The 59,680-nt window shown below is 34.0% G+C and overlaps 4 protein-coding genes across 4 annotated transcripts; 3 read left to right on the top strand and 1 right to left on the bottom strand.

The window, feature by feature from the left end:
* Positions 1 to 20,941: 20,941 nt before the first annotated feature.
* Positions 20,942 to 27,253, top strand: LOC131620018 (uncharacterized). The gene is made up of 10 exons (XM_058891045.1): positions 20,942 to 21,082; positions 21,165 to 21,415; positions 21,532 to 21,585; positions 21,695 to 21,822; positions 21,933 to 22,026; positions 26,283 to 26,421; positions 26,510 to 26,667; positions 26,745 to 26,865; positions 26,941 to 27,076; positions 27,186 to 27,253. Exons 1-10 carry the CDS (start codon positions 20,942 to 20,944, stop codon positions 27,251 to 27,253), a joined length of 1,290 nt encoding a protein of 429 aa, XP_058747028.1.
* Positions 27,254 to 29,073: 1,820 nt separating this feature from the next.
* LOC131620017 (uncharacterized) lies at positions 29,074 to 29,800 on the top strand. Its single transcript, XM_058891044.1, has 2 exons — positions 29,074 to 29,194; positions 29,286 to 29,800. Exons 1-2 carry the CDS (start codon positions 29,074 to 29,076, stop codon positions 29,798 to 29,800), a joined length of 636 nt encoding a protein of 211 aa, XP_058747027.1.
* A 39-nt stretch (positions 29,801 to 29,839) lies between these two features.
* LOC131620016 (uncharacterized) lies at positions 29,840 to 30,824 on the top strand. The gene is made up of 2 exons (XM_058891043.1): positions 29,840 to 30,143; positions 30,247 to 30,824. Exons 1-2 carry the CDS (start codon positions 29,840 to 29,842, stop codon positions 30,822 to 30,824), a joined length of 882 nt encoding a protein of 293 aa, XP_058747026.1.
* Positions 30,825 to 35,525: 4,701 nt separating this feature from the next.
* Positions 35,526 to 40,260, bottom strand: LOC131616632 (uncharacterized). The gene is made up of 7 exons (XM_058888007.1): positions 39,482 to 40,260; positions 39,079 to 39,256; positions 38,923 to 38,990; positions 37,117 to 38,560; positions 36,870 to 37,009; positions 36,621 to 36,777; positions 35,526 to 36,419 (listed from the first exon to the last, which is right to left on the bottom strand). Exons 2-7 carry the CDS (start codon positions 39,227 to 39,229, stop codon positions 35,785 to 35,787), a joined length of 2,595 nt encoding a protein of 864 aa, XP_058743990.1. The 5' UTR covers positions 39,230 to 39,256; positions 39,482 to 40,260; the 3' UTR covers positions 35,526 to 35,784.
* Positions 40,261 to 59,680: the final 19,420 nt, after the last annotated feature.

The raw sequence follows: 59,680 nt of genomic DNA, 5'->3' as shown, positions 1-59,680 counted from the left end.
GACGCTTCCCGATCTCGGTGTCCTAACAATGGCGCACTGCGACTCCTGCGTTAGTTCTTACGTTTAAGGGACCAGAAACTCTTACAACCTCATGGTGATCATGAACAAACAGTCAAAATACATTTATAAATGTGTGCAACGTTAAAAGAGCAATTTAAAAAGAAAGTGAAACCCTTGCTCCTGTACGTCCTTTCTCTGCGCGCCCTGGGCTTCAATGAAGGTCGGAGGAAGGTCCTGGAGACTTCAAGAGGAAGATTGAACCCTTAGAATTGATCGGGAGGCCTTGGAAATTGAAATCCAATGGTGCAATTTGATTTGGAATTTTTGGTATGTAAACCCTAGTCTCCACCCCTGCAAACTCGTCCCCCTCTCCCTCTCCATGTTTAGAATATATATGGGGCCTCATTTAGGGTTGAAAGTGTGAGGAAAAATCCATCTAATGAGTGATGTGGAATTTGAAGAAGATTTTGTATAAAATCTTTCTATTTTGGACCCTATGTCTATTCCATGCATATTTTCTTCTTGATCATGGCCATTGAATGGATTTGATTGGATTAAATACTTGGAGAATTAATTCATAAAAAATTATCTCAATAAAAACTGATTTTATTTGATTTAATCCAAATTTAAAGGAATAAAAGCCAAATAAGAATCACGGCATAATTTTTATATGACCAATGGGCCTCACTTAAGCTTAGAATCACGTGGAGAATTGAGATTTATAGGCCCCATACTTAAAAATTGAATTTGTTCACTTAGGGTTTTATGTATCTCTTGACAATCGACCAACTTGTGCGCATTGTATCTCCCTCATTATTTGCCCTATAACCATGTTCCAAGACTTTTGAAAAGCTCAGAGAGTCCTTTAAAACCTCCTTTTGGTTTCACCTCAATTAGAGCTTACATCCTCAAGTTATGAGCTTTGACTCAAAAGGTGTCTTTTATTGACTTTTCGGAGGACCTATAATCTTTTTGTCCATATCTCTCAAATGGTGCATTTCTTGATCTCGGGCCCAACATCAAAGTTGTAGAGGATGAAAATTCCTTGAGAATAGGCTTTGGTTGGGAAATTTTTGATGCTCCATGTGGAAGTTATGACCAGTCAAAGTTGTGTTGACTTTCTCCTATAAAAAACCCTAGTTTGAACCTTTGAGTAGGAGAGAGTGGCTTGAGTTTAACCATTGAGCCTTGAACCCTTGAAGATGAAATAAGACGGGCAAATTTTGGGGTATGACAGCTGCCCCTGTTCAATCTTCTTAAACCTGAAGAGTTAGATAGGCACGTCTGTCTATCGTGATCTAAAGGTAGAAGATGATTGGACACTGAAATGCCCTGAAATTTGCATGGGAAGAAATTCCGTAGGAGATGGGCTTACAGATGCCATCCAAGATAAATACCCCCTCTCATTCGAATGCGAAGCAGATGCTTTCGAAAGGAATTACTGTGTTTCGATTGTAGCACGGCCTAAAAAGGCAACCTGAATTTTATGCAATGTTATGATGCATGCAATGTATGATGCAATGAGCCTCTCAAAATAAATGAGAGTGATGCATGTATATGCACCATGTATGAATGAGGTATGTTAGTTGAATGATGCATGATTGTTAGTTATGTTAGTTGAAGTATGTTAGTAATTCTGAAAAGAAAGATAACACCTTTGATTGTTATCGATGATGTTTTGGAGAAGATCACTGCCGAGGGACTAACGTGATAAACCCAATTGAGGAACCCTTTGAAAATCTGGTTGTAAAACCCTTTGTAAAACTCCTTTGTCTTTGTGAAGTAGATCACTGCCGAGGGACTAATGTGATAAACCCCATTGAAGAAACCCTTTGTAAACCCTTTTGTAAAATTACTTGTAATTTCGAAGTAGATCACTGCCGAGGGACTAACGTGATAAACCCCATTGAAGAACTCCTTATAAAACCCTTTGATCACTGCCGAGGGACTAACGTGATGGGTAAACGTAACTATCAATAGTGACGACTCGCAGTTTGTTGTAGAAGATAGTTAACTTGCTATGTCGCTAGCAAGCTTTCGTAGTTTGTGAACCCCAAAAGGATCACTTGCTATAGTTCTAGCAAGTTCACCTGCACCAATATGATTACTTGTCATGGTTCTGACAAGCTCACCTGCACCATCTGGATCATTTGCCCTTGTTCGGACAAATTTCACCTACACCATTTGGATCATTTGCCCTGGTTCGGACAAATTTCTCCTACACCATTTGGATCATTTGCCCTGGTTCGGACGAATTTCTCCTACACCATTAGGGATTACTTGTCATAGTCCTGACAAGCTCACCTACACCATTAGGAGTCACTTGCCCTTATTCGGGCAAGCTTACCTGCACCATTAGGGATTATTTGCTATAGTTTTAGCAAACTTACCTGTATCGAAGGAGTTACCTGCCATGGTTCTGACAAGCGTACCTGCATAAGATGAACCATTTGCTATAGTTATAGCAAACTTACCTGCATGAAAGAGATTCACTTGCTATAGCGCTAGCAAGTTTATCCATGTAAAATCCTTGACGGTATCCTGTAAATGTATGAAGATGATTCTCGCGACTCGAGGGTCGGCAAGGAAACGATATGTTTAGACACTCATGACTCGAGGGTCGGAATACACACCTATCACAACACGAGAGTTGGAAACTCACGACACGTGGGTCGGAAAATAAACCAGTCACAACACGAGGGTTGGAGACTTCACGACACGTGGGTCGGAAAACACACCTATCACAACGCGAGGGTTGGAAATTCGCGACTCGAGGGTCAGAAAGCACACCTATCACAACACGAGGGTTGGAAACTGGGTTTTTTTTTTCAGTATGCGAATGCACTAGATGATATGCATATGCTAATGCGATTAGCTTGTTTATGAGGGAAATGAACAGCAAGGTCGCTATCGTCGGTAAGGTTACCGGAATACATCAATCAGGTGATTGGGGTGGATATCTCCGTAAGGTTGCTATCATCAGTAAGGTTACTGTCATCGGTGAGGTTACCGGAAGCATCAATCAAGTGATTGGAAGTACACCAACAGTAAGGTTACTGTCATCGGTAAGGTTACCGGGAAGCATCAATCAGGTGATTGGAAATACACCAATAGTAGGGTTACTGTCATCGGTAAGGTTACCGGGAAGCAAGTGGATAATATAGCTTAGCACCAGAGTTTTGAATCGGATGTCTTGATGTATGGGATAATGCTTATGCTCATGTATATGTTGATTGATGTAATGAGTGGAATGAAGCAATGTCTTCTATAAGACTACCTGAAAAGGTTTCTGGAATGGATATGAAGATTTGTCTTAAAAAAGACTACCTAAAAAGGCATGGTGTAATGTATCAACCAATGTATGTAATGCATGGTTTACATGTAATTGCATGATGCTCCAATGCCAGGTTGTTGATAACCAGAAGCATATATAGTTCGCTTGAGTTATAAGGTTGTTGGATGCTAGCGCGATTTCCTAATCCCTGTTTTTTGGACTTTGAAGATCGTAGTTAGGAGAAAGATGTTCGATGTTGTAAAGTGTGAAAACGCCGTTTCCTTTTGTTGTGCGTCTTGCCCCAGTTTGAACCTTTGAATTACTCCACACCTTTGAATTTTCGAAGTTCTCCATGTCTTTCACCTTTTGCAATTCACACCTTTAACTATTTCGAGGATCACTACACCTTTAACCTTTGGAGGTTCTCCACACCTTTAACCTCTCGAGGTTTTCCACACCTTTAACCTTCCGGGATTCTCCACACCTTTACCCTTTGAATGATTCACCTTATGTAATTCTCCACACCTTCACCTTTTTTGGAACTCTCCACCTCTTTCGAGATTCTCCATGCCTTTAACCTTTCGGGGCTCTCCACACCTTTAACCTTTGCATTGTTCACCTTATGGGTTTGATACCCATGCCCCAATGTTTAGTGGAAAAAGATGCCTATGATCTCCAAGCCATGAAGGAAGTGCCCCGATAAATAACCTTGTTGTGTGCTCCGACGTTTAGATTAAAGGGTATGCCCTTGATCTCCAGGATATGGAGGACTATCCATAGTGTTCTATCCTTTGTATTTGAATTCTTCCCATGTTTGACATGCCCCTGTTTGTTATTGCTTCGAGGTGTGCCCCTAAGTCGATTGAACCTTAGGAAGAAATGCCCCTAGTTAATAGGATGTTTGATTGCATGCCCCGGTGATCTTTGAAATTTTGCCCCTGTTTAGGAGAACCCCCTAGATGTGATTCCCCCACTCCAGAGTTTTTATTAGAAATGATCACCTTTGATTAAACCAATTTCGAGATTTCCTCGATGCTAAGTGCATATTCGTAGATGACGTTGTACCCTTTCAAAAGTAACTCCAATGCGATGCGAATGCAAGTTTTGTAATCGAAGTCCGTCATGAATTAGGACTGGATGAATGCTTGAAGAAGCGTGGTGGTTTAGAAATAGTTTTAACAAACTTTAGGAGTCAGTATAACAAATCCTACGTAATATGCTTTCGTGGTTAACCTTGCCTCAATTAGGACTTTTAAATGTTGTAACTTGGCATGGTTCATGTTTTAAGAAACAATGGATATAAGGCTCAAAATTTTATTTAACCCACCCCTTTCTCCTTGATGTTCTCCAGATCCTAGAAATTCGCCTAATCCAATGAATGTATTTTGTTTGTAAGAAAATCAGTTCTGATGTCGAGCAGAAGCCTTTAGTAAAGACCCCAACATTGATGAAAATATTGTAGAGATCCAAGCATTGATGTGAAGCTTTGATGGTTTAGCAGTCACAAGATTATCCTTTGTATTTCGCCTTTGTTTTTATCCCTTATTTTTGCATGAACCAACTCTTTTGGGTTTGATCCATCGGGATGCCCTAAATTTTGCCTAAGTCATTTTTGTTTTCTTTTATGAAATTTTCCGTTTTGACTTAGCGGGCGCTTTTTCTCCTTTTTTCTTTTTGAATGCCCCTTTTGAAATACTGGTCTTTGGATATTGAACGTTGTGACTGCCATGTTGACTTTGATTTTGTAAGCTTCGACTTTGATATTTCCTCGATCTTGAATGATGTATTGAGGAAGAAAGTGTTTGTGAATGTTATCTCCATTGCTTCCTCAATCTTGGAAGAATGCGAGGAAGAAGATATGCTCGAACCTTATGCTTGAACCTTTTGCTTGGATTGACTGATTCTCTTGACAACCAAAGTACACCATTGAATTAATCGAAATCTACCCTGCCCCTGGTTGAAATCAAGGTTTATTTGAAAAGTAGAAACAAACTCCAACTCCTGGCTCGAGGGGGTGACGATGGATTAACATCCTTATCTCTCCACTGTTTGGGAATTGAAGCAATGCCTGTACATCCTCGGCTCGGTCTTACCTTGAAAGCATATGTTTAGCTGGACTTAGTTATTTGTATTCGTCATTCTCCCTTAAATTTGTTAATAATCCTAAAAATAGAAGTGTGCGACTGGAACGTCGTAGTAGTGAGCGAATGAATTGACTCCAAAACCTGCATGGTCATCCCATTAGAATTGCTAATCTGAAGGTACAACCTTTTATCTTGAGTGACACTTAGCGATCGTAGGGATTGAAATTCTGAGCATGATAAACACCTATTGATCCTAGGGACAACCTCCTTTGTGGATCCATTGACCTTGTTTTTCTCCTTAGTCGATGAACTTGTAGAAGTGAAGGGTAACCTCGAGTTCTCCTTGGACATGTCAAACCTGTTGGGAATGTTAGCGGTGGGTTTTTGTCGTATCGGAACTTCATGAGTTTCCTTTGACTGAACCTCTTTTGCTTTTTCTAAGGATAGTGTCACACCATTCGCAATCTTCGGAGTTCGTAGATTGAGGAGGAAAATCTACGACCCTTTTGCCCCTTGGCGTGGAGTTAACATACGTCGCCTTTCCTCCATCGTAATTATGCATTTTTGTTCAGGATATTGCCCCAGCTGGACGAACCCTTGCCTCTCAAGTTATCATAGAGCGTCCTTGTAAAATTGATGTGTTCTAAGATGGACCCCTTGATGACTAGATACATCTTGAGTGTATCTATGGGGGACTTCTTTGTTGAACTAATCCTTGCTCGATGATAACCTTTATTGTATTTACAAACCCGTTACGGAAAGGCATGGACATGCGGCTGGCGTGGTGAAAGACATCCCTTTTTTCAAAGCTCATTCCCAATGATTTACCTTCCTTTCTCCATAGTCTATGATCCTTTTTCTTTGTGAGTCTCAGGAAATCGGCTAGCGCAGTAGGTGTGGATAGAAATGCAAATGTAGATGCAAATGTATGACTGCATGAAAATGCGAATGCGTGGGTCTGCGAGAGACTCTTTGTATTATAACTCCGTGTATGCAATGCTGACGTGTGACGTATAATCCTAGGGATAGCCTTAAAGGCGACATTATACCCTCGTGAAATCCTTGCAAGGTAGATGTTATGACACGCCAATGGAAATCCCTTAGATTCGGGAGTATGTAGAAGGTAGCGGTTGGTGACCGTTCAAGACAGTTACCAAGTCTCATGGCCATCTAGAGGCCAATCAACGTGTGCCAATGAAGTTGTCCTTGATGGGAAGGTTCTCTATGCGGAACACAACCCATATAAGGATGATATCTGATGAAGTGAAATCCCTACAGGCTAGGGATGAAAGATGTATAGATGGGGATCCAAACCCTACAAGTTAGAGGGTGCGCGAAAAACAAACATGGAGTAACCGTTAAGGACAGTCACTAGATCTCATAGCCATCGAGAGGCCAATCGAACGCATGCTAATGAAGTCGTCCTTCAGGAAAGGACGCGTTATTGTGAAAACACATGGATGTAAAAGAACATCCCTATAGGCTAGGGAGTACGTAGGAGTAAGCACGGGGTGACCGTTCAAGACAGTCACTAGATCGCATGGCCATCGAGAGGCCAATTGGCGTGCGTAAACGAAGATGTCCTTCGTGGGAAGGACACACAGTCGTGAGAGTACAAAAATATAAAAAAAGAAACTCCCTACAGGTTAGGGATGCGTAGATGTAGGCACGGAGTGACCGTTCATGACAGTCACTAAGTCTCATGGCCATCGTGAGGCCAATCAACGTATGCTAACGAAGATGTCCTTCGTACGAAGGATGCGATTTTAGAAACATAATCCCTACAGGCTAGGGAACGCGTAGATGTAAGCACATGGTGACCGTTCAAGACGGTCACTAGGTCGCATGGCCATCGAGAGACCAATCGACATGCGTAAACGAAGATGTCCTTCGAGGGAAGGACACGTAGTTGTAAGAATACAAGGATACATAAGGAAAGTCCCTACAGGCTAGGGAGTGCGTAGATACAGGCGCAGAGTGACCGTTCATGATAGTCACTAGGTCTCATGGCCATCGGGAGGCCAATCAACGTGCATAAATGTAGATGTCCTTCGTGAGAAGGACATGGTTTTGGAAATAGGGTCCTTGCAGGCCAGGGAACGTGTAGATGTACCTGCAAAATTAACGCGCAAGACGTTCGCAGTATATAAATTGCAACCACATAATAAGCACATAAGCACATAAGCCCTAGGTTCATAGGTTCGACGTAACGGCTTAGGGTGCCTACCCTTCCCATTGGTATGTTCTAGAAGGTCTCATGGGGTCGTTCGTAGCCGCCGAGACTTTTTGTCTCTTTGGATTTTAGAACAACTCATTTTATCCATGAGGTTCGAGTTGTAGGGGTAGGTTCCCAGAGAGATCAGCCAAATACCAAGTCCAGCCCTCAACAAGGTCAAGCCTCGTATCAGACCTTCCCGGATATTCAACCCACTCTGAGTGGAATTATAATAAGACTCGTAGGCGATGTAATTCCCCTCTGGTCATTATTATAATTCCCACGCTTAGGCTTAACAGCAATATATACATATCCCAGAAAATACAGTAAAACAGGTAATAATTAAATAAACATTTAAAAATTACTGTAAAAGATAATTATTGTAAATAAAACCATAAATAAATAAAATAAATAAATTAAATTAAATATTTAAATAAAGAAAAAAAACCAAATCCTAATTCACAACCCTAGTTTTGGCAAATTAGCCAAACCCTAAAAATAATTCGCCAAACCCTAATTGATTCGCCAAAACCTAAACCCTGTCAAAACCTAAAGGAGCATAATAATTTACAGTTTTGTTTTCACTAATCCCCAGCAGAGTCGCCAGCTGTAGCAACCTGCCTTAAATTTGAAGGTTTAGAGTCGCCACCTATTCTGAAGGGCGAATAGGAAACCCTACGCAGATATGAGATTCAGGGTAAGATTATTATAATCAGGTTGAGGGAAGGTGTTAGGCACCCTCAACCCTTTCCTAAAGGCTAACATTGTAAAGATAAGGTTTATGGCATTATAAGGTTTATAGCTAATGAATTCAAAAGGGTAAAAAAATAAGATTTAAAATGAATTGAAATTATAGGGGGGAGACTCGCCTTGTTACCAAGTGCCTACGTACCTCCTTATGGAGGATCAGAGTCAACGTAGTTCGGGCACAGGATTGTACGCCTTTGAATTTGATATGAATGTGTTGACGGTATTTTGAATTGCCGTTTCGCAGTTTTGAAAAGGTATTTTGAATTACCTTCGTAGTTTCGCAGTATTGAAGAGATGAAAATCTGTGGTTTGTGGTTTGATGTGTTTTAGTGTTTGGGCGTACAACCCTGATTTGATATGGCACTGTTAGATGCAGTGATCAATAGATTTGATCAGTATAGCTAACGGATTAAGGGGCATTGCTGGTTACTCAGATCGATAGATTGATCGTCGCGGGCAGCAAATTAAATATATTTTAATTTTGTATATTTTTATCTCTCGTCTAATGCGACTAATAGATTTAGTCGGGTCGAGGAGAGAATTAATCGAAGGGTAATATTTTATTGTTTTACTCAGATATTTGATCAGTACGACATAGAGAGTCGACTAATTCAAAGGCGGGACGAAATAGATATTCATCCGCCATTTATCCGTTAAAGGGGGAGTTAGAGTTTATTGTTTTTATTATTGGATTTGATTAATTAAATTAATCGATTGTTAATCATTGCGACCAATAGGTTTAGTCGGAACGAGTAACAAATTAAATCCTAAAAACTTTGGCCAAGTGGCCAATGGGATTGGGCGAACCCTAATGGACGAATCAGCCTTTCTAGGCTTTTTGTGATTTTTATAGTTAAAATTAACTAAATTAATTAACTCGAGTAATCGAGTAATCAAAATAATCGGGAAAATATAATTCTAAACCCTAGTCCTAATTTATTATCCTAACCCTATTTGAATGAGCTAATTAAACTAAACATAATTAATTTAATAATTAATTTAACATTTAATCTAAATATTAAAATAATAAAATAAATAACAAAATGTATACAAACCTGGGCAGGATCATGTGTTGCTGCGTTTCTGGATGTCCATGGTGAGCCTCCAGTCCTTGGGCGTTGGATCTGATTCAACGTTGAATCCAATGGCTGAAAGGTGAGGTGTATTGTGGGCATGTATGGAGAGTAGCGCGTTAGATCTCCTAAAGAACAGTCTTTAAAAAAAATAAAGTGTCACGGCTGGGATTTGAACTCAAGTTTCCCAGGTTATCCTCAATCCCTTCTTACCATTCAGGCTACGCTTTTAGTCAGTAATTGTATCATTAAAAAATAATAATATACAAAACAAAACTCATGTAACAAATTTGAAGAAAGACTAACGTGGGCCCCACGCATATGGTGATGGGCGAATCAGAGATGGAGAGAGGAGTCTGTTGGGTTGACTCTCCAATCACATTACGACACGCATGATGGGAATGGAAGAGAGAGAATTTGAGGAATTGACCCACCAATAGGGGACCAGAACCATGCCATGCGTGCACCTGAAGATGCAGGGTCGCCGGAGACGCCGGAGACGCTTGCGAACTCCTTCTTCTCCGGTGATCTCCAAGAATCAAAACCTGCAAAAAACGCGTTAAGCAGAAAAACGATAGACCCTATCCCACTCGAAATTTTCCCCTGAATCCGAATATGCCCTTAGTTTTTCTTAAAAACGAGCGTAGCTATGGTTTCGACGCTTCCCGATCTCGGTGTCCTAACAATGGCGCACTGCGACTCCTGCGTTAGTTCTTACGTTTAAGGGACCAGAAACTCTTACAACCTCATGGTGATCATGAACAAACAGTCAAAATACATTTATAAATGTGTGCAACGTTAAAAGAGCAATTTAAAAAGAAAGTGAAACCCTTGCTCCTGTACGTCCTTTCTCTGCGCGCCCTGGGCTTCAATGAAGGTCGGAGGAAGGTCCTGGAGACTTCAAGAGGAAGATTGAACCCTTAGAATTGATCGGGAGGCCTTGGAAATTGAAATCCAATGGTGCAATTTGATTTGGAATTTTTGGTATGTAAACCCTAGTCTCCACCCCTGCAAACTCGTCCCCCTCTCCCTCTCCATGTTTAGAATATATATGGGGCCTCATTTAGGGTTGCAAGTGTGAGGAAAAATCCATCTAATGAGTGATGTGGAATTTGAAGAAGATTTTGTATAAAATCTTTCTATTTTGGACCCTATGTCTATTCCATGCATATTTTCTTCTTGATCATGGCCATTGAATGGATTTGATTGGATTAAATACTTGGAGAATTAATTCATAAAAAATTATCTCAATAAAAACTGATTTTATTTGATTTAATCCGAATTTAAATGAATAAAAGCCAAATAAGAATCACGGCATAATTTTTATATGACCAATGGGCCTCACTTAAGCTTAGAATCACGTGGAGAATTGAGATTTATAGGCCCCATACTTAAAAATTGAATTTGTTCACTTAGGGTTTTATGTATCTCTTGACAATCGACCAACTTGTGCGCATTGTATCTCCCTCATTATTTGCCCTATAACCATGTTCCAAGACTTTTGGAAAGCTCAGAGAGTCCTTTAAAACCTCCTTTTGGTTTCACCTCAATTAGAGCTTACATGCTCAAGTTATGAGCTTTGACTCAAAAGGTGTCTTTTATTGACTTTTCGGAGGACCTATAATCTTTTTGTCCATATCTCTCAAATGGTGCATTTCTTGATCTCGGGCCCAACATCAAAGTTGTAGAGGATGAAAATTCCTTGAGAATAGGCTTTGGTTGGGAAATTTTTGATGCTCCATGTGGAAGTTATGACCAGTCAAAGTTGTGTTGACTTTCTCCTATAAAAAACCCTAGTTTGAACCTTTGAGTAGGAGAGAGTGGTTTGAGTTTAACCATTGAGCCTTGAACCCTTGAAGATGAAATAAGACGGGCAAATTTTGGGGTATGACACATCATTTTAGACATTAATCAGTCTTGTCGTGATTAGGCATGGGAATAGTGATCACTACAGGAATCTTTGGATGGTTGAATTCAATTTCCTGAGCGTCAATCATATCTTGGATCTTATTCTTCAATGACCAACAATCATTCGTATCATGTCCAGGGCTATTGGAATGATATGCGCACCTCTCATTGGGTTTATAGCCAGTAGCGGAAGTGTTGGGCTTCGCCGGAGGATCCCTTACAGTAATCAAGTTTGCCTTCAGCAGATGTTGCAATACCTGAGCCAGCGACATATTGATCATCGTCAACTGACGTCTGGGTGTATCTTGTTTGTTTTGACAACCTTGTTGAGGCGCCGATGTGGAGCTCAGAACTGCCCCAATAGATTGATCATGGTTTATCCTTTTCTGCCCATACACAACATTGGAATCTGACCTCCCATTGAAATGTTTCTTTGTAGTACCTGAGGATGTAGCTCATTGAATCTTACCACTTCGAAATTCGAATGCCACTCTCGACACGTTCCCCAATCAGTATGAGTTCAGTGAATCCAGATGATGAACTTCCCAGCAAATGACTATAGAACGGACCAGTCAGTGTACTCATAAACATATCGACCAATTATCTGTCAGTTAAAGAGGGTTTGACTCTCCCAGCTAGATCTCTCCATTTTTGAGCATACTCCTTGAAACTTTCCTCGGGTCCCATAGACATGCTTTGTAATTGCATGCGAGTTGGTGCGAGGTCAGCGTTGTATTGGTATTGCTGATAAAAAGCAACAACCAAATCTTCCCAGGTACGGATGTGGGTACTTTCCAGTTGATAGTACCATTCGAGTTGAGTTCCAGATAAAATCTCTTGGAAAAAGTGGATCCATAGCTTCTTATCAGCAGTATGAGGTTGAATCTTCTTCACATATGATTTCAAGTGCAGCTTAGGACAAGAGACTCCATCATACTTAGCAAAGGTCGGAGTCTTGAACTTGGGAGGGATAACAACTCCAGAGATGAGTCATAGCTCTTCGAAATCCAGTCCAGGTACCTTCTGAATTTCCATGGCTTTCATACGTTCCTCCAGCAACTTGTATTTGTCATCAGGATGTTCATCCTCATGGTGATAGTCCTCTTCTTCTTTAGAGGGTTTGGCAGAATCATGGTTACTTCTTGCATCATTTTTGATACTAGCATCACCATCTTGCTCATCCTCGTCACTGTCTTCAGAGGTTTCGGCATCCCTGAGTTGCAAGATCGGTCTCAGCTTTTTCACCTGAGTCTTCTTACTCTTCTTCTTCTTATTTTTAGTCAGCATGGCTTTCAGCTCTTCTTGCCCCTTGGACAAATTCAGAATCAAGGCTTGGAACTCAGTGTTTTGAGCTTGGAGATCCTTAACTGATTGTTCAAGATTCATTATGCTGAAATAAACAGCGAGTAAGGATGAGAGACCTATTGTAAGAAACCTGTTATGCGATGTTATGAATGCAAATGCAGTATTTTCAAGAATCTTTAGGAAATTTAGTTTGCAATGTTTAGACATTGAATCAAACACAGCTATGTCTAGAGAATTTTGGCTTTTGTTTTTGAATGTCTTTCTTTGAGAATCAAGCTCAGCATATCTAGTGGGTCATAGCCTCTGATTCGGGAACTTCTGAATTTGAAGGTACATGGCTAGAGGAAAATAAATCCTCTTGCCTCTTGATAGGTACAACGTCTCTGAATTGGAAGGTATGTGGCGAGAGGAAAGTAAATCCTCTTGCCCCTTAATAAGAGTTCAGTCCTTGATAAGAGCACCTGAAATTGTGCGCCCTAAATTCCTAAGATCCTTGAAAGGGTTAGTAAACATGCAATGTTATGATGTCATGATGTTATGCGGATGCAATGCATCAGACGAAACGTAAGGTAATAAGGACAAGTGAGCCCCACAAGAAAAACCTGCAAGAAAACCAAGGGGTCAGTAGCAAGCAGAGACAAGTCACACAAGTGTCCTTAAGTTTAAAGGTTTGCGTGAAGTTCGTAGGTAAGTACCCTCCCCACTGAAGTTTAGTTGGTTCAACCTGTCCTATATAAAGATCGGGTTCTAGGGAGCTCATATCATTGACCTTTCTCGAAGGCGCTTATCTCAGTTTGGCAATCGAATCACCGACCGAGAAGGTCCTGAAAGTCCAGTCCATATGAGTGTAGCTTCGAGTATCAACCAACTTCAGTCGGAACCAAAGCCAACTATCTCGCTACTTTCTAATAGGCCAAAGTCAAGTTCAACTAGGGTTCTAGGGGCAAATTAGTGCTTAATGACACCACGCAGCAGCCAAGTGTTTCCTCAAGTCGGATCCCAAGGAACACCAGGACAAACAAATGTGTCACACTAACGATGGCCACCATATCAACCACATCAGTATACGCTATGCAGTCTCCTTGGTCTCATGCCATTTACCTAAGGTTCTCAGATCCGGGTTAGGATCTTTCACACAAGTAAATACCCAAAACAGCCTTTGAAATATAAAGCAGACAAATCAAACAATTAAAGTGAATCCTAAACTTTAAGGTAACCCCTCTTTAATTCGAAAGCGTCCCCAGCAGAGTCGCCAGTTCTGTAATACGGTGAACTGACTTTATTTGAAATGTTGCGGATAGCAAGAGTCGCCACCGACTTTTATCTTATCCAATTAGGAAAGGCTAAAAGAACAAGAAAGACCTTTTGAAAGATTTTGAGTTCGGGGGGTAAGTTATACAAAGGGAAGGTGTAAGGCACCCTTTGCATCCATGGTTATCCATGAGCTCTTAATTGCTTAGCTCATTTTGAAATGTTTGAATTGTTTGAAAAGATTTTGAATAAGTTTGAATAAGAACTTTAGCTTGTAAATAAGCGTAGTCTTTTTGAATTTTATTTGAAAAGAGTGGGAAAATAGTATGGGCAAATTTTGGGGTATGACAGAGAGTATTTTGTTATTAAATTTCATATTGAAAGAGAAGAAGTCCTTCATAGGATTTATATATACTACAAATTTATTTATTCAAAAATTCTTGTTTGTATCACATCTTATTTTTCCAGGATTGTTGGAATTAAGATTGTGTGAAGTGTATTCCTTGTTTTTAGGATAGTTGGAAACAAGAAGTTAAAAGTGAGAGGATTGTTCTCATTTCAACTTGATAAATCCAAGAGGATTGTTCTTGGTGGTTTAGGTGTTAGAAGATTGTAGGATAAGTCTTGAGATTAGGCTTGTACAAATATCTAACAATTAGTGAAATTTCTTACTGTGTAAGGGGGCTGAAGTACTCTCGGATTGTGAGGGGAACCAGGATATATCTCTGTGTCATTTATTTTTCTGAACTTTATTGCTTTCATAATCTCACCATAAACCAGAAAAATAATATCCTCCATCACTAAAACCAGATAAATTTTTAAAATCCTAATTCACCCCTTCTTAGGCGCACTCTCAAACTTACCGTTTATATCATAAAGACTCCATATTGGGGTTTTATGTAAACTTATTTTGTGCATTTTGGAGTATGTTGCTACCACAATTTTATTTCCTGCATTTTATTTCATTACTGTTGCCGTATTGGATCAAAAGTTTTCCTTGGAGCAATTATTTTATGCAAGAATTCAACTTTTATATAGTTTCTAGGTTCATTTACATATTTTTCATTATTTCTTATTAAATGCATGTTATTTAGTTGTCGATTTCACCATGCTTGAGTAGAATAATTTAAGGTATGAAACAATGAGGACTATTTACCAATAATATGCATATGAAACGCTAAAGTAATTAATAAAAATGAGAATGAAATATTGTTTTATGATTTTTGTTTAAATTATTAATTTCACTATGAAAGTACAAACATAGAGATATCAGTTACGTATTGAAAGAACGGAACTAATATTTGAAATTGTTATTCAAACCTTTAATTTCAAGGTAGTGAAAGTATCTTGAAATTAATTGAATTATTCTAAGCTTTTAAAATAATTTTAAATTAATCAGTTTCACTGCAAAGCGGGTGTCGCCACTAGTTGAGTAAGTTTCGCAATAAATTTATTCTCATTAAGATAATTTGATGCGTTTTATAGGAATAGATTCGGTAGATAGAAATTGTCGTTTCAGTCCCACATCCGTTATATGATAAATTCTACCTGTTGATTACTTTTAATTAATTTTTCGTGCATATAAACAAACTTTCATGTAGCCTTAGTTAAGCATAGAAATGAAAAATAGTAATATTTGCAATTGATCTATTTTGACAATCTTTTATACTACATTCATATAGTCGTATATTTGGGGCCTACCAACAGGCTTTTCCGTCTCAACTTGTAAAAAATATTTATTTATATCATTATATTTTGCATGTTTGTGCTATTGGTTTCATATTGTGTTCCTTGTAATTGCAATATTAAGCTAGCCGAGAGCCGAGGAGCGCCAGAGTTTGATTTTCACCCCTGCAATTATTATAGTTTGTTTGCATTGAGATGTACGCTTTTTATTAATTATGCTTTGAATTGCACCTATAACAATTTCGCATGAGACTGGCTTGATGCGACTGCACTTTGAATCATATTCATAGGGATAAGGTATGAAATTGGCTAGATGCGGTCATGCTTTAAATTATATTTGCAAGGATGAGGCATGAGATTGGCTAAATGTGGCCATGCTTTGAATCATATTCATAGGGATGAGGCATGAGATCGGCTAGATGGGGTCATGCTTTGAACTATGCTCTGCGTTATAAAGGATCATTCCCTAACCAAGGGTAGATGATCCCAGTCCCTGCCCCCGAGGTAACGCTCAGACTGAGATGGACGTCTCCAGGCTCCTACATTTACGTCCCTTGGATGGGCTAGATTCGAAGGGGGCGAGCCAACTACACATAAATGCGTGTGATCTTTGACTAGGGGTATTTGATTCTTTTAGTCCGACATGCAAACTGTATTCGACATTACCCCTAGGGGAACTAATTGTTCTAGTCAGATGGGGAAAGCGCCTCCGGCAGCTCCCTTAAAATTTGTAGGCATGCTCGATGTTGTGGGGTATTGATTGATGTAGTCATGTGCAAAGCGTCTCCGACAACACCCTTAGGGGAATTTGTTGGTGTAGTCAGATGTTCAAATCGCCTCTGATAGCTCCCCCGAAATCTTTAGGCATGCTCGATATTGCGGGGTATTGATTATTATAGTCGGACATGCAAGGCATCTCCAACAACACTCCTGAAGTCTTTAAGCATGATCGACGTTATGGGGAATTAATTTTTGTAGTAAGACGTGCAAAACGTCTCTAACAACACCCGTAAATTCTTCCTTTCGAGTATCAATCACGTTGGTTGTACCCTAGTTCGATGTTATGTGCATTTATACTTTGGTGCCCTAAAGAGGGGACACAATATAAAACAAAGTAGCAAGAAAACACTAATATTGGATACATATATAATTTGTATTTAACAATTATATCAGCAATTGCAACTAACAATAAATTTACAAATACATTAATTTACAAATACATTAATAACGATCTTTCGCTATTAGATGTGTCGTCCAGATAGGTTGATCACAAGCTGATCTGGAGGGCAGAGTCTCCAGCTACGGAAGACGGGGTGTGTGGCCTAAGTTTGAGTGTTGATTTTAATCTCTTTAGATTGCTCTATTTGATGCTTCAATGAACTGCTCTTTGGACTGCTCATGTTGGTCACTCCCTGTTGAGTCTTTCCTTTGGAACATGAGGGTTGGATGGTAGTCAGATGTGGATATTGGTAGGTCTTCTAGCGGGAGAGAACCGAGACATCTTTCATTGGACATTTCCAATGGACTCCCTACTTCGTTAACCAATCGGTGGATACCCTGCATCAAGCGGGAAATCTTTGGTATCACAGGATACACCTCGGTATTTGATCGGCGCCCAATATTAACTACGAAATTATGATACCCGGGCGCCATTAACTACGAACTTATGATACCCTTAAGAGGTATCCTCTTTACCTATCGTGGTATCCTCTTTTGAAATCCCTTGTAATTGTATTTATACTTGGGCTCAAAAGATCAAATATAAGAGAAATTTTATATATATATATATATATATATATATATATATATATATATATATATATATATATATATATATATATATATATATATACTGAGATCCCTTGTAATTGTATTTATAATTGGAATTTCTTCAGGTGCCTAAGAGTATTATGGGGTGGACTGAGATATTCTCAATTGCTTTTGTAGGAACTATAAACTGATAAAAATTTCTCGGTTGATGCTCATGATTAACCGTATGAGATCGATGTTATAAATCACAAGACCAAAGAAATGAAGATTCATCCCATAGAAGAAAAATAACATGAGAGCTTGATCGAAAGAAAAAATCTTTGAATTCATATCGAATGATTTATAAAAGATGTTAAATGCATTCTTGAGATGCTATAAGTAGAGTTAATAAATAGTCAATAAACAAACTACCTTAGTTTAGCAAGATGATGATCGAAGTTGATTCTCTTCTTTCAGATTTCGATTAATCTTCTCGGTTACTGCTTCGCCATTGCATGTCTTATGTAATACTCCCTCCATTCTATATTATAAGAAAATTTCACTTTCTAACCTATATGTAGACCAAATACATTAATTATTCAATGAACCTAAAAAATAAAATTTACTTATAATATGGGGCGGAGTAATACTACTTCATCTCCACTGCACCTATTACTCTCGTTTGGCTTTAGGTTCTTGATCAAAGTGACAAGGGCGATGAAGTAAGGTAGTGGAGATTACCCTAGTCTACCGGTCTATCATGTATTAGCTACTAATTTTGCTAATTCTCATTATAAAAAAACTTAATTATATAAATATATCAAATTTTTAATTTAATTTTATTTTTGAATTTTTACTCTCTACATTTTTAATTATTCATTTTAGTTTTTCTTAAATTCAAGTTGTATATTTCAGATATTTTTTTATATATAGTTTAACAATTCAATTACTAAAGGCGATTAGATATTCTTTCGACTCCCTTACGTCTACTTGGCGATGAACTGTACATTAATCAAATTTATAATATGTTAAAGTATTACGGAGAATTAACACGGCCTCTGCATCCCATTCCTTGGTGTACAACTCACTAATCTACACAATAGTTTCATAATTCCTATGTCAATTCAGAGTTAAATTAGGCGTTATAAGTTCGTTAATTCAAAAACCACAACTTATAATTGCATATTCCTAGTTAATTACTAAGTTGAATAATTGCCCTAGATCAGATCAATAAACTAACGATCAGAAAACCCTACTCATCTGATATCAATTAACGCATTCGTCAAGACATAAAAAATATTAGGATAAAAAACAAGTAATAATAACAATAACATAAAATAATGGAAATATTTATGGAGATTGAGTACAAGTAGTCAATTTCTTTTTTATGTATCAAATGTCAATCTGCTAGGTAGCTTTCATGATGATCCCTTTTGCTCATTCTTTTTTGGTGACTTTTTTTTATTTCTTTCTCATAATGACACTATCAAGGTAGCCAATCGAAACTGAAAGAAACAACTGTGAAGACAAGCTTCCAACATGTTTTGGTGAAGACAATATCAACATTACCTTATCAAAGAAGAAGAAAAAGATCTATGAAAATATGACTTGGTTCACAAGATTTTGTTCATCGTCTAATCATATACATTTATTTAGTGCTCAAAATATTTTTTATCATGCATTGGAAAAGTTAATTTTCATGTTTGAACCATGTTAAATCACTTTCAAATATAATATATTGACTTGGATAAATCAATAGATGTTGCATAAGGATGGTTAAAAAACTTAGTGAAATTTTCCATTTTTGAGGAATGACAATTGGTTGCATCATGGCACAATCGATTGCATCAAAATTGTGTTCGCCTATGCCAAACTCAAAATTGAACTTTCCTGGCATGACAATCGATTGTCATTTTGTGCAATCGATTGTCACAAGAAGATTTTGAAATTTTTTGGACGTTGGAAGCATGACAATGGATTGTCATTTAGTGCAATTGATTGTCAATGGGATTTTTCTTGAAAAATGCTTTTGTTCATAACACTTTTTCACCAAAATTTTTCATAGCATCCTTCCATAACAATTCATTAACCTTTTTTTTATAGAAAATCTTTCAACCATTGCCATGATTTTATGAATGGTGGTTTCATCATTATAAATTGAATTCAAAATTTCAATTTTCAACCACCTCTTTCAAACAATTATAAAAAACTCTCTACATAATTTTACACAGAATCTTTTTTAGATACTGAAACAACTTTCACATCATTTTAAAAAGTATCATTGAGCATTCAGAGAGTATTTGTTCTTGAATCTTCATATTTAAAAGAGAAGAAGATTTTATTCTTTTGAATAAGTCTTAACCATCCAACAAACTGTATCTATTTCTATCTATCATATTTATTAGGGATCTATGAGAAGGTGGATTGTATCTTCTTGTAGAAGTCTTTGCTTACTGTCCAGGATTGTCGAAGATAAGTGTGTAAAATCACAAGAAGATTGTTCTTGGTGATTTTGTTAGAGTCTTGTATAGGAAGACTAGAAGAGCCTTGTCCATAAGATCTAACAATAATAAAATCTCTTACATGTTGTAAGAGAACTATACGTACTCTCGGATTGTAATGGGAACTAATATAAATTTCTGGTGTTTTTTACTTTGTGCTACCGCTTTCATCACATAACCTAACAATAAAAGAAAGAAACACATCTCTAAAAACTAGAAAAATTTTATATACCTAATTCACCCCCATCTTAGGTGCACTCTAAACTTACAATAATAGAAGCAAACAAGTCTATTATACATCTATAAAAATCTAAGTACTTGGAAAAGCCATGTATAACCTCACTTATGCAAGCCTAATTTTGACTGATTCAGAGGGCAACTTTTTCTTTTTGAACCAATGCTTTCACCACATTGTTTTAGCAATTAATGATGCTGATTTGTCAACACCAAAAAATTTGTTACAATTTTTTTATTCGTTTAAATTCTTTAAATGCACCCATTATTTGTTTGTTCACTTAAAATGCTATCGCCACAAAATTAATGATACAACACGTTCCAATATGCAAGCATTATTGATTTATTTATTCTATATTAGTTTTATTTGTCAACACCACAAAATTTGTTACAATTTCTTTATTGTTTTAAATTTTTTAAATGCACCCATTATTTGTTTGTTCACATAAAATGCTATCACCACAAAATTAATGATACCGCACGTTCCAATATGCAAGCATTATTTGATTTATTTATTCTATATTAATTTTATTTGTTCTTTAAATGCCCACTAAACAATTCAACACCCTAAATTCAATTCTTCAACACAAACTCTTCATATTCTCTACACGTACATGAATGGAGAGAGAAGTTTCTCAAATATCTCAAGAATCCTAAACGATGCTTTTTCAGATTCACACAACTTTCTATCTCCATTAAATTCCACCACTTTTTCATAAATCCTAATATCCACAACACGAGGCTGACTATATATTCACCTCACAGGAGAAAATAGGCACAACATCACCAATTTGAATCCAGAAAAAGGTCATTGGTTATTACGAAACCCTTTTGCTGTCATTGTTTGTTTTTTTGTTTCTATGCTTTCTAATCATATTTTGTTGTTCTTATCAGAGTGAAAAAATTGAACTATGGCTAGACCTATTGAAGTTGTCAAAGATATCAATGATTCAAAGGATTTATGGAAGATAGCCGTTAGATGCAAACATCTATGGAGTGTTACCAGTGCTTCGAACAAAGAGCACTTGGAGATGATTTTGGTTGATTCGAAGGTAAACTTTTTGTTCATTACCGTAATATAACAAATAAAATTTTTAGTCGAATCTAATTAGTTTTTTGTGTGTCGTTTTGTAGCTTGATATGATTCAAGGTATTGTGCCTCATTTTTTGGTTCAGAAATTTCATATGCAACTTCAAGTTGGATGTTCTTACATCATGCAAAATTTTAAGGTTTCAAACAATGATTTTTCTTTTAAGTCTACCAACCATAGTTTCAAATTGGTGTTTTATGGTTCAACTTCGGTTAAAAAGAAAGAACTGGCTGAGATTCCTGTAAACTATCTTAACATTCTTGGTTTGGATTCAATAACTGAGGGAAGATTTAAGTATAATGTGTTGGTTGGTGAGTTTAATATATATTCTAATTTATCTTAGTTTTAAGTCTGTTTATCTGGCAAGGTTATTGATTGCATTCTTTAACATTTTGCATATATATTGTTAGAGGAGTAACTGAGATCTCTCAGTCCCAAATAATTGCTGGTAACAACAAAGCAAAGTTTTTTTTACAATTACTGACATGAGGTATTTTCCATATCATTTTTTGATCTTCATAACTCTATATATTGGGTTAATCACTGACTGCTTCAAAATGTTTTTGGATGTAGTAAAGAAGTTGTTCAATATACTCTGTGGGGTAAACTTGATGTGCAACTTTACGAATATTACACCAATCATAAGGAAGATGGCACAATCGTTGTTCTACTGATTAATGCAAGGGTTAAGGAGCCTCAAGGTATAATTGTTTGATGTCTCTAAGTTTGCATTTTATGTGATGCTTTTGCCATTTGTTCATTATTAATCAATTCATTATATCTTACAATGAATTTTTGTTGATTAATCCAGGAGGTTATCTGTTGAGTATTTTGAACGCATGGAACGACACAAAATTGGTGATTAATGATGTTAGCATTGAGGAGATTAATAAGCTTAAGGAAAGGTACAATCTAAATTTTATATATATATATACTAGTATTTATACCCGTGCGAGGCACGGGATAAAATTTCTTAAAGTATAAAAATAAATTTATAACTACTTACAGTTTACAAATGAAGCTATAGTAAGATTATAATATGTCTTTATTATTAGTAGTACAGAGAAATATATCTTTGTTACTTAAAGTACACACAACCTAACTTAAATTAATGAATCAAAACTTAAAATATTGGAGTATTAGTGATATGACGTCTAATTTTTCGGCAAATTACATTACATGATTTTCAAAGCTGCTCCTTGTAACCTATGTCATTCCTGAGTTACCACTTATTTCAAATTCAAAAGAGTAAACAACTCTTTCAAAAACGTAACTATATAAGACTCACACGTAAAAATAAATCTTGAGTAACGCTCCTAAAGCACTTCCTGTGAGGCCATGTTGCACTGATTCTCTAGTATTTCTCAGCTGAAAAGGAGTAGCAACTTAGTTAAGCTATCATTTGCAATTATTAAGAGACTAACTCCAATAAAATTATCACATATGAAACAGAAAAACATGGTTGCTCATTATGAATTAATTTTTTTTCTCATCTAGAGAGAGTGTGGATGTGTCAACGTAATCACTATTATTAATGAAAACATGTACAGTATTGGAAAAAAACGAAAAATATGAAACATAAATAGATAATGAAAGATAGAAAACTTGAATCCTTAGTCTACAAAAGTACGGACTGAATGAAGATTTGGTAAAGTAAATGAGCTTAAAAAAAATATAGCAATAATTAAGTTGTTGCTTGTGTATACATGAATTGAACTTAAAATAATCAACACTTCTCACTTAGTTAGCAATGTATTTAGGCAAAAATAAAGGAAACAAAAGGCTGATGCAAGAGATATAAGAATAATTGAGTTGCTGCATGTATATACATAAATTGAACTTACAATAAACAACATTTCCCAATTAGTTAGCAATGCATTTAAGCAGACATAAAGGAAATAAAAGACTGATGCAGAGATATAGGAATAATTAAGTTGGTGCATGTATATATATGAATTGAACTTACAATAAACAACACTTCCCAATTAGTTAGAAATGCATTTACACAGACATAGAGGAAACGACGCAGTTGTTGTATTTATGTAGATGAAGAATCTTTACTTTTCATGAGCTATATATCAAAATTCGTTTGAAAAGGGAAATTTTGGCAAATAAATCCATTTAGTTAATTATTTTTCTGGTACAAACCATAAGTGAATAACTCTATCAACAATGTCCCATGATTCCTTTGCAAGAGTGATTTCCATAACAAAGTCATGTCTTCCTACGACCATTGAAAAATCCTAATACAGAATGGAGAAGTCAAAATTGTAAATTTACCAAAGATAAACGAATTGAAAGAAGTGTGAAATGAGAGAATAAATTGGTCTTATTTATATAATTGAAATCATCAGAAAATCATCAAAAATCAACAAAAATTGAATTTAATTACTTGGAAATTTGAAGAAATGACATTCATGATGAGATAAATCAGGATTGGGAGAAACGAAATTTAAAATTAAGGGTTTGCATTGAGAAACCCATTTGGAAGTGAACCGACAATGTTGTTGTTTGTGTTCATGGGTGAAGTACGCGGGATACTGCAACATAACTTTGTTGCAATCAATTTAATAACTTGATGTAGATTAGACCTTTCGAAACATTGCAGTCACTGAAATCATTTATTCATCTTTCATATAATACAAATCAGAAAATTGATGAAAGCTCTGCAAAACTCCACTTCTCTATATTTTCTCACTCATCTCATCTTATCATTTAATTATCTCTATCTCCAATACTATTTTTCTCAATAAATCCAGCTGACTAATTTGAAATTTCATTTGGTTCATAGGTAGGATGGCATGATTTCAATGAGGATTACATAATTTCTTTTGAAAAAGTAAAGATAATGCATAGTACAAAACTGTGTATAAGCACTTAATAATTTAATGTATAAGCATATTTGTAGATTAAGGTAGCTAATCCTGTTCGGGAACAGGAATGAATTTGATAAAACTCACCCTTTGGGATTTTGAGCCTCGTAGAAACTTCTGAAGATGGCACAAATATTTGTAACTCTAACAGCTCCGACACTGTGAAACAAACAATTCACAAATAATAACATCCCACTCTATAAACTCACTAATCCTCATTCATTCAAAGTATAAACTTTGCCAACACACACAAAGTACTTTGCTCACACACTACAAAAAACAAAAGCTACCACGAACAACCAACACGACACTGATTCATATGAATTATAACAATAACGCAACACATCAAGTAGCAATTTTTTTTGAAGTGGATGGTTAACTATATGGATCTAAGACAAAATTTCCTCCATGCATCATAAACCCAACATTTAAAATTGATAACCAAAAGTGACATTACAATTTCACAATGCTAAATTGCTTTAGATACAAACCAAAATGTTGATCATATTGATACATAAAATAAAAGCTTGTCTAAATTGAATATTTATTATTGAAATGGCATATTTAATAACTCCAATTTAAATTAGTTCAAACCTCATCTAGTTTCAAAACTTCAGAAAAATTATAAAAACTAAAAATGTTCCCAAATTGTAATTGTCCTTACTTTAATGGAAGAACGGATGAAAATGAGCCAATGTCGTTGAATTGTTGCTTTTTCAGCTCTATAAGGTTTAGAAGGGATGTGACATTGTATATTTCTCTGTCAACTACTTTGGAGTATATTCTGAAACAAAAGTGGTCCATCACAAAATTAGTTTTCACAACTGAAATTAACATATTTTGCTTTATGATACAATTATTTGTTTAGATTTCTAGAAAAAATAATTTTAACATTTAATAACCATACAAAACATTTAAACTAAACAATCAAATTGAATTTATAGCAAATGCATCAAAGTCTCTTATCGTTCAATGTCGCTGTCAACGGTGCGAACCTCTCATTATTCATCATGCTCGATTCTGCATCAGGTGGGAAGGCTCATTGAGACGATGGCGGAGACTTATAATCCTGATACAACATAAAAAACATTTCCTTCCCCAGCTTCTAGCAAAGGCAACACCTTTCCATTTTTAACAATTACCGCCGACCACCCGACTCAAGGTTTGAACCACAACTTAAGTTGTTGTTAAAAAGTGTTGTGCTCAAATTAGCAGTGTTGTTCCATGCCTTCATAAACAAAATTAACAACAACAAATCTAATTAAACTCATAACGCAACAGGAAAACTTATCTTAACTACTAAATCAATTTATCTAAATCCAAAATTGATTAATGAAACCACAATAAATCCCTAGTTTATGCATTTCATGAACAAAATTTATGTACCTGAGAGAGTTCAGAGAGCAGAATCGCAGGAGTAACACCTTTTGGAAAAGCCATTTAATGCAAAGGGGAAAGAAACTCTGCAAGGTAAATATCCCTAATTCTTGAAAATAAAAAATAAATATGAAATTGTTGATTGAAATGGTTGTGTTTATGTCTTCACTCCTTTTTTATTTGTTGAGTTTATGGTTGTGTTTAATGAATTGTGATAATGGAGGTTTGTGTGGTGGTGGAAATAGATTCGGCAACGGCGGTGGCCGGATCTTGACTTGTTATTGCGACAAGGAGAGAAAGGAAGGATTTTATGGTGGCCGGAGCTTGATAAGTGATGGTGGTTGATTGAGAGAGTGGGTGGTCAGAGGGGAATCGAAGAAAATGGGTCGCGGGAGAGATTGAAGAAATTCTCTTCTCTTATCTGAACTTACACTCACCGTGAGAAAAAGTTGGAATAGAGGTAGGGTAATTTAGAGAAGTGAGGCGTTTCTTTTTCCAAGGTAGGTTGAAAGACTTTCCAAATTTCAATGTGACTTTTCAGTTGTGTGCTTGCATTGAGCCAAAAAATAATGAATGGTTCACGTGTAAAATATAAAGTGGCTTTACATCTCTTAACATGACTATTGAGTTTCCCAGTAGAGTGTGTCATTATGAATAGTTAAGAATTAGTAATGAAATAATTATTTAAATATAAAAAAATACATAAAGATGATTAAAGAAAGTTTTCTATTAATAGCAAATCTAAAAATAGTAAATAGTCTAATTGATTGACAAATGGTAAACTTGCCAAAGAACTCCTTTTGCTTTATTATATTTAATGATATATACACATCGTTTTTTCATTTAGAAAGTTGTTTCCAACTAATTGTTAATTGATAACGCATAACTTTCCCGTTTTTCATTCATAACAGCCTTAAGAATGCTTTACCGTTGCTTTCATCTTCGAGTCTGCAAGTCGACACAACACAAAACTCCCAGTTTTCTGAGTTTGATAAGTTTGTGTGGAAAGCTGAAATTTTGAGCCTTTCAAAAATTGCAAATTTACAACATGTAAGTCATCAGTAACTTTACATAATATTAGTCATGTTTTGTATTTGTCTCAATTTTGTTTACTCTATAACAATCTTAATTATGTTAGAAGACTACATGTATGACTCTTGCAACGTTGGAGAAATTTGATTATGGACAGTCAGGATGGTATCATGATGGATGTGTTGAATGCACAAGAAGTGTATCTTTAAATGATGGGAAACTTACATGTTATGCCAACCATGTATCTTCAGAGCTAGTACCGAGGTATTTTGTGTTTATAATCCTTATCTTACCAATTTATTTTGCAAATAAGTTAAATTGTATATTCATTAATGTTGTAGATTTAAGTTTGAAGTCGTGGCGTCTGACGGTAAATTCAAGTCCAAGTTTATGTTTTGGGATGTTGATTGTAGGAAGTTAGTTGGAAAGTCAGCACTTCAACTGAAAAATGCTTTGATCGAGGTATATATGTACATATTTATACACAATTAAGTATGTTTGAACACATGATTCACAAAGATTTATTTATTTATTTAGTCAGGAGAAGATGATCCCTTTGAATTCCCAAATGAACTTGACACAATACTAAAAAAGGATTTGGCTATAAGGGCTGTTTTTCAACCTAATAAGGCCCGACTATCTGTCCTTGGATACAAAATAGATGAGGATACCCGTAAGAAGATAAGGGATACGTTCAAATCTGAAGAGGTAATATTTTTTAATTCCTTCAATTTAAAATTTTGTATTGACTAAACTGCGTTAATATTGTTTGGAATTGGCAGTGGAAGATATTGAGAGTGTCCAACTATCCTCAACCAAGCTTAGCAAAGATATCAAGATGGAAAAATAGTTACCTTCATATTTTTTATATGTTTAATCTGCTTTTGTTTTGAACAAGACAATGACTTTCTTAATGTTGTTTGTTTCTTTTGATGTTTTGGACCTGTTTTGAAACTCAGTACCATTCAATTTCTTTAATATAGATTGATATTATGATTCTATCTTCGAATTGATATATTTCACGTTCTACTGCAAACTATTACATAATATTTCAATATGGTTCACACCATGGTTGTATTTGTACGTGAGTACTGTCTGTTATTAGAAATTTTATTCATGTTCTACTGCAAACTATTATATAATATTTCAATATGGCTCACACCATGGTTGTATTTATAAGTGTGATTGTCTGTTATTAGAAATTTTAGCAAAATAAATATTGAAGTCTGAGACTAAGTGCCACAACATCATGTATCCTGTTAACAATTTAGCTGCTAATAGTTTATGAAAGGACTTATATTGTTTAACATAACATAGGTTGTCTATTTTGGCTAGGATGGTTTGCAATAGCAGTCTTATTAATTGTATATTCCATTCTACGCATTTAGAAAATGGTTAACTGCAGTTTAAGAGATCTTTAATACAGTTAATATGAGTATAATTTTATGGTTAATTGCACTTTAAGTTGTGTTTTAAAATTGTTATGGGCGAGATGGCAGTTTTATTTTTAGGGTAGATATCTTTGTAAATCTTTATAGTTGTATCTTGATAATACCAGAAATTGATTTTCTTGGTAGTGCAAATTTTTTAGAACTACTTTTGATGTGTTTGTAAAAAAGTAGAGATTTAAGCTCAGTGCAAGATTTTTTCTTGCAATAGAAGAACCATACATGCAATGATAATTTTTTAGTCAATTATTCTCTAAATGTTTATTCAGTTGGTTATCAATGTTGGAAAAATGAGATATAATTTTAGTCAAAATTATCTTACTTGGTTGTGGGATTGAAAATTAAAAAATCAGAATGTATGGTAGTTTAAGATTCTAATGCTTGGTTGTGGGATTATTAAAAGCTATTGTGCAAATCCAAAACTTTAAATAGTGGGTCCATATAGAATTAAAAAAAGAAATAAAAAAATGTGATTTTTTAATTATATATAGAACGAAATTTTAGTTGTTTAGAAGTAAAATGTTTGTGCTGTTTGTCCTCACAAAAATAATATGTTTGAAAATCTCTCATGGCAATTAGGATTGTTGGCTAAATTACTTTGCTATAACATCAAAAAATCGTAAAATGAATTTAAACTTCAAAGTATTCAAGTAATTGTAATACACTTATATTTTTTTCTGACAAAGGTCTCATAAGAAGGGTATATTTGTGGTCTTTAATCATTTTGAGTTTGAAGCTGTGTTGTAAAATGTTTATTTTCTACTCTAATGTTGCCACAAATCTTGCTTGAACATGAAGAAATGAGAAGTTGGTTGTGATCTGATACATACATACACATTAATTACATGACACTATGTATATAAAGTTAATATAGAGTTATAAATTTATTTACATTACTACTTATAATGCTTAAATAACTGAAATATCCAACAAACAAGCTTAAATTACAGAACCATACTGGGCTATTACATATTGGTACCATATTTTGGTGTTTCCATACGAAATAAACAAAACAACTAAAGCAAGAAGCTTCAACATAAAAAATACAAATGCCAAAAGGCCCAACATACTAATCCACAATATTATATAAAAGACATTACTAATCAATTTAGTAAAACATCTTGCATATATCAACTTCAAAGGTCCTTCTATTACCCTTTTCTATGCAACCTGACAGAGAGAATTTTTTCCTCTGATCTGTATGTGCAATGAATTTAAAGATATGCCTTATCTACATTCGTACGTCACACAGCACGTGGGCAATAGACTGATTTATGACGAACTTGATTACAATGCCGATACTGAACAAGAAAATTTCCTTAATCTATTTACGAACCTAACAGGTAATTGTGCATATTTCTATTATGATATAGTGACATGAAACTATTAAGTTTTGATGTTATATACTAATAAATATTTACATGTTGATTGTAGATGAACAACGTTCAATCTTTGATAAAATCATGGAAGTTATTAACAAACAAAGAGGATGCGTGTTTTTTTTACATGATTATGGAGGGACCGGTAAAACTTTCATGTGGAGAACACTATCAAGTGCACTTCGTTCGGAGAAAAAAATAGTTCTTACCGTTGCTTCAAGCGGCATTGCTTCGTTATTATTTCCAGGCGGAAGAACTTCCCATTCAAAGTTCAAAATACCCGTGCCAACCCTTGACAACTCTACTTGCAACATTGACAAAGACGCCGAGCATTCACAGTTGTTTGAAGCAACCAATTTCATAATATGGGATGAAGCACCCATGGCCCATAAGACTTGCTTCGAAGCATTGGATAAGACCCTTAAAGATGTTATGGGCAAAAAGGATCTTGCGAATACAATTTTTGATGGAAAAGTTGTTGTTTTTGGAGGAGATTTCAGAAAAATTCTTCCAGTTGTTCCAAGAGTAGGGCATTTTGATATTGTTCATACTTCCATTTACTCATCTTAAGTATAGGACTTTTGTCAGGTTCTAACACTAACAAAAAATATGCGACTTCAACAGGGAAGAGATAACACAAGTTCTAATGAACTAGCGACATTCTCTAAGTGGATATTAGATGTTGGGGATGGTAAGATATGTGAACCTAATGATGGATTGGCTGATATAGAAATTCCTCAAGAACTATTAATATCCAGTTTTGAGGATCCTATAAAAGCTATAGTCGCAAGCACGTATCCCAATTTGTTGGAAAATTTCCAAAATGTTGAATTTTTACAAGGAAAAGCAATTCTTGCCTCAACCATTGAAGTTGAGGAAAAAATCAATCATTATGTATTGGACATGATACCAAGTAAAATAACAATTATTTTATTCCATATATACATACAACAAATTAGTATATCATGTTGACTTTACTAATGTATTAATATTTTCATGTTATTGTTTTTCGGGAGAAGAGAAAGAGTATCTGAGTTTCGATTCAATTGATAGAACTGATACAAGTTATAATGAAGCTTATGAAGTTCTAACTCCAGAAATTTTTAGTAAACTCAGAACACCAGGTTTACCAAATCATAAGATCAAATTAAAGGTTGGTACCCCAATTATGCTAATGAGAAATTTGGACCAAAATGATGGATTGTGCAATGGAACAAGATTAATTGTTACAAGGTTAGCAAATCATATTATTGAGGCAAAAATCATGTCTGGAAAGAATATAGGTAACATATTCTACATCCCTCGCATGTCTATGTCACCTTCTGAGTCACCGTGGCCATTTAAGTTGATTAGGAGGCAATATCCCATTATTGTCTCTTACACAATGACAATTAATAAATCCCAAGGCCAATCGCTTGATAGTGTCGGATTGTATTTTCCTACTCCTGTTTTTAGTCATGGACAATTGTATGTGGCAATTTCAAGAGTTACAACCAAGAGTGGTCTCAAAATCTTAATACATGAAAACGAGAATGCCCCCTCTTCTACCACTACAAATGTTGTGTACAAGGAGGTTTTCCAATCACTTTCTTAGTTGGTAAATCCAATCACCTAAGACATTGTATTTTTAAAAAAATTTGAAACATTAATTTCTTATTTGATTTATTTCTCCATGCAGATATATGTTCTCAGTTGTTGTTATTGCTTGTTTCCTTCATATCTGTAGTTCAACTATGAAATTGGCGCTATGGAGATGCTTTCATCTGGACTTATAAAACTGAAAAATTTATTTTCATTATTAATTTTTTGAATTTTAACTCATTTGTTTTATGTACTCTTTGGTCAGAACAAGACTGAATATTGGTAGAATTAAATTACCTTTTCATTGATATATAAGAATGATCTTTACAAATCAATATTAGATCCATACAATATAAAATCCGGACCTGACCCGTGCGGCAGCACGGGTTTCTTACAAGTTCATTAATTAAAGCAGAGGGAAATACAAAGGAGGAAGGAGCATTCTGAAGGAAAATCGTGATACAAGGCGCAACGAAAAAACAAAATTTTCCCCTTTAGTTGATACTTATGAATGAGCTTGACCAGTGATAGAAAATGTTACCTCTTGTGGCGATTAAAACATTTGATCTAGAATCAAAGGAATAATCACGAGCGCTGAATGAAGAAAAATTCCTCTACTCAATCCACACGAACAAAGTGACTTCAATATTAGAGCTAGCTGCTACGAATGAAAAATTTGAGGGAGAGAGAAATAAATTTCGATTAGGGTTTCACAAACCGAATTTCATCAAGCGTCAAAGCTTTTACACAAGGGTTAAATTTATATAACCACTTGTGTTGGATGAAACCCAAAAATCTCACTTAAGTACACCATACGTGACGGTATACCATATTTCACTTAAGCGCATAATACCTTACCGTTTTATGTATTCCACTTAAGTGCACCATATCTTACGGTGTTCTATAATTCACTTAGGTGCACCGTGCCTTATGGTGTTTCTTATTTGATCTATCTCTCATCAATCTGTCCTTATGTGCGTAACCCTATAGGTTCTCGTGACGTTGGAAATTATATCAAATCACACATTTAATATAATAAATAGTGAGCGATATCTAGCAACACATCACTGCCACCCAAGTCACGAAAATGTCATATGATCCGACAAAACCTTTCCGTGATAATATTTGTGTGTATAATTATCCTTTTACCATCATGTATATATTGAACACAAAGCATAGAGCGTGCCACCCTTGTCTAGTTCAATATTGGGCCCTTAGACATTTATCCTATTACGTAGAATGGGAAAATTTGATGTTATTTTACACTATGTGTTTGTCTTAAAACAAAATTTTCATTTTCCAATTCTGTCATCATCTGACATTCAGAGGGTTCTAAAAAATGGACAATGGTCATTTGATAACCACCTTTGGATCATATAGTTGATCGTAGACTATATCTGCCAGATTTTGTTACTATTGGCATATCAAAGACATAAACATCATAACATCATGATTTGTGCTTTTTACGACCATGTTGAGTAATCAACAACAATGACTACTTCACCGATTAGTGTGTTAGACTCTTCCAAAAGTCGTCATCTAATATTTTTTATGTGTTTTGTTTCAGTTTGCTTTTTCATTTTTATATTGCATGAAGAATGAGACCAGTGTATTGTACATAAAGACATACAAGCAAGTAGCGTTATGTTGGATTCAGATTTTAATGCAAAACGTAGAGATTTTGACTTAGTAAGGTTTGTGTATCATGTAAAAGATGCATAAACAACAACTTTAGCTGGGACAGTTGAATACATGAGTCATGAATGTGCTATTGTTGAAAGGGCTAGCAATGAAACAAATGTGTATATTTTAGGTAGCTTGTGGAAGACAGCCAATACATGTTAAGGCTAAAGAAAATAAATTGTGTACTTGCCAACAAGTATAGGTGTGCATGGTATCGCTACATTGGCAAGTGCCTAACTAGTGGAGGGATAGTGGTATTGTATATGTGTCTTATTCTGATGGGGAAACCCCATACTACGCAAAGGCAGTGCCCATGTGACACCTCACAAGGTTGGAGCCCTTATGTCACCCTTATTTGAGACTCTCATAAATATAACACTACAAAGCCTCTCAAGCATGAGGGCTTGTAAAAGGGGAAGTGCTTCAAGGCTTCTTTCAAGTTGTGTCCCGTGATCTAGGGTGCACCCTTTGATGGGAGACAAGTACCTTAGCTTAGGGTGAGTCCCTCAGCTACGAATGACCTTTTTAAATAAGAGGAGAGTCCCCCAGTCGTAGGTATCTTTTTTAATGGGTGGTGAGTGATAAGTGCATTATAATTCTACATGAAAACTTGGCATTTTTAAGCTCCATTTAATGTTTTCAATCAATGAATTCCCCAAGTTTGCTAGATTATGACCTTAAGTGTATTTAATTGTGGTGTCTCTGATGTGTGTGTTAGTGTGAAGGAAATACTTGCAACAAACCATTGAAAAAGGCATAAACCAAAGAAGAAGTCACAAATCAAAGAAGAGAAACTTCAGCAAGCTCTCCTGGTGGGCAAGGAGCGAGCAGGGGGGGAGTGTGCCCAATGAACTAATGGCAAGGCAAAACAGAAAAATTCCAATAGGAAAAAGTGGTATGGTCGCCTGGTGCAGGTTGAAGCAACAACTCGTCGAGCGAGGCAGGATATTTTCACAAGGGTCAATGAAGGCCTGTGCGCTAACAGATGCTTGGCGAAAAGGAGAGCTTGTCGGGTGAAGCTTTAGCTTGCCAAGCGAGAGCAAAAAAACAAAAACTCTATAAATAAGATCAAAAATAGAATTTTGGGACCCTAGAAACTTATTGTGAGAGGAAAATACACCAAAAACCCATAATCAGTTAATCGGAGCTGAATACACCATCACACTTCACCTTCCTCTTGTATTTGGATCACTTGGCCAACATGCTCTGATTATGAAAAGCTGGGTCAATTCAATATTGAAGATCTTGAAGGATTTGTAGCCTAATGAGTTGTGTACAACAGAAGGAGAATCAAGATTTATAGAGTTTGTATGTTCTTAGAGGAGAAGCTTTAGCTTGTCAAGCTTGTCCGTGATTATTTATATTAAAAGACACTTGTAAATTTCATATTAGTGGAAGACTCAATAATTTACAACGGCTTACAATTGAAGATTGGACTAGGTGCAAGCAAAGACAACACAACAAATTAGTATAATCTTGGCATACAATTTCTTTACCCCTTTTCTCCTTTAATTTCCGCATAGAATTTGTATGTTCTTAGGTTTTAATTATTTTCTAGTGTGCATGTGATTAGGTATTGTTGATTATAGAGATTTAATGTTTTAAGTTTAGGTGTATGTTAGATCTTGTCTGCTACACATTTCTTTCTGGTGATTATCCTGAAAACTCGTAATTCTAGACTGTTGTTTAAATTAATCAAATTATATTCAAATGTATTTGTTTGGACCAAATTAGTTAGCATATTGTTAATTGGTTGTTTCATTATCATCTTGTTATCATTGAATTCATGTATACATCAATTTGACCATGTAATCCTTATTAAAATGCATTTTAAACTTTTGCTCCCGCGTTTTTAAACTCTGATTTTAGAAAACTTTTGAAAACATTTCTTTTGGAAATGGTCTATTCAAACCAACCCCCCTTCTAGACCATTCTACGTAAATATTTAACCCAACACTTTGTTGCCTGTCTTCCCGCCCAAAGCAAATCAGTGAGTGTCTCATAGAGGGAGTTAACGTGGTTTTCTGTCTTCAGTGACCCTCGCTCTCCGACACTGGGGTGAGTCATCACTATGGTTGGTGACTATGTCGCCCTTGAGCCCAGGAGGTTGGAATGTGGCGCTTTGACATGGTGACTTCTCTTAGTTGTTCGTTATTGAGCTCTAAGACTGCAAATTATCTATTGACTACCATTAGTAAGTCACTTAGTAAAGTGTTTATTTCTTTGTTTTCTACTTAACCCTCCGAGAGTAGGTTGCAAGGTGCATTTTTTCCTTCTTGAGTCGGATCCATGTTAGCGACCACCAGCACCTAGAGCTCATCGCCCAGAAGATGAGGTGCAAGAACCTCAGCTACTGGGGATGGGGTCGTTGGATATGACTTTATGGGGCAGATGATGAAGTAGTGAGACCTTTATCCCGACGTGGACTCCTCCTTACGACTTCGCTTGCCACATATCGTTGATAGTTAGAATTGTGGGTTACTCTTTATTTCCAGTTTTCATAAATATTTTATCCTCTAACATCATTAATCTGAAATCACTTTATTATAAATATTTTTACTTTTGAACTTCTTGATTATATTGGACTCGTTCTCATTGGGCCAAGTTTGGAATCGGGACCAACTAGGAACAAAAATATCTAGTGAGTTTTTATTTTTATTTTTTATAAAGTGATATTAGATTTAAAGCCATACCAACAACACATGTTTTTGTCTACCTATATATGCCTTTGATCCCACATGCCATATTCAATGAGCAAAGAAAGTCAATTTTCCCTACAAATTTTCAGCAATTATTCATGCAACATCTAAAAGCTACTTAAAATATGTAAGAGGCAAGAAATTTTTTTCATATGCTAATCAATGAAATTTCCAAACAAGTTTGCAGTTTGCTAATAGCACTAATCTCACACTTCCATATCTCTTTTATTCCTTTGGAAACTCCAAAATCTGAGTTCACAATTATTTCCAAACTTGTTGTACATACAAAAGATACACAAATAGTTTAATGATGATGATATCAAACAAAATCATGACACACCAGCTAATATATAATCAACACATCAAATTCTACAAAATCTACAACAACTAAAAATCCTTACTAAGTGAAGTGAAAGCACACACAAAATGAAACTGCTCTACTTTGTTATTTCAAACAAGAGAATCATCTTCTATACTTCAGTAATAAGAACCAGTTCCTACTAGTCCCTTATTTTAGTATTCTCATTCACATGAAACTGTTTAATATTCGAAAAATTCTAGTATGCGGTATGAACGAAAAGTTGTCGGTTTTTAAACACCGGTGCTGTTTTTGTCATCATTATGTTCATTACTGTCAACTTTTGGACTATTGCTTACACAGCCAAGTATTGTATCTTCCATCAGGTCTGCTAGAATTGCGTCGCCTATTTCAAAACCAACTGTTTCGGCTCCAAATCGAAGATCCATCCATGCTCCACGTTTTTCCATGTCTTTCCTAACAATTTTGTCTAATGTGTGTGGCGGGGGAACGGAAAGTAAATACCAACAGACTCCTTCCGAGACCATGGAAATAACCGTTTCCATATTTGGAGTTGGCTTTATAGTAGGACTTACAAATGATACGAAAGGCGAGGCACCAAAGTAATCGCGACAAACCTCCATGAGAATTTCGTTGATACAGTCATATAGGAGTTTCGGGTCACGGCAAAGCTGGTTTGGGGATAACTCTACCTGATCAAACAAGGAAGGATCTAGCATCTTGTCCGACGAAAGGCATTTTATCAACAATTGATCTCTTGTTAATCCAGAGGCTTGCAGGACTGCTTCGATGTAATCACATGTCGATTTGCTTTCTTCGATACAATATTTTTCTCTTTTGATTTGATTCGCAAGAGAAGAATCTTGTTCTTCAAATTGAACATGTAGTGGACGTATCGATACTTCAGCTGAAAATCACGAATTAACATGGTGCCAAATTAAAATTAATATGGAAAACAAATGGTATGTAACTAAGTGAATCGAATCTTATTATGAATCATAAGATACACTACCAATGAAAATATGGCTTATACATAAGCACTTACTTATATGATAAATGCTTAACTATGTTGTTTATACAAACAGAACCTGACTCTATGAATGCTTACCAGAGCTGGCATCATCCTCTAAGAATGGCGCATCAAGAACAGACACCGGACTTGGCCGTCCCGATCCCGATACATCAGAGATAATCTCTTGCTCTTTAGATTTCGTAGTGATTGGAGAACCGGAGGGAGATGATGATTGGTTTTCTCCTGTTACATCCTGCAGAAAGAACAAATGGCAGTTTGAATAAAGTTTAACAAATATAAGAAGTCACTCCACAGACGAAAAAGCTAAAAAACAACAACATTTACCTGCACCAAATATTTAGAACATTTTGTATTATCAGAAATTTCTACGATATCATCGCTTTGATCCTTATTTCCTGTACTGATGCCAACTAGTTCTACGGAAGATTCTAAAATAGTTATCTCTTTTGCGGATTCTACGTCACCTGCGCAGAAATTAAGAAAACGATAAATAACAAAAATATATAAAACAATCACAACAAAGTTTACTATAGCATCGATCGCTTAAGTCATATATTTTTGTAAACAATACCTTCAGTAACTATCTCATCTCTAACAGGAGAATGATTTTCCTCTTTATCGACATGAACTAGGCCATCTGAGAAATTCGTGTCTGGCTTAATTTCTTGTGATTTACTGTTAAAGCTTTCATCACGAAGTCTTGCCTTTGCGGTCACAAATCGGTCCTCCCAATTCCTTCCAGGACTACCGAATGGCGAAAAGTTGTAATCGGGAAAAGATATTATTCTTCCAAGGGTTTTAGAAATCTGTCTACTTGACAAGTCCAGGTTCTCGTCTTCACTACCTATCATCTCAGAAAGATGTTTCTTAGCCTCGATATATAAATTGGAAACACCTTTTTTGGAATAAATACCCTTTTCACGATCCACAATCGCCTCCAAATCTTTATTTGTACCGGCCTTGTCTCCTTTAGTAACACTGGTCATAGGTCTTGTGATTTTTTCAATGAAGAAATGATCTTTATTAGGAGATCTCATTCCACTATTGTCTTTACCGAAGTTTTTTCCGTGTCTCTCCTTTCCTATAGCCTGCTTTAATTTCTTTTTTATCTCGGTAAGAGAAAAATGTGAACTACTTCTCATAGAAGGACCGTTGAACTTGGCATTATCATGAGATTCTAGATACGAGGCAAGGTTGTTTCCAGTTTCGGAATTTTCCAAACCAACGGAACCTGGCTTTAGAATAACAATCCTATTTGAAATGTTTGCATTTCCGTTTTCATTTGTTGAATTTTTTGATTGAGACTTCGCCTTTTTCCTGAAAAAGTTATGCTTCTTGGGGTTGACAATCTCGCTAGTTTGTTCTTTATCGCCGTGATCTTGTTCAGAGTTATTTTCTTTTGCCCGCTGAGAATTCTCAAACTCTTGAACACATTTCAATACAAGTGGATTTGGATTCTGTAGAAATGCAAGAAACAATTCCTTATCCGAACTTATAAGCTGAAGCGCTTCCATTAGTTCATCGGAGAAAAGAAACTTTCTAGCTTCCACCGGATCTTTACCATTCAATATCATCTGATTCACAAATTCACGAATCGCATCTCTTGAACTTTTTTCGGAAACCGCATGCTTCTGTTTCTGGTTAGTTTGTGCATGCTTTTCTACTTCTCCGTCATTGCCTTGCATCATGGAACAAATACCTTTTAGATTACAAAACTCTTCGATTATTGTATCCAGATCAAGACTATCATTAGATTTCTTCCTCGAGTGCTGACGACGTGAAGTTTCAGCTTTTGATGTTGCGTCCAAATTTAAATCATCGGTCATATCGCGTTTTTTCTCGTCAGGTTTCTTTTTTCTTTTGGAATCTAACTTCAGTAAGATTTTACGCCTTTCAAAGTTATCAACATCCTTCCCTGCATTTCGATCGGTGAACATCTCTTCCTCTATGAGTTTCTTCACACTAGGCTTATTAACAATTGTTCTCACTGTTAGTCTTTTACTCTCTCCATTGTCCTGAAACATTCATGATATAGTGATATCAATAAATACACTAGCATCCTTTCTTATGTACTAGTTTCAGTGCCGTTAACTCTGTAACACCGACACCTTTGAAAAAAGGCATGTTCCTGGTGTTCGTGCTTCATAGGTTGTTAAATAGCGGCTATAGGGCGCTATAGCAATAGCGATACAATAATTGGTACTAAATGTTTTCTAATAGCACATATAGCGACCCTAAATCACTGATGTGCAGCGGAATTTGAAAAAAGCGTTATTTTCAACAATCCGCGATTGAAAAAACTACTTAGCATTTTGTAAAATTTCATCTTGAGTTTGAAATTGATGAGTTTTATAAGCATATGAATAGATAGACTTACGAAATCGGCTTGATAAACTTCATCTATATCGTTCAACACCTCGAACTTATTCTTCGAATGAATAACACCTGTAAGAAAAAAGAATCGCGAATTTCAACACGAGCATAGTTGTCAGCTTCTTAAAAATCTAAATATTGTGCAAAATTCTTATCTTACCATCCGAATGCTTACTGCTTCGCCTCTTATCTGCAATCAACTTCCGTGTAGAGTGACCATGGCGAAAATCAAACATACTGATAAATCCCCACATACAGCCCGACTTATCTTTCTCATACCGCACAGCTCGTCTCTGCGATTTCTTTGTCATGACAGGCAAACAAGCACAATTGCGAACCTGACCGATTAACAAGCACATTCAGAAAAACATACGCGGTAAATCTTAGTTACACAGATCATCATCAAAATCAAAACTCATTGCAGCACAAGAGACCAAAAATAACAATCATGTAAAAAAGAGATTTTTTCTGCATAATGCATATAAATTGAGCCATTTTTCATTTAATTTATCACAAAAACTGAACAATCACAAAAACAAAATGAGATTGCTTCAAGTGAGTACCTCTTATTCTGATCCTTTTCGACTCAACAACACGGCGAAAGAACGAAAGACATAGATGCAGCTTGATGAATCAATCAACTCTTGAAGCATCCAACTATTCCAATTTCAATCCCTCAAGCTTTCCCAATTCAGTAAAGCTCAAGAAATTTCAGCTTCCTTTGGTGGAAAAGGTATCAATACCTTAATTCTAAAGACTTTAACCTTATGAATTATGCAATTCCACAGATAAATCTGAAAATTCCAATAATGTTGATATATTCTATAAAGCTAGCTTCACCTTTTCTCAAACGAGTCAAAAACTCACACACAGCTCATTGATTCCACTTTTTTATTCCAAAAAATGTTCTGTCAATGATCAAAACGTGATATTGAAGCTTTATCCTAAAAATTTCCACAATCAGCAATTCAAGCACAATTCTCTTCTCTCTTCACTTTTCTAAGCTCATTCTACAATTCAGCCACTGAAACCTTCTTAATCTCAATTTTTCAGCCGACAAAGTAAAGAATTATGAAAAGTATGAAAAATAGTGCATTTTGTTAAAGAGAATATTGGAATCGAATTGTTGAGCACCCAGATGAAAAAATGAAAACTTTTTGAATTGGGTATCTCTAATACAGCAAGAAAGTGAAGGTAATGGTAATTGAAGACCGACCCATGATTCGTTAAGGCATAATTAAAAATGGGGTAGGCATTGAATAGTGAGAAAAGTAGAAGAAAAAAGAAGAGAGAGAGAGAGAGAGAGGGGTTAAGAATGTTGTTGGATGACACTAAAAAATGGTCGGAGTATTAGTGTAGTACATGACAGTTGAAGATAACTAGGTTGTGGGGTCCGCAAAAAAAGAGTGTTTTTGTTGTGAGGAACAAACAACAAAGGTTTGGGATTGGGATGTGTCTATTTCCTTCGTCTCTTGTTTTTTATTAATTTATTAATTAGGTTTCAAAGTTCGAAAATTGATCATAAAAAACAATGCAATTTCTTCATAAAGGAGAGAGAAAGATAGATAGAGAGAGAGGGGATCGGTGATTTGTCGTGTACGCCACCTTTGAATAGAATAACTAAGCTTTTTGGGCGTTAAGAATTGGATTATTGTTTTTTAATTATACAAGTGATTAATGGATACATGATGAAATCCTGTCATGAGTCTACATTTAAACATTTAAATATTTAAATATATATATATATATATATATATATATATATATATATATATATATATATATATATATATATATATATATATATATATATATATATATATATATATATATATATATATATATATATATATATAATATGAGGTTAAAGATATTGTAAAATGATTTTATATTGTCATCCAATTGAGATTCATCAATCAACCATGTCACATAATTTTTTTAAAAATGACCGTATGACTTGACACTTAATATGATCGTGATTGGTTAATAGTGTATAATTAGACTGTCAGTGTCTATTTTTTTCTCATAATATATTTGCACAAGTTCAATAAAAGACATATAAATTATTCAATGAATAAAAGAAAATATTATAAATATATATAGACGTACCAAATGAGAACTTTAGTTATAATGAGAACCGAGAACTTTTGGTATTGTTTTATAAATATTACATTTATAAATTTAATACGATGAATTTAGATCCTCCCTTTCAATTTATTTTCTACAACGGTCTCCTTCACACTTTTATTTTTATATATTTTTAATTTTTTTCTATTTTTTTAATCATTTTTTTAAGTTTATAAATTCTATTATACTTACTTTTTGAAAAGAAGAGAATACGAGGGAAGAAAAGGATTCATGGTATTAATATGATATATATTTTACTTTTAGATTTTTTAAATTTAACTTTTTATTATTTTTATAATATATAAATAATAAATTATATGTTATAAAATAATAAAAAGTAATATAATAAAAGAGGAGAGACAAAAGAGAGGGAAATAATTTATTATATTATTTTTATTTTAAAAACAATTATTTGAAGATAATATAAGTCATATTTATAAACCATATATAATAAATAAATAAATCAATATGAAATCTCCTACTTGATGGATATTCATAATCATATAATTTATAATATTATATGACATTTATATAAATTTAGAACTTGTATTTATGGAATATAATTCTTAATATTTATTTATATTTTAAATAAATTTAATACTCTTTTATTTAAACTTTTTGTAAAATATTAAATAGTTTTTAAATTTTATAAAACATATAATATGACGATTGTATTAATAAAATTTACTATTTTTAATGAATTAGTAATTAAGATATTAATTTTTTGTTTATTAGACTAATAGTTGTATTCTTTTTATGTTAAATATAATTAATGGAAATTCATTGATTCAAACTCGTGTTTATGCAATCGAATGTTCTTGCGCAACTATCAATTTAACAAGGCACTAATCAAAATATTTTATTATATTTATATGTAGATATTTTTTTAATAAAAGAATTTTTTTCTAGTAAATAAATTCATTTGATTGATCAATATAATAGCAGACAACAAGCAACAAGTTTCGCTGCTACTTCTTTTTGGGTGACCAAATCGATTCTCTTAAAAACTACATTCATAGTCCTAGATGACACAACATTATTATACATGAGCCTTTGCACTCATTGTAAAAGATCAACTGCTTCTAGTGCTAGAAAACCAAAAGTATCAAGGGCAAATGGTGTGAAAGCATGTTGATTATCACAACATTTTTTTGATGCTTGGTCATTTTAGTTGAAGCGACTTTGAGAGCCAAGTGACCCATAGTAAAACCTCTAGTCCTCAGTCCCACCAGTGGGGAAACATCAGTCAAGCTTACACATACATGTTTCCCTCCTACCCATCCATACATCAGAACATCTACTGGCCTAAGAGTCGATATCCCCTCATGTTGGTCAGTCAAGAAATTAACAGGCGTCTTTATCTTCACAAATACCCTAGGATGCCTAAATATATCAAATAGGGCATTCCTAACCAATTCATGTCAAAATTTGAACCCTATAAGCTCCTTGCAATGAATATCATGTTCCCCACATGTATCCATGCCTTGCGACAAACAAGACAAATCTCATCAACAAGAAATAAGGGAATCATAAACCGGTATTTAAGTATGGTACTGTACTTTACTGGGGACATATGTTAGCCTAATCCGTCAATAGGGATAGCAAGGAGAAAATCTTGAGCATGTGTTGCTAGCAAACAACTAAAAACTATTTTCTGCCTTCTAGTCATCTCAAACTTTACATCTGTTTATGAACAATTTTACTAAAAATGGAACTCGCCAAAATATGTTGTGCTTTGGGAGGGGTAGTGTCCTTTCTTGTAAAATGGATAAGGTCAAAATATGAAACCAGAACACTAAGACCATCCAAAGCTCTATCGAAATCAGGGTCCATACCGCATAATTCATTGTCTCTCAATATATGATCATGTAAGACCCAAGATTGGGACCTAGAGGCACAAACACGTATGAGGTAGTATCTACTACCGAGTATAAACACAATCCTCCAACTTTAATAGGTAAAAAAGCCACTCTCCATTGAAGGTCCCCGAAGAAAGGACCTCCACCAACCACGATGTCTTCAACTGCACTTCACAACTCTTTATCAAACCAAATAGTTGCTTTCTTCATACGATCAGGTTGACACGTTCTAATGCCAAAAAAGAGTTTGGCGATACCCATGCAATAACAAAGTGGAAAAAGTTCACTTTGAGGATCCGTTAGTTGTGGTAGAAGATGCATTAGCTCAACCGCCCTGGCCGCTCTCTTCATGGACAACCCCTCGATAAAACCTTCATCTCTATTAACAACCCCTCCAAGCAACTTTGTTCCCAACATCAATCTCCCAAAGTCTGAAACCCCTCGATAAAGCCTTCATCTCGATTAACAACTCCTCCAAGTAACTTTGTTCCCAACATCAATCTCCCCAACTCTCTACGAAATTTACTATCATCACACGAAGCCCAAAATATCACAGTTTTATGAATATTGAATTCAAGACCTAAGCCTGAATAGGTCTTCCTAATGATGTCAAAGGCTTTAGCCACGTCCTCTGAATCCCCTATATTGGTCATGTCAGTAAGATACCAAACGTGAAGAAGAAGCTTACGATTGTTAATAATCTGGTGAATAAGAGGGTGTAACATAAGGGCAAAAAGGAGCGGCCCAAACGGGTCAACTTGTTGCACTCTAGTAGCAGACATAATATTCACATCCCCTAGATATAGCCTTGCTGCCTAATCATAGAGAAACTCAACGCACAAGGAAATAGATGGGCATCTTACCATCACCTCTCACATAATGGAAGGTAGATCAACCAAGTTGAAAGCATTCTTGAAATCTACTATGAACATAGTCAAATAGACATCTCCATGTCGCTTTCCTAACACCCTGTTGGCCCTGTGCAAAATGGATTTTGCACCACCCGATAGCCCGACCCCAGTCTAGAAGTCATTGAGATATTATGTCACGTCCTTATTGACTCCTTTCATTGTAATCTTGGATACCAACTGCCTCCAAATAGACCCAAAACAATTGATCGTATCCCACCATCAAGCTTCAATAGGGTGTCAAAGGTGCTGAAGCAACAAACTCTGCCAAACTCATCGGACATCTCCCTCTCAACCATAGATTAACAACTAGAGTGATTGCAAATAAAAAATTATAAATGACAATATATTATCAATGACGTATTAATTACTTGTCACATGTCAATTTTTTATTTATTTTAAAATTATTATTCCTTAAATCTTTTCCTTTGAAATAAAATAGTCTTAAAATTCTTATTATTTGATTTTGAAAATTAAAATATAAAATTCACAATTATAATCGTATTAGTGATGATATATATACCAAGAGTATTATATGCAAAAGTAATATATGACATAAACAATATTATTTTTTTAACATACTATATATTTTACTATATTGTTTTATATGTGTTACGAAGTAGGGTTGGTCGTGACTTTAAATTTACTTTAAAAAATAAAAATAAACTCTTAATAAAAAAATGAGTAATTAACTTTAAATTTTTATTTTCTTTTTTTAGGTTATATTTTTTCCTTTTGTTTCAGAGAGAGGATAAGGTTATTGTGTCGGACTCAAAGGGAAGGACGTTAGATTTGGTTTTCACCGGAGTTGACGGCGGCGTGATGAGGTGGCTGGCACGTGGGAATCAAAGGTTCAACGATGAAGAGTTAAACAGGAGATAGTTACATGAAAAAGTAAAAACGTATTGAAAAATTACAAAATAAACAATGAAGAGTTAAACAGAAAATTTATACATGAAAAAGTAAAAATGTATTGAAAACTTACGAACTATGAAGAGTTAAACAGGAGATAAACACGTGAAAAAATAAAAATATATTAATTGAAAACTTACAAAATAAACGATGAAGAGTTAAACAGAAAATTTATACGTGAAAAAGTAAAAATATTGAAAACTTACAACATAAATTTATAACAAATAGTGTTTATATTATTATAATTTAAATAATATAGTAATCCCTCTTTTAATTTTGAGGCCCCCAAATTTTTTGAGGTCCTGGACCTAGGGATGACAACGGGTCGGGTTGGGTGCGGGTTTTATACTACCCGAAATCGGCACCCCAATCCGAACTCAAAAGTTGTTCGGGTGGAAAAATGACACCCATGCCCACACTCGTTGGGTTCAGGTTTTTTCACCCAAACCTAAATCCGCAATAAAATAGATAAACAGGTGTGATTTTGGATTTCGTGTGCGGGTTTCACACTACCCAAACCCGCACCAGAAATATCGAGTGACACCCGAACCCGAATCCAAACCCAATAAACTCGGATTTTCACCCGTATACTCGGGTTCGAGTGCGGGTGAGTCCCGCGGATTTGGGTTTGCTCGCCATCCCTACATGGACCTGATTGTCCAGGCCCAAGGCCCTACCACGAAGTATAAATCATCTTTGAATTTCGTAATAATATAGTAAAAATAATTATTTTAAAGCATTAAGTATAAAAATGTTTTTGAAAAAAATGAGCAATAATATAACATACAAAAATGAACATTTAATTTAATATGAAAATATTGTTTATATGAATTTACAAATATATATATATATATATATATATATATATATATATATATATATATATATATATATATATATATATATATATATATATATATATATATATATATATATATATATATATATATATATATATAGGGAGCATATCAAGTGAGAGCATTTTTAAATGAGAGATGAGAGGAAGAAATATCAACCATTGGATTCATCAAGAGAGAGAATGTTACCACATTAATGTGGCTATTAATTTCTCTCTCTTGATGAATCCAATGGTTGATATTTCTTCCTCTCATCTCTCATTTAAAAATGCTCTCATGCTCCATATATATATATATATATATATATATATATATATATATATATATATATATATATATATATATATATATATATATATATATATATATATATATATATATATATATATATATATATATATATATATATATATATATATATATTTTCATACTTCTACAAAAATTTATTATTAATTAATTATATTCTACAAATTTATCCTAGTAATATTAAATAATTTACATGAGTAAAAAAATTTTAAATTATAAATTTTGTGAAGATAAATAACCCAACGTCTATTTTAAATAATTAAAATTTAAACTATTCTTATAAATATTGTAAAATAGACCACATACAACATAATATTTATAAGAGAATTCGACACGGGAGGGGACTGAAACCAATTGATTTCAGAACGACCACAGAACTAGATTAGACAGTCTAGTGGACCGAATATTTATGGTCAAAACCAAAAAAAAAAAAATTAATCGTTCAACATAATATAACATTCAATAATAAAAATTAATGAATATTTTATTATAGACTTAAATAATCTTTTGGTCCCTGTATATTGGCGTGTTTTTTATTTTTGTCCCTTTATTTTAGTTTTTTTGGAAATGGTCCTTAAATGTTAAAATCCTTTTAGTTTTAGTCTTTAAAATTAAAATCCGCAAGAAAATCTGCAAGAAACCTGCAGATTTTCCTGCGGATTTTCACTTTAGGAACTAAAATCAAATGAAATTTAATATTTGAGGACTTTATCCCCAAAAATAAAAATACTAGGACAAAAAACAAAAACACGTCAACTTACATGGACCAAAAGACTATTTAAGCCTTTATTATATCTCTACAATGAATATAACATTATTAAAAAATAAATGTGATAAATATTTAAGTTAGGGATGGCAATGGGTATCAATGAATAGTTTCCGGCTACCGGCCCCGTTAAATAAATATGATACTCATATTCGTCTCATACATGTATAGGTATCTGTTAAACGCATATCTGTGGATTTTGAGATACTCACGAGTATTTACGGATACCCAGAGATACTATTGTTTAAATAATAAAAAAATATTAGTTAATTTTATCAGACAAAAAAATATTTAACACATAATAAAAATAAATAAATAAATTATATTTTTTTTATACAATGATTATATTAGACTGAACCAAATAATAATAATAATAATAATAATAATAATAATAATAATAATAATAATAATAATAATAATTTTAGATAAAAAATTAAGATTTAAGTAATTTTGCTAATTATTAACGAATACGAATATCCGTTGATACGAGTACCATAAAATTTCTATCCGTGCCATAAAAAAATGTGTAGCTAAATATTTATTTATTTTATTCATAGATACCCATTAAACTATCCAACTCGTACCCGTAATAGATTTTACTGAGAGGTACCCATTGATATGAGTTTGTTTACCATCCCTAATTCAAGCCACCAAAGATATGAATAACTATTAAACACTAATAGGTAAAAAAAATTGGATTAAATATAATTTTGGTTTTTCTATTTTAATTTATTTTCAAAATTAATATATATATATATATATATATATATATATATATATATATATATATATATATATATATATATATATATATATATATATATATATATATATATATATATATATATATATCCTAAATTCAAACAGTTTTAATTTTTTTCTTACATTTTTATATTTAAAATTAATGATGTGACAATTTAAATATATAATATATCTGAGATTAAAAATATATAATATATTATCACAACATTAATAAAAAATATTTTGTACAATACGTGACAGCCTCTTATTATGGGGGTTGTTAGAGATTTTTAGGATTGTTGTGGTGTTAGAGCAAACTCACATAAGAGGGCTGATGAGCTCTTTATATGGTGTGTTGCGTAATGAATTAGATCTCCCTTTCAACCTTAGGATTGAGGTATATATAAGAATTTTGTGTGCTTAGGTCTCAGATCCCAAGAAGATAGGTTTTGCACTTCCCATTCGGCCGATTCTGGTTGGCTCAACTTGTAAAACAAAAGCCACAAAGTTACATATCGTGTTAATGGACTGTCGAGTAGTGACTCCCTTAGAGGTATCTCCAATAACGTTTTGGATGGAATGGTCTCTTATTGGTCTCTAATTTTTTTGGAAGATCTGGGTGTTCTAGTGGAGTATCTATGATTTGATCATGAGCCGGTTCTTCATCTTAATTTTCATTTTGTTCTTAGTCTGATTCTTGAACGTTTTCCTCTAGATTTGTAGTTTTCAAGATATGTGAACAATAAAAAACTTCTACTGATTTTGGGTTAGACTCATCAAAGGTAACATGATTCGATTCTTTGATTGTCAAAGTTCTTTTGTTTAAGATTCTAAAAGCTTTGCTATAAGTGGAACATTCTATGAATGTGCTTTCATAAGCCATTGCGTCAAATTTTCTGAGATTATATTTCTTGTTGTTGAGTAATTAACATTTTCATCCAAAGACATGTAAGTGAGAGATATTCAGCTTTTTTTTCCTTTGTATAGTTCATAAGGCATCCACTTTAGAATTGGTATTATCAAGACATGATTCATAACATAGCAAGCGGTGCTTACTTCATCAACCCAGAAGTACTTAGGAAAATTATTCTCATTGAGCATCGTCCTCGCAAGCTCTGCTATACATCTATTTTTTTATCTACTACCCTCATTCTGTTGGGGAGTTCGTAGAGTGGAAAAATTATGTCGGATACCATTCTCATTACAAAATATTTTAAACTCCTCATCTTGTAATTCTCCAACACGGTCACTTTTGATGGATGCAATGCTTATCTCTTTTTCGTTCTAGATAACCTTGGCGAGTTTTTGAAAGAAAGAAAACACGTCTCTTTTCTACGTATAGAATAGTGTCCAAATATAACGAGAGTAGTCATCCATAACTATAAGAGTGAAGATGTTTCCGCCTAGACTCACGGTTATGAATGGCCAAAAAGGTCCATGTGAAGCAGTTGTAAGGGGTGATCAGTAGAAACAATATTTTTAGATTAAAAAAGGTGCTTACTTTCTTGCCTTTTTTGCCACGCATCACATCATTTGTTCGTTTCAAAATATAAGTTTAGCAGGCCATCTATGAGATCTTTGAGGACCAACTTATTCAGTGATCCATGTGAATGTGAGCTACTATCTTATGTCATGGCTAAGATTCGTCCTTGTTACTTAGGAGACATACATCACTTGAAGAAATTTTATTTAAGTTTACAATGTATGTATTTCCATTTCTTGAATTAGTAAATAGAGTTTCATTTTATTTAAACTTTATAACCCTGCAACAAGAAGAGTCAAATGTTACGTTGTTACTTTTTTCACATAATTGACTTATGCTAAGTAAATTATGCTTAAGCACTTTAACTAAGAGAACTTCCCAAAATATTTTGTATTGGGGGACTTACCAATGGTTCCAAACCCTAGAATTTTTCCCTTTTTTATTATCTCCATAAGACATGAATCCTCCTTATTTAGGAAGCAAGATGGAGAATAGGGTTTTTTTCACCTGTCATATGCTTTGAATAGCCGCTATCAAGATACCATTTGGTGTTCGAGACTATAAAGCATTCGTACAATGAGACAATTGGGTCTTAACTTTAGGTACCCATATTATCCTGGGCCATTTCTTGTTAGTTAAGGCACTTTGAAGATGAACTGAGACTTCAACAGGAACAATGGCAACAACAGGATCAATAAAGCACTGGATGATGTAGAAACCATAGGAAACATGGGTCTCTCCAAAGCATAAGACATCTTAAGCTCAACTGCTGCCTTCTTCACCCATTGGGTATAAGGCTCCAAATCTACACAGTTCCTTCTCCCAAGCTCATCCATTCCCTTCCTATGAATGTTATGCCAAGCACTAACAATCCTACTCTTCAACCCTTGCTTGTCCTTCCCTTCCTGAAAAAAGAAACTTTCCAACAAAAGGTTCTTAGTTTTATCCTTCAAAGCATATACAAGCTGACATCTTGCTAAGATTGGATTGTAGTTAATCCCCCCTTGAGTACTAAGAAGAGACACATTAGATAACTTCCCACAACTATCAATAATCTTAACATCATAAAAATTGAAGAGTACAAAGTAATGTCAGTACTGCTAAGGGACATGATCCTCTGAGACCATCTCAAATAACTCTTGTTTTCCTTGAAGATAGGAGACTGAGGCAATGAAAAATAAACCACTTGTAAAAAATATAAAAAATTTATACCCATGGGGTTGCAAATCTAAGTCCCTTCAAATTAAATGGTTGTCATTTTATTGTAAATATGAAAAGTAATCCAAGAGGGGGTGAGTGAATTAGATTAATCAACATTAGTAGATTTTTCTCGAGTATGAATGTTAGCAATATTGTTCTTATTTTTTTCAGGAACTGTTATGAATGTTAAAGCGCTGAAAATAAATGTAGAAAAATAAAGAAAATCAAGATATATCTTGGTTCCTCTTTTTAGGGGTGGCAAAATGGATGGATTGGATGGATTTGGATTGGATTGTTAATGGATGGATCAAAGCGATCCAATAATCCGTTAACAATCCACTAAATTTTCTTTTGAAAAATCCAATCCAATCCATCCACTAAGAGATATAATCCATCCAATCCATCCATCCATGAAATTAACTTAAATTCTTTTTTTTTTATTAATTTTACAAAAACAATTTTTTTATGAAACTTTTTAAAAGAATTTTAATTATAAATATTTGTCTCTATAGTAACTCTAATCAACTAACGTTTTGATTAACTTTACTTTTTTTTATTATTAACTTTCTAATTCTAAGAAAATTAAAATTCATTGTGTCGCAATTAAACTATTTTAACATGAATGTTAAATTAAATAAATTCAATGCGTACCAATTAAGCAATTTTAGCGTTAATATTAAATTAAATATAGACAAAGTATCTGAGCATCATTAATTTTTTTCAAGGAGATACTGTACATATTGTATCATTAATCCTGCATCATCAATTTTAACGTTAATACTAACGTTAATATTCATACTTTTTTACAATATGATACAGGAAAGAAAATTTATGGGTGTGAATATTATGAGAAACAAAAATGTTAAAAAATTGTTTAATTTTAAATTTTTCATGTTTTTTAATAAAAAAGTAATTTATTAAGTAATAAACTAAAATCCATTGGATTTATAAAATGAGATGGATGGATTGAATCCATCCATGTAGTTTGATGGATGGATTGGACCAATCCATTAAATTTGTTTTTTGGTTAATGGATGGATTGGATGGATAAATTATTGGATGAATTGGATGGATATTCTCTTAATGGATTTTATTGCCACCCCTACCTCTTTTTAAACAAGGGTACTTCAGTCCCCTTACACCATGTGAGAGATTTCACTATCTCAAATACGTTACAATCGATCCACTTCATTCTCTTAACTATCTAACACAATCACAAAGACATATCATCTTTTGATTTTACAACACATAAGAGAAAGCACAACACTTCCACTTGAATACAATGATCACATACACTTAGTGAACAAAACAAAATTTGAATAATAGATCCGTACGAAGTTGTTGCCTTTGTATCATACTTTATACAGAGAATGATCTTCTCTTCCAATGATTTCAAATGAATATAAGTTAGATTGCTCAGAAATTTTTCTCAAATATGATGTGAAAGTTATGCAGAAAAAGTTTCACTATTATAAATTTAAACAGTTTTAGTCCCTCTATTTTAAATTTAAACAATTTTGCTAAAACTAACAATGTTTTTGTTGTTAAAATGACAAGCTACTAGTTAAACATGACAAATCATTGTATGCAAACATGTTATTGAACTTTGTAGATAACAATGTAAGTTAAAAGATCATAGGTTTAATATTACTACAAATCATGAGAATTATCTACCACCAATGTACATGCCTAGTGGTAAAGACATATATCGTGGTTTAAAGGTCTTGGGTTCAATTCTTTTTTCAAATCAAATTTGTTTTTTTTAAATATTTTTTAAATTTGAATTGTTTAAAAATAAATTTAGTATTTAAAAAATGAAAAATAAGAAATAAAATTCAAGCAGTCCAGTCACAGTTTCAAAGTAGGAAAAAAACCGGTTTGAGAAAAATATTAATAGATGGACTAATATGTCCGGTTAAATTTTGTAAGGGATTAAACCGAAGGCAAAAGCTTACATGTGCCCCAAGGGCACAAGTTACTAAAATATTTATAGAAATATTTTTTTGGAACGCGTGCATATGTATCGAAACTTTAAATATAACTTTATTGTATTTAATTATATTTAATTTTTTCTAATTATAGTATCCTTAACATGTGCCATAAGGGCACATGTTAGCCTGACCCTAAATCGAATCCTTTTTTTGTGGAGGATTAATTTGGAATTTGTAGTTTTTGTGAAGGACCAAAATGAGTCTTCACTCTTTTTTTATTAATGAATGAATGTTTACCCTTCTTTAAATTTAAATTTTACTTTGATTTTATGTTAATTTAAGTTAATATAAGTTAATGCATGCATTTTGGCCAAAAAAATTGAATGTTTGGACAATGGTGTTGTTTTGATGTGAATCAGAGGGAGTTCTGAAAATGCATCTCCGAAATAATCAATCTTTGTATTTACCACGCTTTAAAAATCTTTCAGAGTAAATTTCAAAAGTACATATTTGAATACACCCAAATACCATACTTATTCGGACTATATTTTGTTCAAAATGTGATGAAACTTAAAATAACATCTTTTTGTTGTGATTTAGATGTGCCTAAAGATACATATTCTAATGTAAGAAGGACATTTTTAAATTTTCAGGGTGTTTGAGTCACGATTAAAATTGTAATGAGAATTTCCCAAATATATTTTCTATCTTTGAAACAAACACTAAACCATAAAATAGTAGCGTTTTCTTGTGTCACTATTTGTTCATTCTTTCCTCCTAGTATGACATTGCTTTCGTTACGATTACGACATCATTATTGATGCAAAGTTAACGATTCAAGGCATGCAAACAACTTTTTGAGATGCCAATGCTTTTTTGAACGAAGCATGTGAGGAGCAATTGGGCCTAAATAGTTAAATTGGACCCCCACTACTTGAAAGTGGTTGGGCCCACCCAATTTTGTTTTTCACCTTCTTCAACTTTAATATCTATTATCCAATTATTTGATGAAATATTAATTATATATTAATTTACTTTTTACATGTATTTCTCTACAAATGTCGGTATCCAAATAAACTCTAAATTATTACCAAAGAATATAATTCCCTTTATTTTATTGTCCACTCCATTGACAAGGAGTATAAGAGACAATATGTTTGCCATTTTGCTTCATTTTTTATATCACTAACATGTCAATTCAATTAATTTTAATTTAGCCAGTAAACATAGTTTTCATAATAAGAGATGTATTGATCATTCTTATGTGACGGTTTTAAATTATTATTTTTCTTTCTTAATCAAATACTAACTTTTTTAAAAAATAAAATTAAACCTTTTATTTATAACAAAACATTTAGGTTTTTCGGGATTGTTCAATGATAACAAAAAGAAAACATGTGATCTATGATACCATATTATGAATATTTGTGGTTCGTGATAATATCATTAAATTCAGGTAAGTATGGATATAAATGGATATCTATAAGGACAAATACTATGATGTCCATGTTCGTCCTCAAAAGTGGTGATTTTTTCTTCAACACTTAGAAATTTTACAAAAAACAATTTTGAACCTCAAAAGTGCATGACTTTGAGGTGATTTTCATCACGATCCTTTGAGAATTTGAGAAAACACCAAACATGGAAGTTGTAGAGAATGTTTGGGGCTTTAAAAAAAAATAAGAAATCCTCCATAATATTTGTGAGCTGCACGATTCAAAGAGTTGAAACTGAGGTTTCAAATTTGAATTATAGGTCACTTGCAAGGCATGAACTTGAACAAATCTTGAACCAAATCTGCATATCTCTTGCTTGCAGGACACATTACTTGCAAATATCACCTTAGTAAGAAGATTGAACAAGTTTTTGAGGCATTACACATTGATTTGAAACATTGTTCAAAAGATTATACCATTTGTGGAATGTTTTGCCAAAAAAATCACACTTCCATTTGCATAAAGAAGCTTTAATCACAACGTTAACTTGTTTAGAGCTTCTACATTTTTGCTTTTGCAGTTCAACATTTTGATGCTCAGAAGCAACACCTCTAAAGTGCCAACCACACTAGAGGAGCCTTGTGTCTTGGGATGCCATGAAACTTCAAGTTGCATTTCAACCAAACCATGAAACTTAAAGTTGTGAAATTGATCAACCTTGATCTCTCCACGATCCCCTATAAATAGAGACCTCCACAACATCATTCAACATACCTCAATATACCAGAAATACACTAAAAAACTCTCCAAACTCTCTGCAACTCAAAATTGTTCTTTGAAACTCCATTGAAGCTTCAAAGAGCCAATTCTTTGAAACTCTCTACTCTTGGAATTTCTTCGCAAGTTAACCATTCAAACACCTTCTAAACATCATATAGAACCTTCTGTAAACATCAAAAACCACCTGTAACACCTTGGTCAATACCTCACAACCTCACTTGTTTATCACTGCAACTTGACTTGGTCAAAGGAATTGAGGCACTCTCAGTCCAAAGTGAGCATTGCAAAAGCTTCATGGGAGTTCAGTGAAGCTAACTAGATTATCACAACACCTCCAGAAGTGCTCTAGCTTCAAACTCGATTCTCACTTCAGAGGTAAGTCAACCTGACTTTGAACTCTATGATCATGGTACCATTTTGAATAATTCTCTATACCATCTTATTCAGTGTTATGTAGGGATTAAAAGCCTTCATCTATCATTCATTTATTCATTGTCATCATCATTTAATTTTGTTTTGAAGATTTAGGGTTCTTAACATTTTTTTGAAAATTAATGAGTTAGAATTAAAATAAATGAAAGTTATATGGTTGAATTCGTGGTTGAAAATTGAGCAACTTTCATTTTTGTATCACTGCAAATGGTTGAGAATTGAGTAAGTTTGAAAAATCAGTCATGGGTGTCGTTGTTGCTTCACGAAGAAGATGAAGTTGGGAACTTAAAAATTTGAATTTTGGGTTTGTTTTAAAATATATTTAGTGGAAGACGTTTCTACCATTATATGTATCACCACCCTAGTGGTAGAGCGCGTGCCTTTAGCTCTTTTCCAAGCCCAGGGTCTGGGGTTCGAGTCCCCTTCGCCCATACCTTTTAGTTCTTTTATTTTTTAGGATTGTCAACATGTTTTAATACCTGGTCATCTGAATGCGCCCTATGATCACCAGTTGGAACTTGGCCTGTTGGCTAAAATTTTAAGTATCAAGTTTGAGAGCGTGGGTTCAAAACCCTTAGAGGCCAAAATCAATTTTTTTTACCACTAATTTATTCACTAATTTTTACAACTTTGCATATTTATTTAAAATAGAAAAACAACTCATTTCTACTTGATTTTTTGTACACTCCCTGTTTATGGGACATATTTAGTCAATATTTTTTAAAATTCCAAAATAATATTTTATTTGATCAACTTTTCATTAATTCAAAAATGATATTTTTAATACCTTTAAAAAATAATTTCTTCAAATATTTTCAAGTAATTCCTCACCAATTGACTTGTACATATTTATGGGAACCAATTAGGCTTAAGGTAGGTTTATCTTGAAAAGAAATCTTGTTCCCTTAGTTGCTCACCTAGGTTTATACAACTTTAAAAAATGATTAGGTTAGTGTGCATATAATTAAAACCCTAATCTTGTGATCCCTTGGATTTTTTGATATCAATGCAATGCCATGTTAATGTTAACTTGATTGTCATGATCTCCTTGTTTATCCACTTGTATATACATGATTATTGATTTACACTTTATACTTTATATCTTGGTTATGTTTCTATCCTTGTATATTTATACATTGTTAAACTAATCCCATATCCATGAGACACTCATCCATCATCACATCATATTCATACATACATACATACATACATACATACATACATACATACATACATACATACATACATACATACATACATACATACATACATACATACATACATACATGATATGATATTGAGGTATGCCACCCCTTTTATTCATAAAAACTTTTACATTTGAGTTTATACAAGTTTATACATTAATATCTTTGTTTATACTCACCGTTGATTGTATATATGATACACATGATATGTCTCTCTCTCTCTCTCTCTCTCTCTCTCTCTCTCTCTCTCTCTCTCTCGCTCACACACACACATACACACACACACAGCACTTGAGACACTCACTTTGATGATTGTTTAAGATGTTGCTAAAATTCCAAAGGAATGAGAAAACTATTGACTAAAATTGTCAAGGTACTCACTATTTTTTTTCTATCTCTTTTACTTTGTGCTCAATATTGTTAAAGCTTTGCACCTCTCCGTTTTAAAAATAGTTTTGTATTGTTAAAACTCAACCCTTTTTAATCAACCATTGGTTTTGTATTGTTAAAGCTCAACCACCACTCTTTTTAAATCTACCCTCTCCCTTGTATTGATAAAGCTTAACACCTTCTTTAAAACTTGCTAAGTATTGTGAAAGCTTAACATTTTAAAAATCCGTTGAATATTGTTAAAGCTCAACACCCAAAAAAAAGATTTTGCCACTTGACTCTTTTATTTTTCTTTTAAGAGGAACTACAAATGTTCTGACTTCTCTATTGCACTTAAGAGGTATGTAGGCACAAGATGCGATGTCTTGCCGAACATACTTTTAATAAAACTTCTTTTCCTACCACCCCAGTCTATTTAAACAAAAAACACATAAACATTTTATAATGACAATAACAATAATAATAATAATATATTTTTAAAGAGGTTCTTGTAGAGTACTACATATGTGAGAGGTGCTAATACCTTTCTCTTGTATAACCAACCTCCGAACCTAAGATCTCTGTTTGTTTTATTAGTTTTGTTTTAAAAACTTCTGTGAATGTTATTTCGTTCTTTTTTCCATTTCCTTTGAAAACAATCAAGCACAGTTGCGACTTTCACTAAAATACGAGTTAAGACAATCCAATGACTTTAGTCTCAATTTTTCATGACTACAATTTATATATATATATATATATATATATATATATATATATATATATATATATATATATATATATTTTAAAATTGTGGTCCATATTAGAACCACCATTAAGTAGTTATTAAAGTTTTCTAGTGAAATGTTATCACAATTTTTAGAAAAAAGAGACTTATACCTATTTCTCATGGGTGTAGATGTTTCTCTCTATATATGCACGCTTTAATACTATTATTAATTGTCGAGTGGGGTGGTGGAGGTGGAAGCATGTACACATTGAGGACCATTAAGAATTGATGAATCCCCTTCTTTGTAATGTAATCATTGACATACATTAACTTTCAAATATCACACGTGCAAGTTGATTAATAGTGATATGTATGGAGCTATTGCCTTTTACCTAATCTTAAATATGAGGGAAATTCATATTAAATATCGCCATGACTTGATTGTTCATGGGATAGGAGAAATTAATATAATTGATAATCAATTGAATATGTTTAGTGTTCTAGTCTTAGACACTTTTTCTTCTCTTTTTTTATATATTCATTTGGTGGTGGAGGGTGAATTCTGTTAAGCTAAATGAGAATTTTGTATTAAAAGGTTATGACTTGTTGTGTTGGTCAAAAGAATTGTTGATATTTTGGTGAACACACCCGTCCTTTGAGTATATTATATCATTTTCTTATCTTTAATCATTTGAAATTATATTTAAACTGAATATAAAATTATTGATTATCGGCACTCAATCAATCTTTATGATATGCATTTAAAAAATTCTAACTTTTTTATATAATATAGAACATTGTTAGAACATCGATTAATAACATAAAAAGAAAATATATAAATGGAAATAGTAAACAACAGACACAATTCAATTCCCACCACATATTCTAGTAGTTTAAAATAATCTTAAGAAATATCATTTTGAGATATTTTTTTTTCTAATTTTTGTTACCAACCACCCATAAGTCTCTCTCTTTTCACACATTCAAGAGCATAGAAACTTGAAGAAAAGGAAAGAAGAGCACAGATATTTTGAGATCATCCAAATGATGATCTAGATCTTTGCTTTGTTTTTAGGCACCATTGTATATATTGGGTCTTAGTTGTATATCATCATTTTGGGAATGTATATATGTACATTATTGTCAATAGGCGCTCATGTATTTCAGTACTAGATATATTATGTATCATATATATTCTAGACATGTATTATATGTGGGTGTTACATTTGGTATCACAGTAGGTCCATCTTCGACCCAACCGTGAAATATCATAAGTTATTCATTTTCGCTTCATATGTGTATTGTCATAATTGTTCTTGATGTCATATTTATAACATTGAGAATGATCAACTTAATTCTACTTGTATGACATTTAGGATCATGGATGGTTGATGCAGAGGTCCTGGTAGGCCTAAAGCTCAGAATCCAAATCTAGAACCACTAATTGGAATGACATAGTTCAGTGGTCTTAGTTTATGCAACAGATGCAGCAGCAACAACAAAACTAATTCATGTAGTAGATGATGCAACAATTGAATGGTGGTCTTCACCCTCAAGTAATTCCACAAGAGGTTGCAGGTGGTAGTTCAGGGATTTATTTTGAATGAATCCTCCTGAATTTTATGGTGGATTGGATCATGTGAAAACTCACGATTGGTTATCCAACATAGAGAGGATCTTTCAGATAGTTCATTGTAGTGAAGAGAATAAGGTTGTGTTTTCTTCTCATATGATGAGGGGTCCTGCTATCAGATGGTGGGAGAATGTTTCGACTCTTATGAATAATCAAGGAGTACCCAGGGATTGGGAACATTTTAAGAATACTTTTCTAGACAAGTACTTTTAAAGTACCTTGAGGACTCAAAATGAGTTTGAATTCCAACAACTTAGGCATCGTAATATGTTAGTGGCCGAGTATGCAGAAAAATTTGAAGATGTGACTTCTTATTCTAGGCAAGCCATGAATGCACGAGATGAAAAATGGAAGGTTAAATAGTTTATTTTTGGACTAAGGAGTGAAATCTCTCACAATGTTTCTCAGAGAGAGTTCACTACTTATTCATAATTGTTAAGACAATGTTATGTGGCTAAAAATAATCTGAAGATGGTTCGAGAGGAAATGGATCAGTATAAAGTTGGTCAGAGGGAGCAAGGAAGACCAAGTCATCATTTTAAGCCTAAACCTCAATCTTTCAAAGGAAAACAAGTACAAAATGCAAGATTCACCTAACCTCCTCAATATCAAATGTGTAAGAAGTTCCATTTCGGGAGATGTGTTGGAGGTGTATTTAGGTGTTTTCTATGTTAGAAGGAAGGACACAGGGCTAGAGATTTTCCTCAAAAGAATACACAAGTGCAAGGGAATATTAATGGTTGAGTTTATACTTTGAATGTAAAGAAATCTAAGGGTAATAATGCATTGATTGCTGGTACGTGTCACTTGAAAATCATCCTTGTTTTGTATTGTTTGATTGTGGAGAAATATACTCTTTTATATCAAATCAATGTATGGAATGTCTTGGTTTGAAACCAGTTCCTTTATTTCCTCCTTTGGTGGTAACTACCTCCATGGACGATGTGGTAGAAACACCGTGAATTTGTGAGAAATGTTTGATATCGGTGAACGATGGAGTTTTTCAAATTGACCTCATATGCTTACTACTTAAGAAAGTTTATGCGGTCCTAGGAATGGATTGCCTTTGCGCCAATTCAGTGTTTATTGG

Source organism: Vicia villosa, linkage group LG7, assembly GCF_029867415.1.
Source record: "Vicia villosa cultivar HV-30 ecotype Madison, WI linkage group LG7, Vvil1.0, whole genome shotgun sequence".
Classification (NCBI taxonomy): domain Eukaryota; kingdom Viridiplantae; phylum Streptophyta; class Magnoliopsida; order Fabales; family Fabaceae; genus Vicia; species Vicia villosa.
This window is presented reverse-complemented; position numbering and strand designations above follow the sequence as displayed.

What these genes read in the sequence shown, in the direction of transcription:
- LOC131620016 (XM_058891043.1), top strand. Translation starts at nt 29,840, where the DNA reads ATGCGACTTCAACAGGGAAGAGATAACACAAGTTCTAATGAACTAGCG. An exon ending in TGTATTGGACATGATACCAA is followed by an intron (nt 30,144 to 30,246) that starts GTAAAATAACAA and finishes GTTTTTCGGGAG; the next exon opens with AAGAGAAAGAGTATCTGAGT.
- LOC131620017 (XM_058891044.1), top strand. Translation starts at nt 29,074, where the DNA reads ATGCCTTATCTACATTCGTACGTCACACAGCACGTGGGCAATAGACTG. An exon ending in TCTATTTACGAACCTAACAG is followed by an intron (nt 29,195 to 29,285) that starts GTAATTGTGCAT and finishes TGTTGATTGTAG; the next exon opens with ATGAACAACGTTCAATCTTT.
- LOC131616632 (XM_058888007.1), bottom strand. Translation starts at nt 39,229, where the DNA reads ATGACAAAGAAATCGCAGAGACGAGCTGTGCGGTATGAGAAAGATAAG. An exon ending in AAGTTTATCAAGCCGATTTC is followed by an intron (nt 38,561 to 38,922) that starts GTAAGTCTATCT and finishes TGAATGTTTCAG; the next exon opens with GACAATGGAGAGAGTAAAAG. An exon ending in GTTCTAAATATTTGGTGCAG is followed by an intron (nt 36,778 to 36,869) that starts GTAAATGTTGTT and finishes TTCTTTCTGCAG; the next exon opens with GATGTAACAGGAGAAAACCA.
- LOC131620018 (XM_058891045.1), top strand. Translation starts at nt 20,942, where the DNA reads ATGGCTAGACCTATTGAAGTTGTCAAAGATATCAATGATTCAAAGGAT. An exon ending in AAATTGCAAATTTACAACAT is followed by an intron (nt 26,422 to 26,509) that starts GTAAGTCATCAG and finishes TAATTATGTTAG; the next exon opens with AAGACTACATGTATGACTCT. An exon ending in TGAAAAATGCTTTGATCGAG is followed by an intron (nt 26,866 to 26,940) that starts GTATATATGTAC and finishes TTATTTATTTAG; the next exon opens with TCAGGAGAAGATGATCCCTT.